This window comes from Salvelinus namaycush, chromosome 8 (genome assembly GCF_016432855.1).
Source record: "Salvelinus namaycush isolate Seneca chromosome 8, SaNama_1.0, whole genome shotgun sequence".
Classification (NCBI taxonomy): domain Eukaryota; kingdom Metazoa; phylum Chordata; class Actinopteri; order Salmoniformes; family Salmonidae; genus Salvelinus; species Salvelinus namaycush.
Genome location: NC_052314.1, coordinates 11975705 through 12037556, shown reverse-complemented (window position 1 = coordinate 12037556; position 61852 = coordinate 11975705). Strand labels below are relative to the sequence as shown.

Here is a 61852-nt window from a genome sequence, read left to right as displayed (position 1 = left end):
GCAAAATAATTACAATTTAGAAATTAAACACTGGAGTGATAGATGCGCAGAAGATGATAGTGCAAGTAGAGATACTGGGGTGGAAACGAGCAAAAAAGAAAAAACAATATGGGGATTAGGTAGTTGGGTGGGCTATTTACAGATGGGCTATGTACAGGTGCAATGATCGGTAAGCTGCTCTGACAGCTGATGCTTAAAGTTAGTGAGGGAGATATAAGACTCCAGCTTCAGTGATTTTTGCAGATCGTTCCAGTCATTGGCAGCAGAGAACTGGAAGGAAAGGCAGCCAAAGTAGGAGTTGGCTTTGGGGATGACCAGTGAAATATACCTGCTGGAGAGCGTGCTACGGGTGGGTGCTGCTATGGTGACCAGTGAGCTGAGATAAGGCGGGGCTTTACCTAGCAAAGACTTATAAATGATCTGGAGCCAGAGGGTTTGGCGATGAATATGAAGCGGGGGCCAGCCAACGAGAGCATACAGGTCGCAGTGGTGGGTAGTATATGGGGCTTTGGTGACAAAACGGATGGCACTGTGATAGACTACATCCAATTTGCTGAGTAGAGTGTTGGAGGCTATTTTGTAAATGACATCGCCGAAGTCAAGGATTGGTAGGATAGTCAGTTTTACGAGGGTATGTTAGGCAGCATGAGTGAAGGATGCTTTGTTGCGAAACAGGAAGCCGATTATAGATTTAATTTTGGATTGGAGATGCTTAATGTAAGTCTGTAAGAAGAGTTTACAGTCTAACTAGACACCTAGGTATTTGTAGTTGTCCACATATTCTAAGTCAGAACCGTCCAGAGTAGTGATGCTAGACGGGCGGGTGGGTGCGGGCAGCGATTGGTTGAAGAGCATGCATTTAGTTTTACTTGCATTTAAGAGCAGTTGGAGGCCATGCCATGGCATTGAAGCTCGTCTGGAGGTTTGTTAACACAGTGTCCAAAGAAGGTCCAGAAGTATACAGAATGGTGTCGACTGCGTAGAGGTGGATCAGAGAATCACCAGCAGCAAGATCGACATCATTGATGTATACAGAGAAAAGAGTCGACCCGAGAATTGAACCCTGTGGCCCCCCATAGACTGCCAGAGGTCCGGACAACAGGCTCTCCGATTTGACACACTGAACTCTATAAGAAGTAGTTGGTGAACCAGGCGAGGCAGCCTGATACCAGTGATGGTGTGGACCTAAATCAACATGTTGTTTGTGCAACAGTATCTTGTAAATCAAATTGGAATAGGTAAAGCATGAATAAGTTAGCTACATGAAGTAGCTAAAAGAAAACATTGAATTTAGCCAAAGATTATAGGGTCCCCTAGGAGACACTGACCAACACTTTGGTTCTTGCCCTGTCACTAACTCTTCTCTTGCATTTTCATTTGTTGTAATGTCAAACAACACTGTATCCACTTATCTTCTAACTATAGAATTAGAACAACCATTCTATTTCCATGATTCCAACAGTTCGCCCAAGTGTTTTGATCTAAATCGCAAGTGCATCATTTGGTTAAAAATAATGCCTCAATTTTTTGCCCTTATCGTGCAGCCCTACAAGGCAGTGTAGAAATGATCTCAAATGAGTGCAGAAATCGATGAAAATGCAGAAAATGATTTTGGGTTGAAGATGTCAGAGCGCTCATTGTCATCTAAAAGCGAGTTCTACTGGCCATACAGGCTCCCTGAAAGGGGAGGAGGGGATGGGTACTTGGGTCAGTGGCGGTAAGTCGTCTGTTTGGACATCACCGGCATTCCCATCACGGTCAATTTCACCATCAGCGTCCTCAGCTAAGAACGGGTTCATTGACAGTTGGGGTTCATTGACGGTTAGCCTGAGCTAAGAACGGGTTCATTGACAGTTGTGTCCAGTTCCCGTATCCATTCTAGCCGCTACTGCCGGTCTTTTAACAGCATTTGGGCGCAGGCCGGCCACTCAGCGTGGTCCGCCACTACACTTCGAGCATGCTGCAGACCGAGGAACACGAAAAATAAGTTGTGGGGGTCCGAAGAGCATGAGAGGGCTTTTGGAGGAGGAAGAAACTTGCTCATTTAGACGGCACAGTGAAGAATAATTCAGCGATGGCGGAGATCGTCTTGAGTGTAGTTCTTGCTATCAATCAGTCGAGCTCAAGATAACGGGGGCTGATTGTAGGGTCTAGCCCTGTGCTCCCAATGGCTGGGGAGCATGTATGGTATTCTTATCAGCTATTGGATACCTAGGTAGTGGGGTAAACCACTAGGAGCAGAGCCCCTCTGTGTGCAGAGCCTATAATATAAAACCATGGGCTTGTTCGACAGTGCAGAAGACTGCCGACTGACTGATCTACAAATCACCTTGCATCATAAATAACGACTCATTATTATTTGTAGTTAGTCAGTCACAATTTACCCATGATACATCACGGTTTTGATGCTCTCGAACATGACCCATGTTTCAAAGTAGATACATTTGCATCCTGCAGTAGCAGTGGGTAAAATCAATAGGGAAGGAAAAAACATATTACAACCTATGTGTTGTGATAATTTGCTGCTCTATAACCCGTTAGTTTATATGCAACCGTGATATATAAGGCTGCGACAACAAGACAAGTCACACAGGGGACAGAATAAATTAAACCACACGTTTGTTTAATCACAAAACCAGAGAGCAACATCTTTCCGTTGAAGTCCACAAAGTGTGACCGACCGCCTTGATTCAGTCTTATATAGCAAAATTTGAAATTGTGTTTTTTACATTTCTTTTATCCAGAGACATAGAGCTACAAACTGGTATATCATACACTGCATTTGAGGAACAATGGGAAAGTAATTCTGCTTTGATAAACTTGTAACTCCACTTCTGAGAAAATGGCCCTTGAATGTTTGGTACACCTACTGGAGAGCTCTTCTTTGTCTACAACCATTCAGCATTGTTCACACCCTCATACGCCAGCCCCACCCATCTCTTTAGGATTCACATGTGAGGTCACGTGCTAAACAGAGAGTAGTGTAGTAAAAATTAAGACAAAAAATTGTAAAAGTAATAGCAATAAGGAGAAATTCCAGGTAAACAGAAAATGTCCACATAAAATATATTTTTTTAAAGAACAAGTGTCAATGCCAGTAGAGAAAGAACTACATAAAATACAGTATGTACAAGAACAATATCAATAACCATATCAGTGATACTGTAACGGTTCTCATGGGCTGAAGGAAGAGTGGACCAAGGTGCAGCGTTTAAAGTGTTCATGATTTAATCCAACAAAACCAAATCGAACAAAAACAACAAACAGGAGAACGAAAGCGAAAACAGTTCTGTCTGGTGCAGACACAAAACAGAAAACTACCCACTAAACACAGGTGGGAAAAGGCTACCTAAGTATGGTTCTCAATCAGAGACAACGATAGACAGCTGCCTCTGATTGAGAACCACACCCGGCCAAACACAGAAATAGAAAACATAGAACAAAAACATAGACTGCCCACCCCAACTCACGCCCTGACCACCAAAATAGAGACATAAAAAGGATCTCTAAGGTCAGGGCGTGACAGATACTGGTGATAGATCAGGTAGTTATATGCATACAATAAGGGGTAAAGTGGCTGAGCAGCAGGGGAAAAAAATAGTAGCAGCAATGTATGGCATGTGTTAGGAGAGAGTCATGTGAATAGAGGCACTGCAGATAGTGCTGATGACCAGGAACTCACCCCCCAGTGATGAACTGGTCCGTCTGAATCATGCATGGGAATCTATATTTGGCGAGCCTGTTCCTGTCCTGCCATTTACTTTGGTGCAGAACATGTGATGTCCATAGCCTCTGTGTCGCAAAACTCCCTGATCTTCTCAAAAAGATAAGTTTGTCTAGCTGTGTCCAGTCCAGGTGGTGCTTGTACAGGCAGACCATCTATGGGAGGAAGGATGTCAGTGTTGCGCAGCAGCTGAAACCTGGTCCCGACTGATTCCGAACGCTCATTGGCGACAACACCAGGCTCCAGAGCATCGAAGCTGTAAAACAGGAAATAACCCCAAAAATTGAGAAGACATTACAATCTTGCATAACATCAATTTACCTCCCAAGTTTAGATAAGAAGAATAACCTCATACAATGAAATTAAAATTATATTCACCTGAAGTGTGTCGTGGAAATATTGGTCCAATAATATTTCTCAGATACCGGAACTTGTGAATTCAAATAGACTTTATTACAAAGTAACAAAGCCAAGCTGGTCCATGAATCATCTGCCTTTCCCAGTCTCAGCACACCCCTTTTATACAGTTTCATCCTTACATAACATACATAGTAACTCCTCTTTATGTAAATGATTAATACCCTTTGGCCTTCTGCCACCATTATTTCTTTGCCTTGCTTCTAACTTAACTACACCCATCTTAACTGGTTTCCCCTCCTCTCATTGGCACAGACTTCAGGGCATAGATTATATTGGTGGCGAAACCATAGTGATAATACAACAAAAAAATACATATATATGTTTCTAATACAGGTGCATGTCTTATGGTGCCTATAAATGATTAACTAATGTGTATGTCCAATGGCCTTCACAAGACCAGGCATGACCCAAAATGTTTAGGCCTGTATTGATCCAGCTGTGCACATTCACATGGATTCTGCTTACATTCTGCTTGCACATGTCTAATGGTTAACCCTATATTGATTCTGCTTACTACTTCTAAGAAAACAGTATATCTACTGGAAAATTCTCAAGGTACTGGAAAATCCCCAACAAGTGCTGGTACTGCTTGATCTGTGGCCGCAACCTGAAGTACAGAGTCAGGTGTTGTTGCCAGCCATAGCTTTCCACCAGCACCGTACCATCCTCCAGTCCAACCAGCTGTGGGATGTTGACCCCTGTCACAGTGCTGTCCTTCACAACACCTTGCTTGAGCCAGCTCTCTTTTTGATGGGAGGCATTAGACCATTCTCCTTTTATGACTGGTGGAAGAGAGTCAGGCGTGTTCTACTGATGCTGAAAGACAAATTCCAGATACATGTATTTTAGCATTATTATACAATAGATGGCAGTAATCACCGTCAGACACACCTGGCTAACTTGATGGGTCATGTAATCATCTGGCGAAGTGGAGTCTTTTGTTTAACCTCTACTTCATCACCATCCCTGATCCGGGAGCATCCTCATCAGTAAAAAGCTGACTAGCATAGCCTAGCATAGCGCCACAAGTAAATACTAGCATATAAATATCATGAAATCACAAGTCCAAGACAGCAAATGAAAGATACACATCTTGTGAATCCAGCCATCCTTTCCGATTTTTTAAATGTTTTACAGCGAAAACACTATGTATTTCTATTAGCTAACCACAATAGCAAAAGACTCAACCGCATATTTTCACCATTTTTTTACCGCATAGGTAGCTATCACAAAACCGACCAAATAGAGATATAATTAGTCACTAACCAAGAAACAACTTCATCAGATGACAGTCTTATAACATCGAAAATGTGCATATTTGAGGTATAAATCATAGTTTTACATTGTAGCTGCAATCACAAATAGCACCGAAGCAGCAAGAATAATTACAGAGAGCAACGTGAAATACCTAAATACTCATCATAAAACATATGAAAAATACATGGTGTACAGCAAATGAAAGATAAACATCTTGTGAATCCAGCCAATATTTCAGATTTTTTAAGTGTTTTACAGCGAAAACACAATATAGCATTATATTAGCTTACCACAATAGCCAAACACACAACCGCATTCATTCACCGCAAAGGTAGCGATCGCAAAAAAACAGCAAAAGATAAAATTATTCACTAACCTTGACCAACTTCATCAGATGACAGTCCTATAACATCAGGTTATACAATACACTTATGTTTTGTTCGAAAATGTGCATATTTTGAGCTGCAAACCGTGGTTATACATTGTGAATATGTAGCATCGATTCACCAGAATCTCCAGAGAAATTTTGGACAGTCACCTAATCTAATCAAAGAACTCATCATAAACTTTACTAAAAAATACATGTTGGACAGCAAATGAAAGATACACTAGTTCTTAACTTCTTATGGCTGCAGGGGCAGTATTGAGTAGCTTGGATAAAAGGTGCCCATTTCAAACGGCCTCGTACTCAATTCTTGCTCATACAATATGCATATTATTATTACTATTGGATAGAAAACACTCTCTAGTTTCTAAAACCGTTTGAATTATATCTGTGAGTAAAACAGAACTCATTTTGCAGCAAACTTCCTGTCAGAAAGTGAAAAATCTGAAATCGAGGTTCTGTTCCAGGGCCTCCCTAATCGTTTGCTTGAAATCTATTAGTATACATGCACTTCATACGCCTTCCACTAGATGTCAATAGGCTGTGAGAGGTGAAATGGGGTCTCTAGCTCTTTCTATGGTCAAAAGAGAGAGCTTGGAATGACAGGACCCCAATTTCCTTTGTTCAGGAAGACGCGGAAAGGACTTCCGCATTGGCTTCTGAAAAGCTTTTGTTATAGACGGCAAATATCTCCGGCTTTGATTTTATTTGATAAATGTGACAATATCACCGTAAAGTATTTTTTCTCAATATAGTTTAATCAGATTATTGAAATTTTTTCGGGAGTTTTGGCGTGTTCCGTTCTGAGTTTGTTGACGATGGACAGGTTCTCACTACTTGGCAAGTTTTGCTTGCAAATTCGAGAGGGAAAAAGGACATTCTAAATCCAAACAATGATTGTTCTGGACAAAGGACCACTTGTACAAGATTCTGATGGAAGCTCAACCAAAGTAGGACCCATTTATGATGTTATTTCCTATTTCTGTCAAATGTGTTGTTCGCCTTGAGTTTTGGCGCTGTGTCGCTATAACGTAAGCTGTATGTCGTAATGAAGTTATTTTTAGAATTCTAACACGGCGATTGCATTAAGAACTAGTGTATCTATCATTTGCTGTACAACAAGTATTTTTTAGTAACGTTTATGATTAGTTATTTGGTCAGAATAGGTGAGTGTCAGAAATATATCCGGACATTCTGGGAAAAAGATGCTAAGTTTTCACAATGTATAACCACGAATTTCAGCTCTAAATATGCACATTTTCGAACAAAACATAAGTGTATTGTATAACCTGATGTTATAGGACTGTCATCTGATGAAGTTTGTCCAGGTTAGTGAAATTTTATATCTTTTGCTGTTTTCTTGCGATCGCTAACTTTTGCTGCTGATAAATGGGTTGTGTTTTTGGCTATTGTGGTAAGCTAATATAATGCTATATTGTGTTTGCTGTAAAACACTTAAAGAATCGGAAATATTGGCTGGATTCACAAGATGTTTGTCTTTCATTTGCTGTACACCATGTATTTTTCATAAATGTTATATGATGAGTATTTAGGTATTTCAATTTGGTCTCTAATTGTTCTAGCTGCTTCGGTGCTATTTCCGATTGTAGCTGCAATGTAAAACTATGATTTTATACCTCAAATATGCACATTTTTCGAACAAAACATAGATTTATTGTATAACATGTTATAAGACTGTCATCTGATGAAGTTGTTTCTTGGTTAGTTTGGTTGGTTCTTGGTTAGTTTGGTTGGTTTTGTGCATGCTACCTACCTGTGCTGTGAAAAGTCTGTGCTTTTTTCTATTTGGTGGTGAGCTAACATAAATATACGTGCTGTTTTCACTGTAAAACATTTAAAAAAATCAGACATGTTGACTGGATTCACAAGATGTGTATCTTTCATTTGCTGTATTGGACTTGTTAATGTGTGAAAGTTAAATATTTCTAAAAAATATATTTTGAATTTCGCGCCCTGCACTTGGACAGGCTGTTGTCATATTGAGCCCGACACCGGCCTGCAGCCATAAAAGGTTAATGCAATCGCCGTGTTAGATTTTTAAAAATAACTTTACCATAACAAACAGCTTACGTTATAGCGAGACAGCGCCCGCAAAAAGGAAGGAAAATACGACTAAACATTTTCCACAGAAATACGAAATAACATCATAAATGGTTCTTACTTTTGCTGAGCTTCCATCAGAATCTTGTACAAGGAGTCCTTTGTCCAGAATAAATCGTTGTTTGGTTTTAGAATGTCCTCTTCTCCTGTCGAATTAGCAACCTTAGCTAGCCAAGTGGCACAAAGATGTCCATCTTCACCTAACGCAGAGAACGGAAAACTCCAAAACTCCCGATAAACGTTGAATAATCTGATAAAACTATATTGAAAAAACATACTTTACGATGATATGATCACATGTATCAAATAAAATCAAAGCCGGAGATATTAGCCGTCTATACCGAACGCTTTTCAGAAGCCAATGCTGATGTCCTTCCCGCGCCTTGGTAGACAAAGGAAATAGTGGTCACGTCATTCCAAGAGCTCTTGTTCGACCTCAGATCAAGCTAGACACCCCATTCCACCTCCCACTGCCTGTTGACATCTAGTGGAAGGCGTATGAAGTGCATGTATATCCATAGATTTCAAGCAAATGAATAGGAAGGCCCTGGAACAGAGCCTCGATTTCAGATTTTTCACTTCGTCAGGAAGTTTGCTGCAAAATGAGTTCTGTTTTACACAGATATAATTCAAACGGTTTTAGAAACTTGAGTGTTTTCTATCCAATAGTAATAATAATATGCATATTGTATGATCTAGAATAGAGTACGAGGCAGTTTAATTTGGGCACGATTTTTTACAATGTGAAAACAGCGCCCCCATATTGACAAGTTAAACATGTAGCTAGCTAGTTAGCTAGCTAAACAATGAACCATAATCCTAATTCATAGAGTACTTGCAATACAAACCAATTGTCATAGCTAGCTAAAGTTAACCAAATAGGTTCAATGTTAGCTAGTTCAAATGAGGCTTGAACTAGCAATGCAAATGGCTTTCTGAAATAATATTACTACACAAGTCATGCACGTAATGTTAGCTAGTGAGTCAGCCACCTAACGTCAGCTAGCTATCAAACAGTACGCTTTAACTTGGGGTCTTTTGTTTAGACATGTAATGGTGACTAACCCCATTCTGTACATATTGCGCAACCGCAGCATTCAAACGAGGCTGCAATTAAAACTAATAGGACTGTAGCGATTGTGTTGCATCAACATCTGGGGTGTGAACTACGTTTCTATTTAAGCGTTGATTGCCATGGTAATGGCCCGATAGTACTAGAGAAAAGTTTGAAAAAACCTGACTCCTCTGACGCTGTATGTTAAATTGTGATGTGTCATGACGTAATGTACGGCGCGCATTATGCAACTCGTTCTGTGTGGTACAGCCTCTTTCCACCAGGTGTAGCGCTTCTCTCGCAGATTAAAAACAAGAAAGGGACAGGGTAATGGGTAAGGGGGAAACCTAGTCAATTGTACAACTGAATGCATTCATTTTTTGCGTCATCACGGCAAGCCATCATGACTCTCAAATGTCGTGACAGCCGCTGTTTACTTCTGAAGATAACGTTAGCGCCGTTCTAAAAATCCAATACAAATTTGACACAAACCTTCAAATATGTATGCAATGACACATTATATAAACTCTTTAGTGTTTTATTTACATTTTAGAGGTGATAAATTGGACAGATTGGGTGAAAAAAAGCAGTTTCCCCACCCGCCATTTTTAAAAAGACCCAAAAGAGCTCATTGCCTTCTTCAATCATGCAGAGACGGGCAGCATGAAGGTCATTGATTTTGCTGAAAAGGGGAGCAATTGTGCTTTATAATGGTATTCATATTACAGTTGACCTGGAAGTATTATGTTTTTTGGGCGCTAAAATAAGGTCAATTGTACAGAACAGCGATGTACAAAAGTTTGTTAGCTACCTAGATAGCTAAAGAATGAACCATAATCCCAATCCATAGAGTACTAGCAATACAAACCGATTGTCATAGCTAGCTAAAGTTAACCAAATAGGTTCAATGTTAGCTAGTTAACATTAGGCTATAAATGGCAATGCTAATGGCTTGCTGAGATAGTATTATCATACATGTAATTTTAGCTAGTGAGCCAGCCACCTAACGTTAGATATCTAGCTAACAGTAAGCTTTAACTTGCAATAAAAACAACTTTCTGATAACATTAGAAACATATATCTGAAACTGTAGCTAGACTCTTACCCGTATACATGGATGAACGCTTCACGGCAGACTGCAACCCCTTTCATTAAATAAGGCATCCTTTGTCGTTTGCGATTTGTTTGTACAGCTTGCTCTGGTTCACACTGACCGTGTGCAATGCCATAAGAATGATCAGATCCTTCTCCCTCTCTGTCACAGATGCCATGGTTGCCCGAAAAACTGCAGTAGAAAGGATTATCTACACATAACCAGCAGCTCATTTTATAGACAGAAGATGCTACACGGCAGACCAATCCGAAACTCATCTCGGCATGTCCAGCCCATTCATTATCTCAGCCAATCATGGCTAGCAGGAAGGTTATTTTTCTGTGGCTAAACCAACTAGGCTTGTAATTTATTTATATTTACAGGTGGCATAAAAGTTTGTTATTAAGGCACATGAAAGTTCAACTGTTCCAGAAGGCATTTCTGCCAAAAAACACATTTTGATAAAACATTTAAATAAACGTAAAGTCATGACTTGCGACATACGCTTAGTTTCCTGAAACTAGTCACATATTGCATTAACAAACAGTTACATGACCTACAGCATGGCCAGGCAAGTTAATGTTTCTGAATTTTCGGACTACTAAACAACTATTGATTTAGAACCATGGAGTTACCGCAAGTAGAAAAAAACAGGAGTTGCCTCCATTAACATCATTCTGTAACGGCAGTCTAAGTCGTCCTCCTCAGACGAGGAGAGGCGAGAAGGATCTGAGGACCAATGTGCAGCGTGGTAATTTTCCATTATTTAATTAACACAAAACAAGACACTATACAAAATGACAAAACAAACTAACCGTCACAGTCCTAGCTGGTGCAGACAAAACACAAAGACAGGAAACAACCACCCACAATCCCCAACACAAAACAAGCCACCTATATATGATTCTCAATCAGGGACAACGATTGACAGCTGTCTCTGATTGAGAACCATATTAGGCTGGACACAGAAACAGACAAACTAGACACACAACATAGAATGCCCACCCCAACTCACGCCCTGACCATACTAAACAAATACAAAAACAAGGGAAAACAGGTCAGGAACGTGACACATTCCAGTACCATTTGAACTTCAACATTTCAACATCATCAAATCACTTATGGTGAGTATAATACATGGACAACTTAAAGATAACAAAAATAATTTAGTTCAATCAACATAACCTAAATATCATGTGGCTGTCCATGGTAGTGATTTCTGTGTGTATGTGTGCGTATGTGTAGAAAAAAAACATGTTGACTCACTCTACTTGTAGAGGAATGCCAATACCATCCTCCTCTCTTTCATGTTGCCAAAACGGTATATGACTGTCATACAGTAGCCTTCACGCTTTTAGTTTTTGTTGTCTTAGACTAGGCTACCTGACTAAAAGGCTGGTTAATTAGCCTAACTTACTTTCATAGGGAACGATGAGCCAGCTAGCTAGTTAACATTATACTACTACATCTAGCTACATATTGAACTTCCATCCTCTCAGGTAAGGGGCACAATCTAGGATTTTATGGTTGGATCAGAATCGCCGTTAAAATCATTGGCCGGTACACCAAGTCCAAATCCCTATCTCCATCCATGGCTTATTTAGGAAACGGATGATTTTAGATAGCTAGCTAGCCACCGGAGGACAACGACACAACAAGATGCAACAATTCACGTTTTTTCTGTTAATGATGTTTTGCTTTTGATGTCATGTGATTGGTGTGAAGCCAAATCCAAACAGGCTTCCCTTGACATTTTTGGGGGTGCGGACTAGCACCATTCACAGTTGAGCTCACGCAGTTTAGCTCAATGCTGATTGGCTATTATTTTATACTTTTTTATCAAGAGAGGTCAAATGCTCTCTGGCTTCCCTTGCTATTGAATTCAATGCTACAGGCGGCAACAATGTCATACTCTTTTTAACCAGTGTCAGGTTCTAATTTTTCAGAGTAAATAACTCACGGACACTAGAGAAGCTTAACCAAGTTTAATTCTTCCCAAAGGGTCGTTACAGCTGTAATTCAGACAAAGACATGTTCCCACAAGTATATATACTCAACATTAAACACCCATCCTTCTCTCCAATCCTTACATCTTATGGTTCGACATGAAGAGGGTAACAGGATAATAAACCATTATTTCTCCCTTCAGGGGATCTGATCTGACCTACTGACCTCAACCCCTCCTTTGCCTAATCCACAGATGTCCTCTCGTATCACCTATCGCACTCCCGTGACTCTCTCCCGTCCACCCAGCACATTCCACAGCCACTCTGTCTTTCTACAGATCTCAGTCCTTTATATACTATGCGTCTGATCTATCATGTCTTTAATATATCAATGTTCAAAGTTTACCCCGAATCCAACACCAGACAGCATCAGACAGATGCTCTGATGCTTTCTTCGGTGAGATACATTCAGCCACTTGCGTATTGAAAGACAATTATGAAACGCAGAGCGGTGAAAGGCAAATTATTTAATACATGTTATATACACTGCTCAAAAAAATTAAGGGAACACTAAAATAACACATCCTAGATCTGAATGAATGAAATATTCTTATTAAATACTTTTTTCTTTACATAGTTGAATGTGCTGACAACAAAATCACACAAATTATCAATGGAAATCAAATTTATCAACCCATGGAGAACTGGATTTGGAGTCACACTACAGGCTGATCCAACTTTGATGTAATGTCCTTAAAACAAGTCAAAATGAGGCTCAGTAGTGTGTGTGGCCTCCACGTGCCTGTATGACCTCCCTACAACGCCTGGGCATGCTCCTGATGAGGTGGCGGATGGTCTCCTGAGGGATCTCCTCCCAGACCTGGACTAAAGCATCCGCCAACTCCTGGACAGTCTGTGGTGCAACGTGGCGTTGGTGGATGGAGTGAGACATGATGTCCCAGATGTGCTCAATTTGATTCAGGTCTGGGGAACGGGCGGGCCAGTCCATAGCATCAATGCCTTCCTCTTCCAGGAACTGCTGACACACTCCAGCCACATGAGGTCTAGCATTGTCTTGCATTAGGAGGAACCCAGGGCCAACCGCACCAGCATATGGTCTCACAAGGGGTCTGAGGATCTCATCTCGGTACCTAATGGCAGTCAGGCTACCTCTGGCGAGCACATGGAGGGCTGTGTGGCCCCCCAAAGAAATGCCACCCCACACCATGACTGACCCACCGCCAAACCGGTCATGCTGGAGGATGTTGCAGGCAGCAGAACGTTCTCCACGGCGTCTCCAGACTCTGTCACGTCTGTCACATGTGCTCAGTGTGAACCTGCTTTCATCTGTGAAGAGCACAGGGCGCCAGTGGCGAATTTGCCAATCTTGGTGTTCTCTGGCAAATGCCAAACGTCCTGCACAGTGTTGGGCTGTAAGCACAACCCCCACCTGTGGACGTCGGGCCCTCATGGAGTCTGTTTCTGACCGTTTGAGCAGACACATGCACATTTGTGGCCTGCTGGAGGTCATTTTGCAGGGCTCTGGCAGTGCTCCTCCTGCTCCTCCTTGCACAAAGGCGGAGGTAGCGGTCCTGCTGCTGGGTTGTTGCCCTCCTACGGCCTCCTCCACGTCTCCTGATGTACTGGCCTGTTTCCTGGTAGCGCCTCCATGCTCTGGACACTACGCTGACAGACACAGCAAACCTTCTTGCCACAGCTCGCATTGATGTGCCATCCTGGATGAGCTGCACTACCTGAGCCCAAAACATCAGCCAGGAAGCATAGGAACTGAGAAGTGGTCTGTGGTCACCACCTGCAGAACCACTCCTTTATTGGGGGTGTCTTGCTAATTGCCTATAATTTCCACCTGTTGTCTAATCCATTTGCACAACAGCATGTGAAATTTATTGTCAATCAGTGTTGCTTCCTAAGTGGACAGTTTGATTTCACAGAAGTGTGATTGACTTGGAGTTACATTGTGTTGTTTAAGTGTTCCCTTTATTTTTTGAGCAGTGTATAAAGTTTTCTCCATCTTAAGCAGAAATTGTGGCTATTGTTGTCTTTTGACAGTAAAAAAACAGGGATATCTAAAGTTGTTCCAGGTGAGGCAGGCAGTAGTGATGCACGGGTTTACTCATAACCCGCAGTCCCCACGGTTATATCCGCGGGGTCATGAAATATTGTGTGGATGAAGGGCGGGTTGAATAAAGAGAAAACAATAACTTTTAAAAAATCCATAAATGTATCATTCTTCTGCAACTTATATCTATAGGCTATGTCATGTCTTTGGCATCATTAAAACTGAAGACTTATTTATCAAATAACTCTGTAATTATTATTACGCGATTAAACTGATTAATCATGTAACGTAATTAACTAGGAAGTCGGGGCACCAAGGAAAATATTCAGATTACAAAGTTATAATTTTCCTAATATAACTTTCAGATATTTTAATATCTGATCAATTAGTCTTCGAATTAATGAATTATTATTTACCTCACGTTAGTCTCATTCCAAACGTCGTAAATTGTTGGTTATCTGCACGAACCCAGTCTTCACTATGAGTCATCCATACATCAATTGTCTTAAAAATCATTTATTTACTAACTAAGTAATTCACAGAAATGCATAACAAACAGTAGATATGGTTACAAGGAAATGATCGGGGGATGTGCCCTAGTGGGCTAAACAGGTATGGCGGCTTGTTAGACAGAGTGATAATTATAACAATTGAAATGCTAATCCTTTGCACATGAACGCTCACTCATTCGGGAACAATTGCAATCAATATATATATTTACGCTCAGTGTGTCGTCGGGATCTCGGTTGGAGAGTCTGTCCGCCCTCTCTCTCTCTTTGTCGTGGTTAGAATGGATAGTTCAGAGTGACATTAATTCATGTCGTTATAAGACAGATGTTTTGGCGGTTGTCGGTCTTCGCGTTCAATTATACTGAATTCCTAGCTGCAGACTAGTAACTAATATCAAAGACTTGTTCTTATTCTGTCGGTATCGATAGTCTAAGAGTTTAACCACGTGGGATGGTTAAAAGATTCAGCAATCTACGTACTTAAACCTTATTTCCCTCTATGATAGAGGTACTGGTCTCGTCTCAACCCTTAGCCCCCTCGAAATTGAGGTAAGCTCGGTCTCCTCTCAAACCTTGGCCCTCTCTTTATCGAGGTAAGCTGGTCTGGTGATAGAAAACCCGGGTGGGGGTTTTATTCGGAAGAGCAGAAAAGGGCCTGTTCCAGGACGCCAGACCATAACTGTGCTCATGGGCGGTCCTCTGATTTAGTTAAACTCCAAAGGGAATTGGAGTTTCCTTCATTAAACAGTCCAAAATCACATTACACAATTTCACAAACAGTATCATCCTCACTCATTCATCTTATACAACAATTAGATGTAAGCCTCATATCTGAGGCTATTGTATAAACAGCGTTATGGTAATGTGGCCGTATTGTCTCCCACGAGTATCACAAAATTGTACCAAACGGACCAGTTCGTAGCTGGATTTGTCACCGATCTTTTATACATTCTCCAGAACATAAATACTGTTTGGACCTCCAGTTCTGTGAGGTGGAAGACATTCCTTTGTTCTCTCTATGAAAACTCACTCTCTCTAGACTGGCCATGAGTCTGGCCATGAGGCAGGATTCTCCTCCAGGAATTTACGACCTGAGGTCGCACCAGCCTGAGTGTAGGAGAGACAGAGAGAGGGGGATTGTGCAGAGGGAGGGGGAATAGTGCTTGCTGTACCCAAAGAGGGCAACGCCATGACAGCTACATTGAAGTTTTCCTTTAATTATTTTAGGCTATTTGGCATTAGTGTGTAAGCCTAAGCTTTAGGGCCTAACTATACAAGCACCAAATAGCCTACACGCCAATAGCAACATGCTTTTGAGAATGGGCAGAAAAATTCCTTCCATCCATGGAGGCAAACAGGACATTGTCGAAGTTTAATTCAATAAGAGAAATGCTTAAAAATTGAGAGTTGAAAATAAAGAGAAGGGAGGGCCAGAAAAGTAATGTTTGGGAAAGATTTGGTAAAGTGGTAAAAGAGGATGATAGCAGTGACGGCTATGTTATGTGTGGTGACTGTGAGGCGCCATACAAATTCGACAGCCACAAGACGGGGACCTCAAATAGACCTATGGCACATCAAGGGAACTGTAACCTACTGTTCAGAAGGGTTGAATGGAAACTGAAATCGGGACACTGACTGTATTTAGCCCTCAGTTGACATCAGTCATTAGGTAGTATTGTTTTCTCTCACGTTCTGTACGCTTCTCATGTTTGTGCATTGGTATCGTTTCATTATTAAACTCCCATACTGCACCTGCTTCCTGACTCCCAGCTTATATGTTACATTCGTAAAGCTCCGTCATCTCTGCTTCTTTCACAGAGCAAAAATGTTTAGGGATCGGGGAGAAAATGCACCAAAAAAAAGGGGGGGAAACTATGTGCAAAATTTCCAAATGACATCCGTTTGACCGGTTGAAAGGAAATAGAAAGGTGTGAAAATGAACCAACATGTTTCTAATAAGATTTCAGTTCCGCGCTTGGATGCATATTTTATGTGGTTGAAATAGGCTACAATCAGCTTTATGATGCTGATAAACATAAACTCAGCAAAAAAAGAAACGTTCTCTCACAGTCAACTGCGTTTATTTTCAGCAAACTTAACATGTGTAAATATTTGTATGAACATAACAAGATTCAACAACTGAGACAAACTGAACAAGTTCCACAGACATCTGACTAACAGAAATGGAATAATGTGTCCCTGAACAAAGGGGGGGGGTCAAAATCATAAGTAACAGTCAGTATCTGGTGTGGCCACCAGCTGCATTAAGTACTGCAGTGCATCTCCTCATGGACTGCACCAGATTTGCCAGTTCTTGCTGTGAGATGTTACCCCACTCTTCCACCAAGGCACCTGCAAGTTCCCGACATTTCTGGGGGGAATGGCCCTAGCCCTCACCCTCCGATCCAACAGGTCCCAGACGTGGTCAATGGGATTGAGATCCGAGCTCTTCGCTGGCCATGGCAGAACACTGACTTCCTGTCTTGCAGGAAATCACTCACAGAACGAGCAGTATGGCTGGTGGCATTGTCATGCTGGATGGTCATGTCAGGATGAGCCTGCAAGAAGGGTACCACATGAGGGAGGAGGATGTCTTCCCTGTAATGCACAGCGTTGAGATTGCCTGCAATGACAACAAGCTCAGTCCAATGATGCTGTGACACACCGGCCCAGACCTTGACGGAGCCTCCACCTCCAAATCGATCCCGCTCCAGAGTACAGGCCTCAGTGTAATGCTCATTCCTTCAACGATAAACGCAAATCCGACAATCACCCCTGGTGAGACAAAACCGCGACTCATCAGAGAAGAGCACTTTTTCCCAGTCCTGTCTGGTCCAGCGACAGTGGGTTTGTGAGGACCTGACGTTGTTGCCGGTGATGTCTGGTGAGGACCTGCCTTACAACAGGCCTACAAGCCCTCAGTCCAGCCTCTCTCAGCCTATTGTGGGCAGTGAGCGCTGATGGAGGGATTGTGCGTTCCTGATGTAACTCAAGCAGCTGTTGTTGCCATCCTGTACCTGTCCCGCAGGTGTGATGTTCGGATGTACCGATCCTGTGCAGGTGTTGTTACACATGGTCTGCCACTGTGAGGACGATCAGCTCTCCGTCCGTCTCGTCTCCCTGTAGCGCTGTTTTAGGCATCTCACAGTACGGACATTGCAATTTATTGCCCTGGCCACAACTGCAGTCCTCATGCCTCCTTGCAGCAAGCCTAAGGCACGTTCACGCAGATGAGCAGGGACCCTGAGCATCTTTCTTTTGGTGTTTTTCAGAGTCAGTAGAAAGGTCTCTTTAGTGTCCTAAGTTTCCATAACTGTGAACTTAATTGCCTACCGTCTGTAAGCTGTTAGTGTCTTAACGACCGTTCCACAGGTGCATGTTCATTAATTGTTTATGGTTCATTGAACAAGCATGGGAAACAGTGTTTAAACCCTTTACAATGAAGTCTTTAACCATTGGTTTATGACTATACCACTCATCGTGTGACACCTACCTGTAGTGTGTTTTGTATTTGCTGTATTTTTCGATCTTTCAACCTCTCTTCTTCAGACCTTAGTGAGTGAATGACATACATTACATACATTCAATATGAAAATATATTCAGATCAGTCTGGCTACAGTGAAACAAGTGATTTTAAGGATGCAAATGAAAAGTTTTTACAACGTTCAAGAGTAACGGCATGGGAAAGTTCTGCAGGAGAACTAGGCACCACCATCGCCTAACTTGCTGCATGTTTTCCTTTGAAAAAGAAAATCACAAAATCGGATGGGTATCCAAAAAAACATATCCACTAGTGATGAGAATTTCACAATTTATACATACCTCAGTGAAATCACACAATGCTTCCATTGCAATGTATAGCGCGTACTATAAGTTAAGAAAGAATAGGTTGTTAAGTTTGATAGTTATGATAACAACAATAATAATAATACCACCCCCCCAGGAATATATTTCAGGATGTAGAAGATGTCGCCCCCAAGAAGTCACAGCATGTCACATCAGCGTCCAGCTCTGCAGGAGGTTGATGTATGAATTGTGTATGTAGTGTAAAAACAGGTCCCAAAAAGTGTCAAGATAAATAAACAAGAAAAAGTATGAACAATAGTGTGCTTAGCATGCTGCAAGCACAGAAATAATAATAACTTTTCGTATGTTATAACAGAAAATAGGACTAATATAATATACTGAATAGCCAGCATCTTACCATCAAAACAAACACCCCACAATTGTTTGAAAAACCTTGCTTTGGTAGGCCCTGTGGTGTGAACAAGGTACAATTTTCAATAAAGGAATGACAATCAAATGGTATAGTTGAGTGGAATAATTTAAAGGAATATCCAACCTGAACATCATCCACACCAAAAGTCCTCCAAGGTCCAGGGGACAAGATCCGAGCAATGTTTCTGTGAACACAGTGTATGTGAAAGTAAAGAAAAACTACAATTTAACAGCTTTTTATACTCCAGCATGCATAACAGTTTTTAACACAGTTGGAACTGAATTAGTCCAAGTATTTTTCACAACATGTATGGGTGTTGCTGGTCCATAAAATGTATTTGACTGCAAACACACCATTTCTCACATCAATGCACTCACATGCCAAAAATCTTTCCTTGGACACTGTTTCAAAGCAATGAGTATGCTTTCTTCGTAAATGTGTTTTGAAGTTTTTCCTTATTTAATAACTTCAGTTTGCAGTGTGACTTGCCATGTATGTTGGGACCAGGTGATTTCATTTTTGTACATACTATGTGTAGTATCTCGCTATGTGTAACTAAGGGAATGGCATCAACAATACACATTTAGAGCCAGCCAAAACACATCAAGGCACACAATGAAGAAACACAGAAAAATCAACGATCAAATCGATTGCATAACTGTACATGTAAACCTAGGCTTACTGCTCAAGTAGGCAAATTTGTCCAAATAAGATTCCCTCATTGTAAGCAGTTAGCTAGTTCACATACAAAAGGGTGCTATTGCTAATTAGCTAGCTCAAGTGCAAATGGTTGTTAATTAACGCTATGCTAACATTGTTGTGGTAGTTGGTTATATAAAAATATACCACTGCACTGGTATAACATGAATATTACAAAGTACATTATGCATAATGACAGCCTCACTTACTTCCATGGTTTATATTTTTATCCATGTAGGTTAGGTTCGATTAAGATTCGCTTTCGTTGACACATTCGACGTGAACCTCAACTTGGGTGACCTTGAAGGAGACGGGAAGGGTTCAGGTTAAAAGCGTTTGACTCTGCCCACATTGAGCCAGGCCCCGAACTGCATACCTGCAGTCAGGAGCCTTCTCTTCTGGAACGTTCAATTGAATAGAAATGATGACGTACCAGAGAGGAAGCGAGAGACCCAAATCGGCGGAAAATCTGTTTCCCTCCAGCAGTTGGCGGTTTTTCGGTGTTTCACCCACCAAGAAAGGAGTTTTTGTATGGAGGTCAATGAGAAAGTCGAATTTGGTCAACCAAAAAATGTATGGCTTATTTATTACATTGATTTGATCTAATAGACGTTTCGTAATGCTTAAGTTGTTATGAGTGTACTGATATAAGTAGGACACGTGACATATAGGCAACTTTATATCGGCATTGTCTCGTGATGGCTATGCATATTCATGTTATGAGGCTAGTAGCATAGACTCTCTCCATTGAATACAGGCCGTTGACGTCAACAACCCTCATCGAATAGTCAAAACCAGATTACAATAATGAGATGTATCCACCAATCGAAAGAAAAGAGGGGCGGGAGCTAAACAGCCTACCGTGGCACTTTGTGAACAACATTTTACGTTTCAGTCATTTAGCAGACACTCTTAGCTAGAGTGATTTACAGTAGTTTGTGCATAGATGCTTGTATTTGTTTTATCCATGCTGGTCCCCCGTGGGAATCAAACCCACAACCCCGGTGTTGCAAGCGCCATGCTCTACCAACTGAGCCACAATGACTCCCTTTGTTAGGGTATCTCGAAAAAAAAAACGTACAAAAAAAACTAAGCAAGTCAATTAAGAACAAACCCGGAAGACGCTGGGCCAATTGTGCGCCGCCCTATGGGACTCCCAATCACGGCCAGTTGTGATACAGCCTAGATTCTAACCAGGGTGCTTGTAGTGCCAAAGACTGCTGCGCCACTCGGGAGCCCACTAATTGTATTGGTTTCATACAAGCGAAATGCTTGTTAGTATAGTCATAATATTTGGCTGTACTGAAATACCAGTTGATAAACAGTAAAGGTTTGGGTCAAGCCACACCCACCAAATGGGAACAAACGTACCTCAAAGTCGACAAGAACGTTTTGGGGGGAAACGTGTGGTTCAGTACAAACAGTTCCACAATGTAGCAAACGTTCAAGCGAATTGAACGCACCTCAGAAAAAAGTTACCGTAGCAAACGTAGTTGGCGTGGCTGCTGAAGCTGGAGTCAAAGGAGCAATTTGAGGATTACGGGTTTTAACGGACAACGTGTCTTTAGAATAATCTGTAAGTACATTTTCTAAAATATAATTTTAGGTCTATCTCTTACTAACATGAAGTACATAGCTAGCCTTGCTGGGCAGCAGATAATTTAATCCTACAGTTTGAGTTTTCTGACTAAAGAAAAGCAATTCTGTAAGGCAGTGTTTATTTGACCGGCTGAAAAGGAATAAAGTAGGCTATATTAGGCTAAATGATCCTGCCTATGATAGTGATTTATTAATACATTTTCGAATTCCAAAGCGCATAGCAACTCAGACTAGCGTTTCACATGATACACACGTTACACTGGGTGGTCCAGCGTAGCTGACTAAACTCAACTCCATCGTGAAGGAAGTTTCTGATTAACTCCAACGGAGTCGAGCAGAGAACAGGCTTTGTGGAATTAATCTCCGACTAAATCGATTCGCTCAAGGTCAATATTTAAAAAACATATTTAGTTCTGAAACGTATACCTTGAATCTGACGACAGGCCTAGGTCTCCAAATACTTATTGAGCATGCGCATTTTCGCTGAGTTGCCATCTTCGAGAAACAGAAATGAGCATACAGCCAGTTGTAGTTTATTAACGTTTGAAAAATTATAGAGTAAAGCAAACAAAGGCACGCATCTACAGAGGACAAACATAGGTACAAGGTAAGCGTTTCATAATGTACATTAAAGTAGGCTATAGACCTTGGGTGAATGGAGTAGTCGCGCCTTAACAAAACATATTGTATTTTTGAAACTGCAGTATAACAAAAGCAGTTACACTGCAAAATTACAACAGTGAAAAAAACGTTGATTTGGACGAAGTCTTTGCAGCATATATTGCACTCTGACTGCGATCTTCTTTTGTAAGGGCGTAACGTTAGCTGAACTCCACGAAGCCTGGGGCCTCATTTATTAACAGTGCTTACATTTTTTACTAAATTCTGACGTAAATGGAGATTCTAGGATTTGTGTGCGCCACAAATTATGGGGATTTATAAAACTGTCACACACAACATAGCCTAGTATGTTTTCATTGATTAAACAGTGCCATATTATATTTGTGCTTTGTGAACGAGCGCTAAAACCCTGCCGGGGAAACGCCTTCGTTCACATTTTATGGTAAGAAAAACACCCTAATTTGTTGTATGATTTGGAGATCTTTGGAACGGGGCCATGAAAGTTCCTTAAAGAAAGTACAATGGCAAATTTCGGCAGAGGTGTGTGTAGAACGTTGAAGTGGTTTTTCCAAACAAAAAAAGGCTTGCAGCCAAGTGAGGGCCAGACACTGTATGCATGCACATTCTGCAAGATTGATTGTCCTTGTGAACAAATGAAAAGTATATGCTACAGCCCACATTTCTTTATATAAAACAAATAGTTTTTCAATATTTTGATGATCTGTGAATGATTGGTTTCTTCTCCTGGTTTGATACATGCTCCGAAATTTAAAGGTGTTACATGTAATATTTTTGCCTTGTAATTCCAGAAAATGTCTTTAATATATCTACAGTAATAGAGGAATAATAGTGTTTAAAGACATTTTCCCCCAAAATAATGCATTTTAATTTTGCAGCCTTCTTATTGGTGAGCCGCCCGCTAACCGATTGTGCCACAGCTACATGCTGTGCCTATAGGGGATTTTCCATTACACGTGTTATGTATCTTAGAGAATAATCAATATAGGCTTGACCGTATGTGTGTGTCTGGGCCATTTGGCTATGGGAAGGGTCATTAGGCATTTCTTTGTACCATTGCTATGGTTACACCACCAGTAGAATCTATGCTCGGAAGTCTGCCATTTAGAGGAGTGATATCCAAGTTAAGATGGGTGTAAATGTAACGGATGCGAAATGGCTAGCTAGTTAGCGGTGGTGCGCGCTAATAGCGTTTCAATCGGTTACGTCACTCGCTTTGAGACCTTGAAGTAGTGGTTCCCCTTGCTCTGCAAAAGCCGCGGCTTTTGTGGAGCGATGGGTAACGATGCTTCGTGGGAGACTGTTGTTGATGTGTGCAGAGGGTCCCTGGTTCGCGGTCGGGGCGAGGGGACGGACGTAAAGTTATACTGTTACAATGATGCTGTTGACCCGGATCACTGGTTGCTGCGGAAAAGGAGGAGGTCGAAAGGGGGGTGAGTGTAACGGATGTGAAATGGCTAGCTAGTTAGCGGTGGTGTGCGCTAATAGCGTTTCAATCGGTTACGTCACTCGCTTTGAGACCTTGAAGTAGTGGTTCCCCTTGCTCTGCAAGGGCCGCGGCCTTTGTGGAGCGATGGGTAACGACGCTTCGTGGGTGTCTGTTGTTGATGTGTGCAGAGGGTCCCTGGGTCGGGGCGAGGGGACGGACGTAAAGTTAAAACTGTTTCATAAACAAGTTAGAAACAAGACGAAGAGATAAACCAGCAGCATAGCACCCTACATCTCACTGCTGGCTTGCTTCTGAAGCTAAGCAGGTTTGGTCCTGGTCGGCCCCTGGATGGGAGACCAGATGCTGCTGGAAGGGGTGTTGGAGGGCCAGTAGTAGGCACTCTTTCCTCTGGTCTACAAAATATACCAATTTCAGCTTGTTACTTTGTAATAAAGTCTATTTGAATTCACAAGTTCCGGTATCTGAGAAATATTATTGGACCAATATTTCTACTACATGCCACAATTTGTTAGGATGTGGTACTTATACAAATCACTCAGCGCCAGTCAATTTGACAATAGATTTTCTGGCCACAAATATAACATGTAGCACCTTATTTAAATGGGCTATGATGTTGCACACCTAATATTGTACAGCAATACTGTAGCCTACCCATACTGTCAAGGCTACCGATCTATTTACCTTTGAAAATACTTGGCTATTGAATGAGTGATTTGATAAATGCCAGCCTACTATTTGTTGTGTGGTGGGAATAACTTATACCACTTATGTCCTGCAATAATTTTATTTAGGCCTTTAAAAGTCAAGTAAACATATTAGACGACATGCGATCTCCTTACCAACGGCAAATGCATCTGTTTTATCATTAGGCCTACGTTTTTATTAGCCTAGAATTCCTGTGCATCAAATACCTCCCATTTCTCCAAATTAACAATATGCCTATATCAAATCAAAGTGTATTTGTCACGTGCACCGAATACAACAGGTGTAGTAGACCTTACAGTGAAATGCTTACTTACAGGCCCTAACCAACAGTGCAATTTTAGTAAAAAATAGGTATTAGGTGAACAATAAGTAAGGAGAAAAAAAACCCCGACAGTGAATAATAGCAGTAGCGAGGCTATATACAGGCACCGGTTAGTCGGCCTAATTGAGGTAGTATGTACATGAGGGTACGGTTAAAGTAACTATGCATATATGGTAAACAGAGAGTAGCAGCAGTGTAAAGAAGGGTTGGGGGGGGGATAATACAAATAGTCCGGGTAGCCATTTGATTACCTGTTCAGGAGTCTTATGGCTTGGGGGTAAAAGCTGTTGAGAAGCCTTTTTGTCCTAGACTTGGCGCTCCAGTACCGCTTGCCATGCGGTTGTAGAGTGAACAGTCTATGACTGGGGTGGGTGGGGTCTTTGACAATTTCTAGCGCCTTCCTCTGACACTGCCTGGTGTAGAGGTCCTGGATGGCTGCTTAGCCCCAGTGGTGTGCTGGGCCGTACGCACTACCCTCTGTAGTGCCTTGCGGTCGGAGGCCGAGCAGTTGCCGTACCAGGCAGTGATGCAACCAGCCAGGATGCTCTCGATGTTGCAGCTGTAGAACCGTTTGAGGATCTGAGGACCCATGCCCCAAAAAATGTGTTTCCTGAATAGGCTTTGTCGTGCCCTCTTCACAACTGTCTTGGTGTGTTTGGACCATGTTAGTTTGTTGGTGATGTGGACACCAAGGAACTTGAAGCTCTCAACCTGCTCCACTACCGCCCCGTCGATGAGAATGGTAAGGAGTGCTCTGTCCTCCTTTTCCTGTAGTCCACAATCATCTCCTTAGTCTTGGTTACGTTGAGGGATAGGTTGTTATTCTGGCACCACCCGGCCAGGTCTCTGACCTCCCTATAGGCTGTCTCGTCATTGTCGGTGATCAGGCCTACCACTGTCTATATGTTTGCAATACAGTTAATCAACCTTCTATACTGAACAAAAATATAAATGCAACAATTTCAAAGATTTTGCTGAGGTACAGTTCATATAAGGAAATCAGCCGATGAAATACACTTAACAAAAATATAAACGCAACATGTAAAGCATTGGTCCCAAGTTTCATGCGATGAAATAAAAGATTCCCAAAATTTTCCATTTGCACAAAAAGCTTCTTTCTTCCAAGTTTTGTGCACAAATTTGTTCACATCCCTCTTAGTGAGCGTTTCTCATTTGCCAAGATATGCCACACCTGTCAGGTGGATGGATTATCAAGAAGCTGATTAAACAGCATGATCATTACACAGGTGCTCCTTGAGCTGGGGACAATAAAAGACAACTCTAAAATGTGCAGTTTTGTCGCACAACACAGTGCCACAGATGTTTTGAAGGAGCATGCAGTTGCCATGCTGACTGCAGGAATGTCTACGAGCTGTTGAATGTTCATTTCTCTACCATAAGCTGCCTCCAATGTTGTTTTAGAGAATTTGGCAGTACTTCCAACTGGCCTCACAACTGCAGACCACGTGTAACCACGTCAGCCCAGGACCTCTACACCCGGCTTCTTCACTTGTGGGATTGTCTGAGACCATCCACCCGGACAGCTGATGAAACTGGATCTGCACAAACTGTCAGAAATCGTCTCAGGGAAGCTCATCTGCATGCTCGTAGTTCTCACCAGGTTCTTGACCTGACTACAGTTCAGCGTTTATTGGTAATTTTCCAGTACATTGGTGCACATTATACTTCTTAGAGTGCACTTACTCTGTGTACTACTCTTATGTGTGTCTAGGTCATTAGGCTAAGGGAAGCCGTTACCTAGTCCAGTGAGGTTCATTAGGAGTAGAGGTCGACCGAGTAATCGGAATGGCCGATTTAATTAGGGCCGTTTTCATAACAATCGGTAATCTGCATATTTGGACACCGATCATGGCCGATTACATTGCACTCCACGAGGAGACTGCGTGGCAGACTGACTACCTGTTATGTGAGTGCAGCAAGGAGCCACGGTAAGGTGCTAGCTAGCATTAAACGTATCTTATAAAAAACTATCAATCTTAACAATCACTAGTTAACTACACATGGTTGATGATATTACTAGTTTATGTAGCTTGTCCTGCGTTGCATATAATTGATACGGTGCTTGTTAATTTATCATTGAATCATAGCCTACTTCGCCAAATGGGTGATTTAACAAGCGCATTTGCGAAAAAAGCACTGTCGTTGCACCAATATGTACCTAACCATGAACATCAACGCCTTTCTTAAAATCAATACACAAGTATATATTTTTAAATATATTTAGTTAATATTGCCTGCTAACATGAATTTCTTTTAACTAGGGAAATTGTGTCACTTCTCTTGCAGTTTGGGCCGCCTGGCTCGTTGCGAACTGTGAAGACTATTTCTTCCTAACAAAGACAGCCAACTCGCCAAACGGGGGATGATTTAACAAAAGCGCATTTGCGAAAAAAGCACAATCGTTGCTTGAATGTACCTAACCATAAACATCAATGCCTTTCTTAAAATCAATACACAGAAGTATATATTTTTAAACCTGCATATTTAGTTAAAATAAATTCATGTTAGCAGGCAATATTAAACTAGAGAAATTGTCACTTCTCTTGCGTTCATTGTACACAGAGTCAGAGTATATGCAACAGTTTGGGCCGCCTGGCTCGTTGCGAACTAATTTGCCAGAATTTTACGTAATTATGATTATAACATTGAAGGTTGTGCAATGTAACAGGAATATTTAGACTTATGGAAGCCACCCGTTAGATAAAATACGGAACGGTTTCGTATTTCACTGAAAGAATGAACGTTTTATTTTCAAAATGATAGTTTCCGGATTTGACCATATTAATGACCTATGGCTCGTATTTCTGTGTGTTATAATTAAGTCTATGATTTGATAGAGCAGTCTGACGTAGCGGTGGTAGGCAGCAGCACGCTCGTAAGCACTCATTCAAACAGCACTTTCGTGTGTTTTTAAGCAGCTCTTGCGCTGTTTATGACTTCAAGCCTATCAACTCCTGAGATTAGGCTGGTGTAACTGATGTGAAATGGCTAGCTAGTTAGCAGGGTGCGCGCTAATAGCGTTTCAAACGTCACTCGCTTTGAGACTTGGAGTAGTTCCCCTTGCTCTGCAAGAGTCGCAGCTTTTGTGGAGCGATGGGTAACGATGCTTCGAGGGTTGCTGTTGTCGATGTGTTCCTGGTTCGAGCCTAGGTAGGGGCGAGGAGAGGGACGGAAGCTATACTGATACAGGCAATAATAAAGTGCCTATAAGAACATCCAATAGTCAAAGCTATATGAAATACAAATGGTATAGAGAGAAATAGTCCTATAATAACCTCAACCTAAAACTTCTTACCTGGGAATATTGAAGACTCATGTTAAAAGGAACCATCAGCTTTCATATGTTCTCATGTTCTGAGCAAGGAACTAAAACGTTAGCTTTTTTACATGGCACATATTGCACATTTACTTTCTTCTCCAACACTTTGTATTTGCATTATTTAAACCGAATTGAACATGTTTCATTATTTATTTGAGGCTAAATTGAATTGATTGATGTATTATATTAAGTTAAAATAAGTGTTCCTTCAGTGTTGTAATTGTCATTATTACAAAGAAATAAAAAAAATCGGCCGATCGGTATCAGCTTTTTTTGGTCCCCCAATAATCGGTATTGGCGTTAAAATCATAATCGGTCAACCTCTAATTAGGAGCATAGGTTTGTATTACTTAAGCACCATTAGACATGCATGTGCCTTGGGAGTGTGCGTGTCTGTTTATTTTTGTACCATTGCTATGGTTACGCCACCAATGGCATCTATGCCATAATGTATGTGCCAATAAGAACATGGAAACCAAGCTGAAATGAGTGCAAGGCAAAAAGATAATGGTGGCTAAATGCCAGAGGGAGGAGTCATTAACATAAAGAGGAGTTACTATGTTTTTTTATTTTAATTTTATTTAACCAGGTAGGCTAGTTGAGAACAAGTTCTAATTGGCAACTGCAACCTGGCCAATATAAAGCATAGCAATTCGACACATACAACAACACAGAATAAACAAAACATACAGTCAATAATACAGTAGAAAAATAAGTATATATACAATGTGAGCAAATGAGGTGAGATAAGGGAGGTAAAGGCAAAAAAGGCCATGGTGGCGAGGTAAATACAATATAGCAAGTAAAACACGGGAATGGGAGATTTGCAGTGGAAGAATGTGCGAAATAGAAATAATGGGGTGCAAAGGAAATAAATAAATACAGTAGGGGAAGAGGTAGTTGTTTGGGTTAAATTATAGATGGGCTATGTACAGGTGCAGTAATCTGTGAGCTGCTCTGACAGCTGATGCTTAAAGCTAGTGAGGTAGATTTTTGCAGTTCGTTCCAGTCATTGGCAGCAGAGAACTGGAAGGAAAGGCGACCAAAGGAGGCATTGGCTTTGGGGGTGACCAGTGAGATATACCTGCTGGAGCGCGTGCTGCTATGGTGACCAGTGAGCTGAGATAAGGCGGGGCTTTACCTAGCAGAGACTTGTAGCTAACCTGTAGCCAGTGGGTTTGGCGACGAGTATGAAGCGAGGGCCAACCAACGAGAGCGTACAGGTCGCAATGGTGGGTTGTGTATGGGGCTTTGGTGACAAAATGGATGGCACTGTGATAGACTGCATCCAGTTTGTTGAGTAGAGTGTTGGAGGCTATTTTATAGATGACATCACCGAAGTCGAGGATCGGTAGGATGGTCAGTTTTACGAGGGTATTTTTGGCAGCATGAGTGAAGGATGCTTTGTTGCGAAACAGGAAGCCGATTCTAGATTTAATTTTGGATTGGAGATGCTTAATGTGAGTCTGGAAGGAGAGTTTACAGTCTAACTAGACACCTAGGTATTTGTAGTTGTCCACGTATTCTAAGTCAGAGCCGTCCAGAGTAGTGATGCTGGACGGGCGAGCAGGTGCGGGCAGTGATCGGTTGAATTGCATGCATTTCGTTTTACTTGCGTTTAAGAGCAGTTGGAGGCCACGGAAGGAGAGTTGTATGGCATTGAAGCTCGTCTGGAGGTTTGTTAACACAGTGTCCAAAGAGGGGCCAGAAGTATACAGAATGGTGTCGTCTGCGTAGAGGTGTATCAGAGAATCACCAGCAGCAAGAGCAACATCATTGATGTATACAGAGAAGAGAGTCAGCCCGAGGATTGAACCCTGTGGCACCCCCATAGAGACTGCCAGAGGTCCGGACCACAGGCCCTCCGATTTGACACACTGAACTCTGTCTGCAAAGTAGTTGGTGAACCAGGCAAGGCAATCATTTGAGAAACCAAGGCTGTCGAGTCTGCCAATAAGAATGTGGTGATTGACAGAGTCGATGAATATGGCTGCGCAGTAATGTCTCTTATCGATGGCGGTTATGATGTCATTTAGGACCTTGAGCGTGGCTGAGGTGCACCCATGACCAGCTCTGAAACCAGATTGCATAGCAGAGAAGTGTTGATATCACAAGTTTACTGGAGAACTGAGACCAAGTAGAGACTCTGGACAGGGTGGATAAGGTATAATAAAAAGCAGTTTATTCAGAGGTAAAGATATCTGAAATAGCGTGCACGGACTCGTTCTGTCTGGCTCATAGGGAACCGTCGGAAGAGCCCCGAAACATTGTGTGCAGACATTATATATGATAAATGAAGTAGGTTGAGTCTGGTAGATCTGGTCTTCTGGTTGGTCCTGATGAGTTGGGCGAGGTCCCCTTCAGGCTAGTATCACTGTCCCATTGGCTCTGAGTAGAGTTCTTTGTCTTCAGAAATGTTCAGCTAAAACAGGAGATTAGGTGTGTGCGTAGATGTTCCTGTCATATCTGTGTGTCTCTGTAAAATGTTCAGCCTAAAGAGGAGATTTTGTGTGTGCGTAGATGTTCCTGTTTTATCAGTGTTTATGAAAGGTTTGTGTCCGCCCTCTGTCCTTGGGTGTGTGTGTGTCTCAGTATCTCGTGAAATGCAGACACAAGCACCCTGTTGGTCAAGGCCTTTCCTGTTTTATCAGTGTTATGAAAGGTTTGTGCCAGCCCTCTGGCCTTGGGTGTGTGTGTGTCTCAGTATGTGCTTATGAGTTTGTGAGAAACCCTGTTTAGAAAGAAGTTAGTTATAACAACGTAATAGCAATATGCTTGTGTTATTTGAAATGGTATTTATTACAGAAGGTACGGTGGGATTCGAAATGGTCGGCAATCTGTTTGTTCACTTGGCTTTCGAAGACCTTGGAAAGGCAGGGTAGGGTAGATATAGGTCTGTAGCAGTTTGAGTCTAGAGTGTCACCCCCTTTGAAGAGGGGGATGACCGCGGCAGCTTTCCAATCTTTGGGAATCTCAGATGATACGAAAGAGAGGTTGAACAGGATGATAATAGGGGTTGCAACAGTTTCGGCAGATAATTTTAGAAAGAGATGTGTTTGACGTAAGCATGAAAACTGTATAAAAAGTGTGTGCCAAGGCTGGAAAGTCGGTTGATCCATGAACCAGCTCGGCTTGTTACTTTGTATTAAATTCTATTTGAATTCACAAGTTCCTGTATCTGAGAAATAATAATGAGCAAATATTTCTACAACACGTTGTAACTGGTAATCTTAGGCTTTATTACATACAGTCGGGAGGAACTACTGGATATAAGAGCAACGTCAACTCACCATCATTACGACCAGGAATACGACTTTCCCAAAGCGGATCCTCTGTTTTGCCCACCACCCAGGACAATGGATCGGATACCAGCCGGCGAACCAAAACAACGTTGCCGTAAAAGGGGCAGACGAAGCGGTCTTCTGGTCAGGCTCCGGAGATGGGCGCACCGCTACCGAGCATACTACTCGCCAATGTCCAGTCTCTTGACAACAAGGTTGATGAAATCCGAGCATGGGTAGCATTCCAGAGAGACATAAGAGACTGTAACGTTCTTTGCTTCACGGAAACATGGCTCACTCGAGACACGCTATCGGAGTCGGTACAGCCAGCTGTTTTCTTCACGCATCGCGCTGACAGAAACAAGCATCTTTCTGTTAAGAAGAGGGGCGGGGAGGTATGCCTTATGATTTAACGAGACATGGTGTGATCATAACAACATACAGGAATGCTGTTCATCGACTACAGCTCAGAATTTAACACCATAGTACCCTCCAAACTCGTCATCAAGCTCGACTCGACCCCGCCCTGTGCAACTGGGTACTGGACTTCCTGACGGGCCGCCCCCAGGTGGTGAGGGTAGGTAACATCTCCACCCCGCTGATCCTCAACACTGGGCATGCACGCCTCCAACTCAATCATCAAGTTTGCAGATTACACTACAGTGGTAGGCTTGATTACCAACAATGACGAGACGGCCTACAGGGAGGAGGTGAGGGCCCTCGGAGTGTGGTGTCAGGAAAATAACCTCACACTCGACGTCAACAAAACGAAGGAGATAATCGTGGACTTCAGGAAACAGTAGAGGGAGCACCCCCCTATCCACATCAACGGGACAGTAGTGGAGAGGGTAGTAAGTTTTAAGTTCCTCGGTGTACACATCACGGACAAACAATTGGTCCACCCACACAGACAGCGTGGTGAAGAAGGCGCATCAGTGCCTCTTCAACCTCAGGAGGCTGAAGAAATTCAGCTTGTCACCAAAAGCACTCACAAACTTCTACAGATGCACAATCGAGAGCATCCTGTCGGGCTGTATCACCGCCTGGTACGGCAACTGCTCTGCCCACAACCGTAAGGCTCTCCAGAGGGTAGTGAGGTCTGCACAACGCATCACCGGGGGTAAACTACCTGCCCTCCAGGACACCTACACCACCCAATGTCACAGGAAGGCCATAAAGATCATCAAGGACAACCACCCGAGAAACTGCCTGTTCACCCCGCTATCATCCAGAAGGCGAGGTCCGTACAGGTGCATCAAAGCAGGGACCGAGAGACTGAAAATCAGCTTCTATCTCAAGGCCATCAGACTGTTAAACAGCCACCATGTTAACCTCTCTGGGATATTCGGGATGCTAGCGTCCCACCTCAACAGCCAGTGAAACTGCAAGGCGCCAAATTCAAAACAACAGAAATCCCATAATTAAAATTACTCAAACATACAAGTATTTTACACCATTTTAAAGATAAACTTGTTGTAAATCCAGCCACAGTGTCCGATTTTCAAAAAGGCTTTACGACGAAAGCACACCAAACGATTATGTTAGGTCAGCACCTAGTCACAGAAAAACAGCCATTTTCCAGCCAAAGAGAGGAGTCACAAAAAGCAGAAATAGAGAAAATTAATCACTAACCTTTGATCTTCATCAGATGACACTCATAGCACTTCATGTTACACAATACATGTATGTTTTGTTCGATAAAGTTCATATTTATATCCAAAAATCTCAGTTTACATTGGCGCGTTATGTTCAGTAATGTTTTGCCTCAAACATCCGGTGATTTTGCAGAGATTTACAGAAATACTCATAATAAACATTGCTAAAAGATACAATTGTTATGCATGGAATTTTAGATCCACTTCTCCTTAATGCAACCGCTGTGTCAGATTTTTAAAAAACTTTTCGGAAAAAGCACACCATGCAATAATCTGAGTACGGCACTCAGACACAAAAACAAGCCATACAGATACCCGCCATGTTGTGGAGTCAACAGATGTCAGAAATAGTATTATAAATATTCACTTACCTTTGATCTTCATCAGAATACACTCCCAGGAATCCCAGTTCCACAATAAATGTTTGTTTTGTTTGATAAAGTCCATCATTTATGTCCAAATACCTCCTTTTTGTTCGCGGGTTTAGTACACAAATCCAAACTCAGGAGGCGCGGGCAAGTCCAGGCGAAAGTTCAGACGAAAAGTCATATTACAGTTCGTAGAAACATGTTTTACGACGTATAGAATCAATCTTTAGGATGTTTTTAACATAAATCTTCAATAATGTTTCAACCGGAGAATTCCTTTGTCTGTAGAAATGCAATGGAACGCAGCTAACTCTCACGGGAGCGCGCGAGACTGAGCTCGTGGCACTCTGCCAGACCCCTGACTTAATCTGCTCTTATTCCCTCATCCTTCACAGTAGAAGCATCAAACAAGGTTCTAAAGACTGTTGGCATCTAGTGGAAGCCGTAGGAAGTGCAAAATGACCCATATCCCACTATGTATTCGATAGGCTACAAACCTCAGATTTTCCACTTCCTGGTTGGATTTTTTTTCTCAAGTTTTTGCCTGCCATATGAGTTCTATTATACTCACAGACATCATTCAAACAGTTTTAGAAACTTCAGGGTGTTTTCTGTCCAAATAGACTAATAATATGCATATATTAGCAACTGGGACTGAGGAGCCGGCAGTTTACTCTGGGCACCTTTTCATCCACGCTACTCAATACTGCCCTGCAGCCATAATTAAGTAGCCCTATTTTGAGATGTGAGATATCACAATCTTTTTCAATAATGACAGGAATGGAGGAGATCTTTATTCCAATGAGATTGCTAAGGCTAACACCGCCATGTTTAGTTTTGCCCAACCTAGATCGAGGCACAGACACAGTCTCAATGGGGATAGCTGAGGTAACTACACTGACTGTGCTAGTGGCAGACTCTACTAAGCTGGCAGGCTGGCTAACATGGTGCAGGCTAGCTTATTGTGGAGCTGGAGGAGTTAGAGCCCTGTCTATGTTCATAGATAAGATGAGAGGACCCCTCCAGTTAGGATGGAGTCTGTCACTCCTCGACATGCCAGGCTTGGTCCTGTTTGTGGGTCAGTCCCAGAAAGAGGGCCACTTATCTACAAATTCTATCTTTTGGGAGGGGCAGATCGCTCTGGCCCCCCTCCCAGATGTTTCCTTACTCTTCAACTATTGTTGGCTGTTGAGTTCCACCACCTTCTCTGCCTAGTTTCACAAAAACTAGCTTTGCTTAACAGGAACTGAGACCCAACTGATGCTCTTTTACATACTTCCTTAATCTTAATATACAGAACTAAAATTGTCTGACCTGAAACCGACACTTTCTGTACTTACCCTTTTTGCTACAATAACACACACAAGCTCCAACAACCTAACCCATACTAATGAGCTAATTATACAATAAGAATCGACACAAGTCATACAGTTTCCATCATAGGAAACAATACAGAACAGATTGAAAATGTACCGTAAATAAAGAAAATTAAGCTCTGTGATAAATCCATCCCCTGTGACAAACTCATGTTCTATGAGAGACATTGCATAGTCATGAGAATGTAGTAATGAATGCATCATTAATTAAGTTAATGTATAACCTTGAGTACGAGAGAGGTTAAATTTATAGTAGCCGTTTTATCTTGACGTGACCGCTTGTACTTCTACTGGACTCAAGTCTCCTCCTTTACCTTCAGTCCATCTGATAATTTTTGTCTTCAGTTCCCATCAGTCCATTCTCACGGGGAGTAAACCAATGTACCGTTCCAGACCCCTCAACCTCGGATGTGTGTATGAGTTTCTGTTGTGTACCCTAAGTCATGGGTGTAGCGCTGATGCAGTGTGCTGACATCTTGGGTGTCTCCAGTCGAGCGGCCCACCTCAGTTTACGTCAGTGGTGAAAAAATAGCAGCTAGCCTACCGATCACTTCTATGCTTTCAAAGAATATGATGGCTTTCTGGCACCAGATTGCCATACCCTAGATTTTTACCATTGGATTCAAGCCACATTTGTTACTGTGCGTTTTGTTGGGCTAATCCTGGTTTATCATGTTTTTCATTTCAGAAATGGTTACGTTCTGCCATACCACAGGGCAGAACGTGAGACTGAGAAGCCAAGGAGAATGCAGACCTCTACCTGGCCCCAAAGTGGACCGGATCGATCAGTCACTGGACAATCCTCAAGTCCCCAAGTCACCAGTGGTCAGCTGAGTGGGAATCCGAGCACCTATTCTCATCAATATGGGCCGGTCAGACCATCTGTGGCGTATACACTTGGTAGGGAAGTCGGACCAGCGGTCCCATATACTCAAGGTGGTGAATGCCTACCACACAGCAGTCAAGTAACCAGTGTAGGTTACTGGAGTGGACAGACCCAGAATCAACAGGCACCCACAAAAGAGCAGGCCCTAATGGCCACTAGTCCCCTTTTGACATCACTCTTGACTAACAATGCAGCTGCACAATCAACTGGTGTTACATCACAAAGTGGATACCATCACACCCTGCCCGGAAGGGTTAACGATGCATTTAAACCCACTTTCCAGCAGGGACATGGGTCTTTAGGTGTTAATAGTAACAATTCACAGAGGTTGGTACAGAATGGTCAGGGTGCAACCATTCACTGCCCCTCTGATATTAATGCATCACTGAATACAAATTGTATTTATCTCCAAAGCCCAGCAAGTGGTAGTCAGCAGCTGGTACTTGGCAGACAAGAGGGGTCCTCCAGTGGTACCTCTGCTGCTCTTGCAATGGGTAGGAGTCCCAATCATGTCAATCATCAATGGACTGTAGTCAGTGGAAAGGATTCAAGTAGGATGGCAGTTCAAGCTCTTCATCAGGGGTATCCACAAACACCAAACTCTTTGCAAAGTGCACAGGAGACAAGTAGTGTACCATCAAGGACATCTCCACTGTCTCCCACAGCATATAAACAACTGTTGCATTTGATTCAAAATCAAAACAATAACAACAGGACTGAGATGAACAGGGTTCAACATGGCACACCTGTCCAAACTGACCCATCAAACCACAGTCAAATGTATCCCTTCCAACCTCTCACAGACAGCAACAACCAGGTCAATCTACCAAATGCTACAGTGGGGCAGTCAATGCCAATGCATAACATTAGCCAGAATCCTCAATACAATGTTATGCATAACCCTTCTCTTAATAATTTTCAAAGATATCGCCCTGCAGGCCTTACCAACCCACCACAACAGAACAGACTTGTGTCAAATTGTGCAAATATGAACAGTCAGGCAGGGGCCATTGAAAATAATGCACACCATGCCCCATATCCTAGGCCCCATATCGAAGGCGTATCCAACCTACATTACAAGGCAGGCGGCACCTATGTTCTGGTATCCAACACTGGACCATCTTCATCTGTGCCAAACGATAGTATACAGTCTTCAGTCGAGCACACCCGTGAGTCCGCTCCTCCACCATACCCAGGCCAACACTCCCATGGACCCGTGCTGAACAAGACGGGACATGTGGTTGGGGCAGGAGCACATTCTCTGCAATACATACCAAACCAAGGCTCAGCCCATACACTACATAACAAGCCAAAAAACGCCTATGTTTTGATATCCAACACTGGACCATCTTCTTCTGTGCTAAACCATGGTATGCAGTTTTCAGGCCAGCAAAACTGTGAGTCTGTGCCGCCGTCATACCCCATAAGACAGGGCTATTACGTAACGGTAACAGAGGACAAAAGTGGAAATGGATTTAGAGCAGAAAATGTTATTTTGATAGGAGATAAACCTAATGAAAGTGCTCTGGTGCGGCAAGGATCATCTGCAAGTAATGCCCTCTCTGTTCCTACGGTGCAGAAGGCCATCGCCGTTGTACAACCACTATCGCAGTGTATGCAGACAAACACATCTCTCAATGTGGCTGATAGAATGCCCTTGACTACCCAAGGTATGTCGTTCTCAACTGGTGGTGAAAATGTGAGCAACCCTGGGGAAGAATCTTGTGACCAAAGTCCATCACAAGCCAAAACAACTCTTACTGTATCTGCTTCTTTGACAAATGAATCTGGACAAATAGTCCCCAAGGTCAGACCAGAAGCTACAGTAGAATCGGGTGCTGAAAGAACAGTGACTCAGGATTCAGAAACTTCAGATGTTGAACTGGCCAAGACATATTCAAATTTTGAGTCTGAATGGTCACGATCAAACTGCTTACATGTAGAGAAAGTGGATTCTCAACCATTATCTAATTTGAAATGTCAAGCTACTCAGAGAAAAGAGTTAGCTGGCAGAGAAATGACCACTCATGTGCATGTTAACCAATTGAGTGAGGAAACAAATGAAAAAGTAGTTTCAGATGAGGACATTTTTGAATTGTCCTCAGTTCCTGTAATCAAATGGAGACTTGGTAAATTGAAGGAGTTGGTAGACACTGTGCAACATCCAAAATGCTCTGAGACACAAGTTGAAAGCAAGCTACTAAGCCTCTATTGGGATGGAGATGGGCAGAAGCTTATAGATGCTGCAAGATCTGGTATTTTACGGAATATAATGCGAGAGGTTCGATCTGTGTGTGGCGACGATATGTCATCACGGTCTGTCATATTTTCACAAGTCAGGCACAAAAACTGGGCTCAAGTTGAAGAGAAATGTGTCATTCTTAAACATGATTCTGTTTACCCCGAGGTCCCGGGTCAAGAGTCCTCATGGTTGAACACCAATAAGCAGCTTGATGACATAGACAGGGAGTTTGGATTCCCTTGGTCACTAATATATGACCAACAGACTCTTCAAAGAGGAGATGAACAACCAAAACGGAATTGTACCGAAAATGAAAATTCTTCAGACTCTGCCAGTGACATGCAGACTGAGGTGATTCAGACAGAGAGACCAGCACCCTCTGAATCTGATCCTAAAGAAATTCAAAGGTCAAGTTTGGCACACAGATCTACACATACCCTCTCACCAGTTAAGAAAGAAAGTGAAAACATACTTTTTTGTGATCCATTTTCCTCCCTGGAGATCAACGTGCTGCCACCAGAAGAGGCTATGCGGTTTTTCAATGGACCGCTACTGCAAGACAAACTGGGAGAAGACCAGTTGAAATTGCCAGTGGATGTGGAGCTGAATGAGTTGAAAGATTACTCCGTGGAGGATAAATCATCTGAGGGTGTAGATGTAAAGTTGACGACTGTAAAGTACGAAGTGGATGTCCAATCAGAAGATTACTGTTGTCTCTCACGTTGGAAGGCAGTGTTCAGTGGGTCCACCAATTCTGTGTCCTGCAAATGCCAGTACAAGGCTGAATTGGGTTTGACAAAGGCCACTGTGAATGCGAAGATGTTTGTCGAGGGAACTTTGGCTGTTGAACCGAGCACAACAAATGCAGAACAAAGGGAAAGCCTGCATTTATGTAAATCAAATGGCACAGCAGAAGGAGAGAGGGAAGGGAATCCTGGTAAAAATGGGAATCCCCAATCATGGAAATCTACAGACATTGAATGCCAAACTTTTGTCTTGTCTGATAGTGAATCTGAGACTGATCGCCCATACACTAATGGGGCGAAGAGCTTGCCATTGTCAAAACCCCCATCACTGTGCCTGCCCATCAAGTGCCCAAACATTATTGAAGTTGAAATTGAAGATGTCTTCTCGAGCTATGAAGACTTTCTCAAAGTATCCACCCCAATGTCCGAGCTGGTGTGGGACAATGTACAGCCAAAGCAGCAACTACCAGGTCCACTCCAGAAACAAATGGAATGTGTACAAAGTGTCACTTTGGAAGAAAGGATCCTTGGGGGTAGTGAAGTCATTCCTACAGTTACCATTCCTACTTCTAATCTGCTACGCCAACCAGCAGAGAAAATCAGTTTTCTAACATCACTCTCCTTGGCACAAAGATGTCACAAGCATCTATCGCCTAAATTAAATTGTAGCTGCAAGGTTAAACAAAAAGGGGTTGGACACAAGAGATGTGTTGAAGGTCCTCATTCAAAATTGTCTGTCCCAAGAAAGCGAAGGAAAATAAGGCAAGGTTTGGGTCCCTTCATTCAACTTGTTCCTGAGGTCAACTTGACTGACACAGATGACGATTTCGAGCCCCCCAATACAAGTGCTTCTAACTCTTTGGAAGAAGAGCGACCTTCAAACGGTCGCAATCTCCAGAAGCCAGCAGAACCTGGAATTGGGACCAAGATTTCAAGGGTCATCACAGTAAGTCTGGCCTTGTTTGGTTCCTCGCCCCAGAGAACAAATGGGACTGTAGTAACTGGCCAACGCAAGGACCATAATTCTTCTCGACCTAGACCTTTTGCAGACAAAGCTCCAGCACCTCCTATAACCCTCAGTGTGAATGTCAAGTCCTGGAGGATAGAGCCCTCCGAGACCAGCCCGCCAGTGGAAAGCCCAGTCAGACAACGGCTCTTCAACGAGTGGGAGAACAGTTTTGTGCCAACAAAGAAGACAAAGTCCAGGGGCAGAGCATCAAGACTACGAAACAGAAGAGGCTTTGCTCCGAAGATTGTTTGTGCTGAAGTTGCCAAAAATACTGTTACCTCGACCAGCACAGATGGTAGTGCATTATCCCCTGAAAGACGAGCCACACCAGAAAGAACCGTAAGGGCCAAGCAGACTTTGCGGCACATTGAAAGAGAGAGAATCTTAAATGGCCTGAAACTCAGACTGAAGAAATCTAGAATCAAGGTGGTGCCATCCAGCAAACCTGATACAGTGGAAAAAAGTACAAATAAGATCAGGAGCCCTGCTCTTTTGCCTCTTGAGGAGAACAGTGTTCTGAGGTTCAGTGTGCTGCCAGAGTCGTTCAACTTCAAAGATGACTCAACTTCACAGACTGGTTCAATGAAGGGTAAGTAGTACCAAAACAGATATCCTTGCTCTGTCTTACGTAGGGCTGGGCGGTATAGCATATTTTACTGGGTTCCGGTATTGATGCAAGGACCAGTTTGGGTTTTAACTGTACCTTCTAAAACTGTATTTCAGTGTTTGGTTTGTTAAATGTGATATGCAACTCTGGCGCGTGAAATGTCATTTTTTTTGGTTTACATCGTTTGCTTCTTGCAAGTCGTTGTCCCTCTCCTCGATGCTGCTTTCTAAGCATTCTGTAATTACACTACTAGTTTGTGTATCTTAGTCTGCCAACATCTAGTTTGCCTTTTCTTAGCAAGTTGGCGCTAAAATAAATCATGTTCGCCACTAATGCTAATCGCTAACTAGTTATCCAAATGTAATCAGTCGGCGCAAACGTAGCTAGCCAATAATGCAGCCTGATTGATACCATTGCTGATGCAGGCCTAGATCAGTATGTTTCTAAATCAGAGAGGAATAGATGGGTTGATTGTTTAGCAACACAACCGATGCATGCGCAACTGTGGAGTAAAACATTTGTTTAGTTGTTGACATGTAAACTATATTTCAATGTTTATTGAAAACAAATAGATTTGCTCAATGAGCACTTGTCTCTCAAATACATTGTTATAGTTGTTGGTTAGCTAGCTAGTGAATTTTTGCCATATCAGCATTGACATGAAATCGGTCAAAACACCTCGACATTTGTATCAAGAAAAATATTATACTAACTGAAACAAGTCCCTTACGATTTCCCACATGATAGCTACCAACAATACAAGAAACTATCTGGCTATCCAGAATCACAACAACTCAGACTTCTGTCCCATTTGAAGCGTGCGGATCGTTTTCGTGACGTCAGCTAACCCATCTTTAGGCGAAGCATGATTTCTAGCTAGCTACATGATGTAAGAGAATACACACATAATGTAACAATTGTATAGGGTCCCCTCGGAAACACTGACCAACACGTTCGTTCCTATCCTGTCAAAATAATTCCTCCCTGGCTTATTAATTTGTTGTCATGTCAAATAACAATGTATTCAAAGTGATGCCCTCTATATTCCAACTATTGAATTACAATATCATTATACTTCCACGATTTCAACACTTCGCCAATAAACTACTGTAGGCCTAGATTTTCTTCTCCCATATCTATCATGCAGCCCTACAGGACAGTGTGAAAATGATTCAAAAAGTGCAGGAAATGCAGAAATGTATGAAAATGCAGAACATTATATTTGGTTGAAGTTGTTTTATACTGTTCAATCCAATCAGAATGTAGAATGCCACACTGAAATTACTTAATTTATGTGTTGCCACCCTAGGGTCCTGAATATTTAGAACTTGTATTATTCAAAAACATAAAATGCGGTCATACCGTCAAAAATGTGAACAATATTGTGATATGACATTTTGGCCATATCGCCCAGCCCTAGTCTTACTCCAATTATGGTTACTCCAATTACGATTACCTGTAATTAGACATTTATACCTACCCTTTTCACATTGAAACACTTTTTCCCATAAGAAATGGCTGGTGCTGATGCTGTTGCTACGACAACTGAGAGTCCTAAAACAATAGTCCGGAAATCCCAAGGTAATAGCATGCTCTATCCAACCACATGTTGAAAATGTATGTATTATGGCTTCCTACATTGCATGTCTTTTGTAAGGAAAGTGTTTTTTGTATACTACCGTTCAAAATGTTGGGGTTACTTAGAAATGTCCTTGTTTTTGAGTCCTCAACTGGCAGCTTCATTAAATAGTACCCGCAAAACACCAGTCTCAACGTCAACAATTGCAAAAGGGTTTTCTAATGATCAATTAGCCTTTTAAAATGATAAACTTGGATTAGCTAACACAATGTGCCATTAAAACACAGGAGTGATGGTTGCAGATAATGGGCCTCTGTACACCTATGTAGATAATCCATTCAAAATCAGCCGTTTCCAGCTACAATAGTCATTTACAACATTAACAATGTCTACACTGTATTTCTGATCAATTTTATGTTATTTTAATGGACAAAAAAAATTGCTTTTCTTTCAAAAACAAGGACATTTATAAGTGACCCCCAACTTTTGAACGGTAGTGTATCTATGCAGTTCCAGATCTCTATTTATTCCTTTCTGTCAAATGTGAGGTGTTTTTAAATTTATTGTAAAAAATGAACTATTACACTCCCAGTAGGTTTATGGTCTGCTGGCCCTCAGAAGAGATATTGTCCTCTCACCTCTTCGACCACTAAAGTCCCCAAGTCTTCCTCCACTGCCTTCCAGGAGTTTCAGATGAAATTCAAGCGGCTATCCCAAGACTAGTTTGTATTGCCTCCAGTTAAGGAATGGAGGAGTGGAGTGAGGACTGTTGACAATCTGTTTCTTGTAACTTGTTTCCAATGGAAATATAGTCTGTACAATTTCAGTTTTTTTTGTTTATGACAACCTTTTTCATAACAAAATTATGTTATTTTGGAATGCAGATATTGACCTTATTGTGGTAAGGTTGGGCAGTTCATAATATGGTTATTTTTTTTATCGTAATAATTGTTTATATTCTTAAATGACTGAGCCAATATATCTGACAGTATCCTCCTCTACCTCAGGCCTGACGGTCAACATTGCAAGACTTTGTCATTAAAAAACATTAAACAAAGTTTTGTGGCCCATTGGATGGCTATTTTCTTGTCAATGTCATTTCAGACTTTTTAAAAAAAGTTTGGGGTTAACAATATTTTATGCAAACCTCATGTTTATTGTTTGCACGGATATCAGAATTTGGACTATGCAAAATGTACTGCAGTTTATTTGAATTTGTAGGCTACATAATTTCACCTCTTGACTCTTACCTTCTACATTCTCATACCTTATCAATAGTTACATTCTCAATAGTTATTTTGCTGGAGTTTAAAGCGATTCCTTCTGTTGCCACAGGATGAACAGTACTGTATGGTTCAAGATACTGAGACAGCTTAAACAACGTTGCATTGCATTAGTTAGACCTTTGTATTCTGGTTCTGTATTTTAGTATTAAACTTTTATAGTTCTTCGTAGTTATAGATTGAAATTTGTGAAACTGAACGTGTGACAGACAAAAACAACACTGCCAGGCAACGTGTGTCATTAGTCACCTGGTGCATTACCGTATGGTGTATTAATGTATATAATTTTTTTACTTTTAATTTTTTGTACCTGGTGTTATTTCTTTAATATGTTGGTTTATTTTGTTATTTGTTTCTAAATAAATATTTGACATACTTTATATTGGTTTTTATCTCTAGAGCATCCTTCACTTGGATATTCTTGTTGACTTTAGAGGCTATTTGCAAGCTGTCTATTGTGTCTATTGGTTAGGTGTGAATGCTAATCCAGAGCAATTAGCACTAGTCTGTGACACTGTTGGGTGTCAATTGGTTAGGCTCCCGGAGTTGTTCTGGATTGCAAACAAAAGTTGTTCTCACATGAGACCCTTTGAATTCTTAGGATGTTTTTTTGATGGCCTCTTTCAAACCACTTTTGTTTTACACCACCTTTGTTCAGACAGTCAGAATGTGGAGGTCGTTGCAGAATGTCCAGAACGCTCAGGTGCCAACACAATGTCTCAACCATTAGGGTGCACAGTTTAGCAGATGTTATCGCAGGTGCAGTGAAATGCTTATGTTTCTAGCTCCAACAATGCAGCAACATCTAGCAATACAATAACGCACACAATCTCTTGTTTTTTAACTTTTGGATTAAGATTTATCAGAAGTGCAAGGTCAGAAAGAGCAATGTCAGAGTCTGGAATATAAATATACAGTATGTGAATGTTGTGTATAGACAGTATATGAATAGAAAATGTGTGTACAGCAGTAGTTTATATAGCATGAGCCAGAATACAGTATATACAGTTGAAGTCGGAAGTTTACAAATACATTTAAACTCAGTTTTTCACAATTCCTGACATTTAATCCAAGTAAAAATTCCCTGTTTTAGGTCAGTTAGGATCGCTACTTTATTTTAAGGATGTGAAATGTCAGTATAATTTTTATTTATTTATTTCACCTTTATTTAACCAGGTAGGCTAGTTGAGAACAAGTTCTCATTTGCAATTGCGACCTGGCCAAGATAAAGCAAAGCAGTGTGACACAGACAACAACACAGAGTTACACATGGAGGAAACAATAAACAAGTCAATGACACAGTAGAAAAAAGAAAGTCTATATACAGTGTATGCAAAAGGCATGAGGAGGTAGGCAATAAATAGGCCATAGGAGTGAATAATTACAATTTAGCAGATTAACACTGGAGTGATAAATGAGCAGATGATGTGCAAAAGAGCAGAAAAGTAAAGAAAATAAAAACAGTATGGGGATGAGGTAGGTAGATTGGGTGTGCTATTTACAGATGGACTAAGTACAGCTGCAGCGATCGGTTAGCTGCTCAGATAGTTGATGTTTAAACTTGGTGAGGGAAATAAAAGACTCCAACTTCAGCGATTTTTGCAATTCGTTCCAGTCACTGGCAGCAGAGATCTGGAAGGAAAGGCGGCCAAATGAGGTGTTGGCTTTGGGGATGATCAGTGAGATATACCTGCTGGAACGTGTGCTACGGGTGGGTGTTATCGTGACCAGTGAACTGAGATAAGGCAGAGCTTTACCTGGCATAGACTTATAGATGACCTGGGGCCAGTGGGTCTGGCGACTAAAGCATACAGGTCGCAGTGGTGGGTGTTATAAGGGGCGTTGGTAACAAAACGGACTGCACTGTGATAGACTGCATCCAGTTTGCTGAGTAGAGTTTTGGAAGCTATTTTGTAGATGACATCGCCGAAGTCGAGGATCGGTAGGATAGTCAGTTTTACTCAGGTAAGTTTGGTGGCGTGAGTGAAGGAGGCTTTGTTGCGAAATAGAAAGCTGATTCTAGATTTGATTTTGGATTGGAGATGTTTAATATGAGTCTGGAAGGAGAGTTTACAGTCTAGCCAGACACCTAGGTATTTATAGTTGTCCACATATTCAAGGTCGGAACCGTCCAGGGTGGTGATGCTAGTCGGGCGTGCGGGCAGCGAACGGTTGAAAAGCATGCATTTTGTTTTAATAGCGTTTAAGAGCAGTTGGAGGCCACGGAAGGAGTGTTGTATGGCATTGAAGCTCATTTGGAGGTTAGTTAGCACAGTGTCCAAGGAAGGGCCAGGAGTATACAGAATGGTGTCGTCTGCGTAGAGGTGGATCAGGGAATCGCCCGCAGCAAGAGCGACATCATTGATATATACAGAGAAAAGAGTCGGCCCGAGAATTGAACCCTGTGGTACCCTCATAGAGACTGCCAGAGGTCCGGACAACAGGCCCTCCGATTTGACACACTGAACTCTGTCTGCAAAGTAGTTGGTGAACCAGGCGAGGCAGTCATTTGAAAAACCAAGGCTATTTAGTCTCCCGATAAGAATATGGTGATTGACCGAGTCGAAAGCCTTGGCCAGGTCGATTAAGACGGCTGCACATTACTGTCTTTTATCGATGGCGGTTATGATATCGTTTAATACCTTGAGCGTGACTGAGGTGCACCCGTGACCGGCTCGGAAACCGGATTGCACAGCGGAGAAGGTATGGTGGGATTCGAAATGGTCGGTAATCTGTTTATTAACTTGGCTTTCAAAGACTTTAGATAGGCAGGGCAGGATGGATATAGGTCTGTAACAGTTTGGGTCTAGGGTGTCACCCCCTTTGAAGAGGGGGATGACCGCGGCAGCTTTCCAATCTTTAGGGATCTCGGACGATATGAAAGAGAGGTTGAACAGGCTGGTAATAGGGGTTGCAACAACGGCGGCGGATAGTTTTAGAAAGAGAGGGTCCAGATTGTCTAGCCCAGCTGATTTGTACGGGTCCAGGTTTTGCAGCTCTTTCAGAACATCTGCTGTCTGGATTTGGGTGAAGGAGAAGCTGGGGAGGCTTGGGCGAGTAGCTGTTGGCCGGGATTGGAGTAGCCAGGAGGAAGGCATGGCCAGCCGTTGAGAAATGCTTATTGATTTTTTTGGGAAATTTTCGATTATCATGGATTTATCAGTGGTGATCGTGTTACCTAGCCTCAGTGCAGTGGGCAGCTGGGAGGAGGTGCTCTTGTTCTCCATGGACTTTACAGTGTCCCAAAACTTTTTGGAGTTAGAGCTACAGGATGCGAATTTCTGCTTGAAAAAGCTAGCCTTTGCTTTCTTGACTGACTGCGTGTATTGGTTCCTGACGTCCCTGAACAGTTGCATATCGCGGGGACTATTCAATGTTATTACAGTCCGCCACAGGATGTTTTTGTGCTGGTCAAGGGCAGTCAGGTCTGGAGTGAACCAAGGGCTATATCTGTTCTTAGTTCTGCATTTTAATAGTAGAGAGACTTATTTATTTCAGCTTCTATTTCTTTCATCACATTCCCAGTGGGTCAGAAGTTTACATACACTCAATTAGTATTTGGTAGCATTGCCTTTACATTGTTTAACTTGGGTCAAACGTTTTGGGTAGCCTTCCACAAGCTTGGGTGAATAAGTTGGGTGAATTTTGGCCCATTCCTCCTGACAGAGCTGTTGTCAGGGTTGTAGGCCTCCTTGCTCGCACACGCTTTTTCAGTTCTGCCCACAAATGTTCTATAAGATTGAGGTCAGGGCTTTGTGATGGCCACTCCAATACCTTGACTTTGTTGTCCTTAAGCCATTTTGCCACAACTTTGGAAGTATGCTTGGGGTCATTGTCCATTTGGAAGACCCATTTGCAACCAAGCTTTAACTTCCTGACTGATGTCTTGAGATGTTGCTTCAATATATCCACATAATTTTCCTTTCTCATAATGCCATCTATTTTGTAAAGTGCACACTTGTGGGGGTGCCCACCCTCCTGCAGCAAAGCAGGAGAAATAACTTGTGTCATGCACAAAGTAGATGTCTTAACCGACTTGCCAAATCTAGTTTGTTAACAAGAAATTTGTGGAGTGGTTGAAAAACAAGTTTTAATGACTCCAACCTAAGTGTATGTAAACTTCCGACTTCAACTGTACATAGATTGGGTAGAACAGTATGTAGTAGACATTTTAGACATCCTGTATCTGCAAATGTGTGATATGTAGCGTATTGTTTCCTGATTGTTAGGATGTTCTGTGACTTTGCTCTCAGGGAGGGAACTGATAGAAGAGCAGAAAGAATGGAACCCATTTGTACTTTCGCCCAACGCCTAGAAACTGTGTGCAATGTCATTATCAGTTTATTGCACCCTGAGAGCAGACGCCTAGTTTGTGCATGAGTATAAAGAGTGCTGAAGGGGAAGCTCTGAAGGGGAAGCACCCCTTCAGAGCTTCTGACAGACTTGTGCCTTGAGTATTGTTTGTTGTAACCTCTCCGGCCGATATTGAGGGAGATAATTCGATAATGCCACTAATTGCATTTGCTATTTCCGAGAATAGATCATGCCAATAATTACATTGGCTAAATGTAGAAATGATGTCACCTAGTGCATATGCTGTTTCTGAGCAAAACTCATGCCAATGATTACATTAGCTAATGTACATGACTACATTAGCAAATGCCCATAACTACATTTGTTACATCTGGACATACTAATACAAAATGACCAATACGTGAAACATATGTATACAATAAATTTATTATTTTTTGTATTACTTAAAGGGTCCTGCCACCATTATAATTTAACTCGAAGCAGATGTGGGGCGTTAATGGGCGTGAACAAGCAAGAACTGGGACTAAAAGATAATGGTGGCGAAAGGACAAGGGGAGTTATTTCATTTGCATATGGGGAGTACCCATATGCGTTATGTAAGGATGTAATGCTATAAAAGCAAAGCTCTGTGCTGAGAAAGACGGTTGTTCCATGGAATAGCACGACTTTGCTACTTTGTAATAAAGTCTAAATTGAATTCACAAGTTCCAGTAAAGGTGTAATATTTCTGAGTCAATATTCCACAACAATATCAATAAATATCTGTTCATTTAACTTCGACTTGGAGTCCTTAGTGGTAGTTTTGACAAGTATGTAAACATTAAATTGACCAGTACATAGGGCAGCAGTCTCTAAGGTTCAGGGCAGGGTACTAGGCGGACTAGGCGGAGGCCAGCTAGTGATGACTGTCTGACAGTCTGATGGCCTGGAGATGGAAGCTGTTTATCAGTCTCTTGGTCCCAGCATTGATGCACCAGTAACGTCTTCACCTTCTAGATAGTAGCGGGGTGAACAGGGCTTGGCTCGGGTGGCTGAGGTCCTTGATAGCGTTTGCCTGCCAAGAGTACTTACGAACCGAGTGCAAACCATGGAGAATGATAGAGGCCACTAGTGTCCAAAAGGCTGTATTAGCATGGGCAGCGCCATTGAGAGCTTCAACTATTTTAATGTAGTCAACTGGATCGGACTTCCAACTTCATTGGCTGATCCCTCCTGGTGACCCTGTTGGCATCATGTCCAACTGGGTCTTCAGAAGGGATCAGCCAATCGTGAAGAAGGAAAATTGACTACTTCAAAATGGAGATAGCATGGGCAGCGCCATTGAGGCAGTCACAGACGCTATAATGGCACAGATACAATGATGGTGCCAACAGATTTTACAATCGCACAAAAATGTCGTCAGTCGCACGTTAACAGCGCGCTAAATGATCGCTAGACGAACAGGAGATTCACATTCGGTGCGATGTGTGTGACCCTTAACTACAGATAGGTTAGTCTCAGCTAGGGAATGAACTCAACCAAGTCTATATGGGCCTTCCCATTCTCCAAGTCTAATACTCTAGCTACGCTGCCCCTTTCAACCTACTCACTCTTCGGTAAGGGCTTCCACTTTGTGTACTAAGGATTATCTTACCTGGCTGGGGTCTAGATTCAACCCTATATGGACTTTACCAATAATTTATTACAATCAATTCCAGGCGTAGGTCCATTTACTCCAGAAATGTCCATCTCTGGCTGAACCCATAGGGGTGCTGAGGGTGCTGCATCACCCCCTGAAAAATCAGAATACATTTTTTTTAAACTTTTTTTTCTTTCTCACAAAGGTAACTGGGCCTTTACTAGTCCTGCATTATCAGACAGATATACATGTCTGTAAGGCATGCAAAACAATTACAATTCTGCATCACCCCCAAACATCTTCCAGCGGCTATGGATGAACCGATGACTCATTATGGTTAACTACATTATATTACTCAAAATCATAAGTCAATATATGTCTTTATTTAACCTTTATTTAACTAGGAAAGTCAGGCAAATCAATTTCAACATTTTAACATTTATTTTATAACAATTCTGATTCAATCTAGTATCTTTCTTCATTTATCCCCTTCTCTCGCTTCTGACGTTAATGTTCACTGTTTTCTGTGTGTGCATAAGGGCAGTCAGCTGCCTTGTGTGCGACCGCAAACAGGAGATCTTTCAACAGGAAATGCAGGCCAAATTGACTCTCTTCAACATTGTGTGAGCTGTTCCTTTTGTCCTGCGGTAGTAAAGACACATAAGTGGGTTTGTTGTAACTGGGCTCGAGGTCACTAGCATCAGCCCTGACAGAACAAACTTGTATAACCTAACAATCATTACTATTCATTATCCTTAAACATCCCAGCCTCAGTCTGCTCCATTTACTATCAAACCTTCAGAGTATCCACTCCCCCAACGCTGCTGTTGCCACCCCTGCAGAAAAAATCAATCACAGCTGCTTCCTGCCACAGACCAAGCAACAGGATACAGTACATCTATGTACTAGACAGCAGACGGAAACAGCAGAAACACACAGCTCTAATCGAATACTCCCAGACGGCATATTCTCAATGCAATTATTCCGTTTGCATCTCAGTTACAGATCACTCCTCATTACTTCACTACAGATCAGACTGGATGGGAAACAAATGGATTTACACAACCCACACTGTTACAGCCCTGCTACACTGTTCGTATGGCAGAGAGACTCGATGCATGCAAGAATACAGACCTGATAATACTGTAGAACACAGTTTGCATATCAAATATTTATTTATTTTATTACTATTTGGCATTGCTTTTGTATAGCCCATTTATTTGTTCCTATGTGGTAGGTTTTACCATGACTGTGTGTAATTTTGGAAAAATGTAATAAAAAAATTGAAAATAACAGATAATTGGACCCATTGTCTCGTGAATGATGTCATGTGAGATTAAATGGATAATAACATGAGTGAACTTGTGCTGATGCCTATTCATCAACAAAAAGATATTGAGCACATGGAAAGATTCATGAGGTTTTTTACTTTGTTGGCATGAAAGCCAAGGCACATGAAATTGACTTTATCCAAAGTAACCAATCAATCAATCAAGTTTATTTTATATAGCCCTTCGTACATCAGCTAATATCTCGAAGTGCTGTACAGAAACCCAGCCTAAAACCCCAAACAGCAAGCAATGCAGGTGTAGAAGCACGGTGGCTAGGAAAAACTCCCTAGAAAGGCCAAAACCTAGGAAGAAACCTAGAGAGGAACCAGGCTATGAGGGGTGGCCAGTCCTCTTCTGGCTGTGCCGGGTGGAGATTATAACAGAACTATGCCAAGATGTTCAAAATGTTCATAAGTGACAAGCATGGTCAAATAATAATCATGAATAATTTTCAGTTGGCTTTTCATAGCCGATCATTAAGAGTTGAAAACAGCAGGTCTGGGACAGGTGGCGGTTCCATAACCGCAGGCAGAACAGTTGAAACTGGAATAGCAGCAAGGCCAGGTGGACTGGGGACAGCAAGGAGTCATCATGCCCGGTAGTCCTGACGTATGGTCCTAGGGCTCAGGTCCTCCGAGAGAGAGAAAGAAAAAGAGAAGGAGAGAATTAGAGAGAGCCAAGATTTTCAAAATGTTCATAAATGACAAGCATGGTCAAATAATAATCAGGAATAAATATCAGTTGGCTTTTCATAGCCGATCATTAAGAGTTGAAAACAGCAGGTCTGGGACAGGTAGGGGTTCCATAACCGCAGGCAGAACAGTTGAAACTGGAATAGCAGCAAGGCCAGGCGGACTGGGGACAGCAAGGAGTCATCATGCCCGGTTTGCCGTGACGTATGGTCCTAGGGCTCAGGTTCTCAGAGAGAGAGAAAGAAAGAGAGAACGAGAGAATTAGAGAGAGCATACTTAAATTCACACAGGACACTGGATAAGACAGGAGAAGTACTCCAGGTATAACCAACTGACCCTAGCCCCCCGACACATAAACTACTGCAGCATAAATACTGGAGGCTGAGACAGGAGGGGTCAGGAGACACTGTGGCCCCATCCGATGATACCCCCGGACAGGGCCAAACAGGAAGGATATAACCCCACCCACTTTGCCAAAGCACAGCCCCCGCACCACTAGAGGGATATCTTCAACCACCAACTTACAATCCTGAGACAAGGCCGAGTATAGCCCACAAAGATCACCACAGCACAAACCAAGGGGGGGCGCCAACCCAGACAGGAAGATCACGTCAGTAACTCAACCCACTCAAGTGACGCACCCCTCCTAGGGACGGCATGAAAGAGCACCAGTAAGCCAGTGACTCAGCCCCTGTAATAGGGTTAGAGGCAGAGAATCCCAGTGGAGAGAGGGGAACCGGCCAGGCAGAGACAGCAAGGGCGGTTCGTTGCTCCAGAGCCTTTCCGTTCACCTTCACACTCCTGGGCCAGACTACACTCAATCATATGACCTACTGAAGAGATAAGTCTTCAGTAAAGACTTAAAGGTTGAGACCGAGTCTGCGTCTCTCACATGGGTAGGCAGACCGTTCCATAAAAATGGAGATCTATAGGAGAAAGCCCTGCCTCCCGCTGTTTGCTTAGAAATTCTAGGGACAATTAGGAGGCCTGCGTCTTGTGACCGTAGTGTACGTATAGGTATGTACGGCAGGACCAACTCGGAAAGATAGGTAGGAGCAAGCCCATGTAACGCTTTATAGGTTAACAGTAAAACCTTGAAATCAGCCCTTGCCTTAACAGGAAGCCAGTGTAGGGAAGCTAGCACTGGAGTAATATGATCAAATTTCTTGGTTCTAGTCAGGATTCTAGCAGCCGTATTTAGCACTAACTGAAGTTTATTTAGTGCTTTATCCGGGTAGCCGGAAAGTAGAGCATTGCAGTAGTCTAACCTAGAAGTAACAAATGCATGGATTAATTTTTCTGCATCATTTTTGGACAGAAAATTTCGGATTTTTGCAATGTTACGTAGATGGAAAAAAGCTGTCCTTGAAACAGTCTTGATATGTTCGTCAAAAGAGAGATCAGGGTCAAGAGTAACGCAGAGGTCCTTCACAGTTTTATTTGAGATGACTTTACAACCATCAAGATGAATTGTCAGATCCAACAGAAGATCTCTTTTTTTCTTGGAACCTTGAACTAGCATCTCTGTTTTGTCCGAGTTTAAAAGTAGAAAGTTTTCAGCCATCCACTTCCTTATGTCTGAAACACAGGCTTCTAGCGAGGGCAATTTTGGGGCTTCACCATGTTTCATTGAAATGTACAGCTGTGTGTCATCCGCATAGCAGTGAAAGTTAACATTATGTTTTCGAATAACATCCCCAAGAGGTAAAATATATAGTGAAAACAATAGTGGTCCTAAAACGGAACCTTGAGGAACACCGAAATGTACAGTTGATTTGTCAGAGGACAAACCATTCACAGAAACAAACTGATATCTTTCCGACAGGTAAGATCTAAACCAGGCCAGAACTTGTCCGTGTAGACCAATTTGGGTTTCCAGTCTCTCCAAAAGAATGTGGTGATCGATGGTGTCAAAGGCAGCACTAAGGTCTAGTAGCACGAGGACAGATGCAGAGCCTCGGTCTGACGCCATTAAAAGGTCATTTACCACCTTCACAAGTGCAGTCTCAGTGCTATGATGGGGTCTAAAACCAGACTGAAGCATTTCGTATACATTGTTTGTCTTCAGGAAGGCAGTGAGTTGCTGCGCAACAGCTTTTTCAAATTTTTTTGAGAGGAATGGAAGATTCGATATAGGCCAATAGTTTTTTATATTTTCCGGGTCAAGGTTTGGCTTTTTCAAGAGAGGCTTTATTTAGTGAGTTTTTAGTGAGTTTGGTACACATCCGGTGGATAGAGAGCTGTTTATTATGTTCAACATAGGAGGGCCAAGCACAGGAAGCAGCTCTTTCAGTAGTTTAGTAGGAATAGGATCCAGTATGCAGCTTGAAGGTTTAGAGGCCATGATTATTTTCATCATTGTGTCAAGAGATATAGTACTAAAACACTTAAGTGTCTCTCCCGATCCCAGGCCCTGGCAGAGCTGTGCAGATCCAGGACAGCTAAGCCCTGGAGGAATACGCAGATTCAAAGAGGAGTCCGTAATTTGCTTTCTAATGGTCATGATCTTTTCCTCAAAGAAGTTCATGAATTTATTACTGCTGAAGTGAAAGCCATCCTCTCTTGGGGAATGCTGCTTTTTAGTTAGCTTTGCAACAGTATCAAAAATAAATTTTGGATTGTTCTTATTTTCCTCAATTAAGTTGGAAAAGTAGGATGATCGAGCAGGAGTGAGGGCTCTACGGTACTGCACGGTACTGTCTTTCCAAGCTAGTCGGAAGACTTCCAGTTTGGTGTGGCGCCATTTCCGTTCCAATTTTCTGGAAGCTTGCTTCAAAGCTCGGGTATTTTCTGTATACCAGGGAGCTAGTTTCTTATGACAAATGTTTTTCGTTTTTAGGGGTGCAACTGCATCTAGGGTATTGCGCAAGGTTAAATTGAGTTCCTCAGTTAGGTGGTTAACTGATTTTTGTCCTCTGACGTCCTTGGGTAGGCAGAAGGAGTCTGGAAGGGCATCAAGGAATTTTTGTGTTGTCTGAGAATTTATAGCACAGCTTTTGATGATCCTTGGTTGGGGTCTGAGCAGATTATTTGTTGCGATTGCAAACGTAATAAAATGGTGGTCCGATAGTCCAGGATTATGTGGAAAAACATTAAGATCTACAACATTTATTCCATGGGACAAAACTAGGTCCAGAGTATGACTGTGGCAGTGAGTAGGTCCAGAGACATGTTGGACAAAACCCACTGAGTCGATGATGGCTCCGAAAGACTTTTGGAGTGGGTCTGTGGACTTCTCCATATGAATATTAAAATCACCAAAAATTAGAATATGATCTGCTATGACTACAAGGTCTGATAGGAATTCAGGGAACTCAGAGAGGAACGCTGTATATGGCCCAGGAGGCCTGTAAACAGTAGCTATAAAAAGTGATTGAGTAGGCTGCATAGATTTCATGACTAGAAGTTCAAAAGACGAAAACGTCATTTTTTTTTTGTAAATTGAAATTTGCTATCGTAAATGTTAGCAACACCTCCGCCTTTGCGGGATGCACGGGGGATATGGTCACTAGTGTAACCAGGAGGTGAGGCCTCATTTAACACAGTAAATTCATCAGGCTTAAGCCATGTTTCAGTCAGGCCAATCACATCAAGATTATGATCAGTGATTAGTTCATTGACTATGACTGCCTTTGAAGTGAGGGATCTAACATTAAGTAACCCTATTTTGAGATGTGAGGTATCACGATCTCTTTCAATAATGGCAGGAATGGAGGAGGTCTTTATCCTAATGAGATTGCTAAGGCGAACACCGACGTAACCATTTGATTTAATATTGCATGCTATCAACACTGAGTGTACAAAACATTAAGAAGACCTGGTCTTTATATGACATGACCAGGTAAATCCAGGTGAAAGTTATGGTCACCTATTGATGTCACTTGTTAAATCCACTTCAATCAGTGAATATGAAGGAGAGGAGACCGGAGAGGAGACAATTGAGACATGGATTGTGTATGTGTACCATTCAGAGGGTGAATGTGTAAGACAAAATATTTAAGTGCCTTTGAATGGGGTATGGTAGTAGATGGCAGGCACACCGGTTTATGCAAGAACTGCAACACTGCTGGGTTTTTCACGCTCAACAGTACACCCGCGTGTATCAAGATTGGTTCACCAACCAAAGGACAACCAGCACACTTGACACAAGTGTGGGAAGCATTGGAGTCAACATGGGCCAGCATCCCTTTGGAACGCTTTCGAGAATTTGTAGAGTCCATGCCCCAATGAATTGAGGCTGTTCTGAGGGCAAAAGTTGAGGGCGCAACTCAATATTACGAAGGTGTCTTAAATGTTTTGTGCAGTGTATCTTGATTACAAAAGTATTCAACCCCCTGAGTGAATACATGTTCGAATCACCTTTGGCAGTGAATACAGCTGAGTCTTTACAGGTAAGTCTCTAAGAGATTTCCACACCAGGATTGCAAAATATTTGCACATTATTCTTTTAAAAAATGATTCCAAGTGTCAAGTTGGTTGCTGATCATTGCTCGACAGCCATTTTCAATTCTTGCCATTGATTTCCAAGCTGACTTAAGTCAAAACTGTTAACTAGGCCACTTAGGAACATTCAATGTCGTCTTGGTAAGCAACTTCAGTTTGCGCTTCTCGGTGAAGGGAGTAGTACACAGCGTTGTAAGATATCTTCAGTGTCTTGGCAATTTCTCGCATGGAATAGCCTTCATTTCTCAGAACAAGAATAGACTGACGAGTTTCAGTTTCAGAAGAAAGTGCTTTGTTTCTGGCCATTTTGAGCCTGTAATCGAACCCACAAATGCTGATGCTCCAGATACTCAACTAGTCTAAAGATGGACAGTTTTAATGCTTCTTTATTGAGAACAACAGTTTTCAGCTGTACTAACATAATTGCAAATGGGTTTTCTAATGATCAATTAGCCTTTTAAAATAACATCAAATTGATCAGAAATGCAGTGTAGACATTGTTAATGTTGTAAATGACTATTGTAGCTGGAAACGGCAGATTTTTGATGGAATATATGCATAGGCGTACAGAGGCCCATTATCAGCTTCCATCACTCCTGTGTTCCAATGGCATGTTGTATTAGCTAATCCAAGTTTATCATTTTAATGGACAAAGATGTGCCTTTCTTTCAAAAACAAGGAAATCTCTAAGTGACCCCAAACTTTTGAACGGTAGTGTATATATACAGTACCAGTCAAAAGTTTGGACACACCTACTCATTCAAGGGTTTTTCTTTATTTTTTACTATTTTCTACATTGTAGAATAATAGTGAAGACATCAAAACTATGAAATAAAACATATGGAATCATGTAGTAACCAAGAAAGTGTTCTACAAATCAAAATATATTTTATATTTGAGATTCTTCAAAGTAGCCACCCTTTGCTTTGCACACTCTTGGTATTCTCTCAACCAGCTTCACCTGGAATTATTTTCCAACAGTCTTGAAGGAGTTCCCACATATGTTGAGCACTTGTTGACTGCTTTTCCTTTACTCTGCGGTCCAATTCATCCCAAACCATTACAACTACGGAGACGTAATTCATAGATCGGCAGGTATGGGTGCTCTCGAGCGGCTAAATGTTCTTTACCATTCGGCCATCAGATTTGCCACCAATGCTCCTTATAGGACACATCACTGCACTCTATACTATGCTTCACAGTGGAAACCACACATGCGGAGATCATCCGTTCACCTACTCTGTGTCTCACAAAGACACGGCGGTTGGAACCAAAAATCTCAAGTTTGGACTCATCAGACCAAAGGACAGATGTCCACCGGTCTAATGTCCATTGCTCGTGTTTGTTCTTATTGGTGTCCTTTAGTAGTGGTTTCTTCGCAGCAATTCGACCATGAAGGCCTGATTCACGCAGTCTCCTCTGAACAGTTGATGTTGAGATGTGTCTGTTACTTGAACTCTGTGAAGCATATATTTGAGCTGCAATCTGTATCACGGCTCAGGCTAAGACCCAGATGCAGACACAGGAGGCGGATAGTACAAGTCTCAGAGTTTACTACAGTACAAGCGGCAGGCAATAGGTAGATCAAGGCAGGCAAAGAGTTGGAAACCAAATCAGAGTCAGGCAGGTACAGGACGGTAGGCAGGATCAGTGTCAGGACAGGAAGAAAGGTCAGAACTGGGAAGACTAGAAAAAGCCAAAACTAGAGCACAGGAAACACAGCAACACACTGGTAGGACTTGACGGGACAAGACGAACTGGCAACAGACAAACCGAAAACGCAGGTATAAATACACATGAGGTAATGGGTGACAACTAGTGGGGGTTGGAGACCATCACAAGACCATCACACCCTGAAACAGATCAGGGTGTGACAGTACCCCCCTCTAGGGGCGCCACCTGGTGTCCTACCCTGGGACATACCTGGTTGACCGGGGTGTAGATGGCAGAAGTCCGCGATGAGGGCTGGGTCCAGGGTATTCCTGGCAGGAACCCAACATCTCTCCTCACGGGCCATAACCGCCCAGTCAACCAGGTACTGGAATCCCCTGCCTTGAGATAGAACGCTCAGGAGGCACCTCACCATGTACGCTGGATGGCCGTTGATGAGATGGGGGTGAGGGGTGGGCCTGGAAAGAGGAGACAAAGGGCTGTGAGATGGGTTTAGTTCTAGATACATGGAAAGTGGGATGTATACAGAGGGTGCAGGACAACAGAAGGCGAACAGCAGAGGGTCTAAGGACCTTAGAGATGTGGAAAAGGCAAGTAAAATGGGGGGAAAGTTTGCGGGACTCCACCCGGAGGGGCAGATCCTGAGTGGAAAGCCATACCCTCTGCCCAAGACAGTAGCGGAGAGCAGGGGCCCGGTGGCGGTCCGCCTGTTGGTGATACCTGGAGGTGGTCTTCAGAAGAGCGGCCCAGGCTCTCTTCCAGGTATGGTGACAGCGACAGACGAACATCTGGGTAAAAGGTATGCTGACCTCTTGCTCTGGGAAGAGCTGGGGCTGATATCCCAGGGAACACGCAAAAGGCGAGAGACCAGTAGCAGAACAGGGAAGGGTGTTGCGGGCATATTCCTCCCACACAAGTTGCTAGCTCCAGGTGGTGGGATTGGTGGAGACGAGGCAACGAAGAGTCATCTCCAGGTCCTGATTGGCTCAATCCGACTGGCCGTTAGATGAGATGAAAACCAGAGGACAGGCTGGCCAATGACCCAATGAGAGTGCAGAAACCCTTCCAGAACCGGGATGAGAACTGAGGACCAAGATCGGACACCATGTCTTCAAAGTCCATGGATCCGGAAGACGTGCTGCACCATGAGCTGGGCCATCTTCTGAGCATAGAGCAACTTAGGAAGGGGGATAAAATGGGCAGCTTTGGAAAACCTATCCACCACCATAAGGATGGTGGTGTTGTTATCTGACAGAGGGGGACCCGTGACGAAGTCCAAGGGTATATGGGACCAGGGGCGGTGAAGAAAAAGGAGTGGTTGGCAACGAACGCGGAGATGTCAGGAACCATGGTGGGCCACCAAAAACATTGTCGGATGAAAGCCAAGGTCCGACGGGAGCCAGGATGAAAGGTGAGTCTCGAGGAATGTGTCCGGGACAAACAGAGTCCGGGACAGCCGGTTAGCCAGCTGGAGACCATATGAACGGAACCTTGGGAGAGGTGAGTGCAGAGAGGGGGGAAGCAAGGGTGCTATAACCCTGGATGAAACAACAACAGAAATTAGCAAACCGTCATTTCTCTTTGCTTATTTGAGCTTCTTGCCATGGTCCTTCACCAAATAGGCCTATCTTCTGTTTACCACCCCTACCTTGTCATAACACAACTGATTGGCTCAAACACATTACATGGTACAAACATCCACCACTGGAAAATGTTTATAGTCTCTATTTCCCGAATCGACTCTTCAGATATGTTCATATCTTATCGAGCACAGTCTTGTATTAATGTATTATTATTACCTCATCAGTTCTCATTACTGAACGTTGCAAACCCTTGGATATCTGCACGAACCCTAGTTTTCATATACAAATTGGCTTAATTAGTTCATTTACTAACTAACTTAACAAATCACAGAAATACATAAACAAACAATATAGTTATTGTTTACTAACACAATGCATTGATAAGTTCCTAGTGGGCTAAACTGGTATGACGGCTTGGTAGCCAATGGAAAGGGGGTGGGGACCGATAAAAAGCGGGAAAGACAAAATGGATTCACTCACACATGCTAATCCTTTGCACATAATCAGCCACTTGTTCGAAAATAATTGCAACGTATATATTTATGCCCGTATGTCGTTGTTGTCTTCTCTGTTGGAATCGCCTGTCCATCTGCTGGAGAGTCAGTTCATAAAAGAGTCTGGTTGACTTCCCCAGAAGAGACAATGTCTTTCGTAGTTGTCGCTTTCTCAGCGGGTCTGGATAGTGTCTGTACAGATGGTTGTTGCATAGAATAGATGCTTCCGCGGTTGTCGGGTATTCTCGTACTAGACATACGTAATTTCCAGCTGCAGACTAGTAATTATATGTCTAGGATTTGCTCTTATTCTGTAGTGATCTATAGTACATTTTACATTTACATTTTAGCAGACGCTCTTATCCAGAGCGACTTAAAGTAGAGTGCATACATTTTATTACATTTTTACATTTTTTTACATATTACATTTTACATACTGAGACAAGGATATCCCTACCGGCCAAACCCTCCCAAACCCGGACGACGCTATGCCAATTGTGCGTCGCCCCACGGACCTCCCGGTTGCGGCCGGCTGCGACAGAGCCTGGGCGCGAACCCAGCCCAGCCTGGGCGCGAACCCAGAGACTCTGGTGGCGCAGCTAGCACTGCGATGCAGTGCCCTAGACCACTGCGCCACCCGGGAGGTCGATAGTCTCTGAGATGAACCACTTCCAGCCGTATAGCCAACACTACACACTGTCTGGTCTCCTGGTCCTATAGAGTTCAAATGAAATTTATTTATATAGCCCTTCTTACATCAGCTGATATATCAAAGTGCTGTACAGAAACCCAGCCTAAAACCCCAAACAGCAAGCAATGCAGGTGTAGAAGCACGATGGCTAGGAAAAACTCCCTAGAAAGGCCAAAACCTAGGAAGACACCTAGAGAGGAACCAGGCTATGAGGGGTGGCCAGTCCTCTTCTGGCTGTGCCGGGTGGAGATTATAACAGAACATGGCCAAAAAGTTCAAATGTTCATAGATGACCAGCATGGTCAAATAATAATAATCACAGTAGTTGTCGAGGGTGCAACATGTCAGCACCTCAGGAGTAAATGTCAGTTGGCTTTTCATAGCCGATCATTAACAGTATCTCTACCGCTCCTGCTGTCTCTAGAGAGTTGAAAACAGCAGGTCTGGGACAGGTAGCACGTCCGGTGTACAGGTCAGGGTTCCATAGCCGCAGGCAGAACAGTTGAAACTGGGGCAGCAGCACGGCCAGGTGGACTGGGGACAGCAAGTAATCATCATGCCAGGTAGTCCTGAGGCATGGTCCTAGGGCTTAGGTCCTCCGAGAGAGAGAAATAAAGAAAGAGAGAAAGAGAGAATTAGAAAGAGCATACTTAAATTCACACAGGACACCGGATAAGACAGGAGAAGTACTCCAGATATAACAGACTGACCCTAGCCCCACAACAAATAAACTACTGCAGCATAAATACTGGAGGCTGAGACAGGAGGGGTCAGGAGACACTGTGGCCCCATCCGATGATACCCCCAGACAGGGCCAAACAGGCAGGATATAACCCCACCCACTTTGCCAAAGCACAGCCCCCAAACCACTAGAGGGATATCTTCAACCACCAACTTACCATCCTGAGACAAGGCCGAGTATAGCCCAGAAAGATCTCCGCCACGGCACAACCCAAAGGGGGGCGCCAACCCAGACAGGAAGATCACGTCAGTGACTCAACCCACTCAAGTGACGCACCCCTCCTAGGGACGGCATGGAAGAGCACCAGTAAGCCAGGTACTCAGCCCCTGTAATAGGGTTAGAGGCAGAGAATCCCAGTGGAGAGAGGGGAGTTGTAGTTCTTAACCATTTCAACATGTAACGTCAGCTCCATGTTTTGTAGTCTTATGTAAATTTCATCAGGAGTGGGTTTCATACACTTCTGAGAAAAGGCCAGTCCATGACGCCAACGTAATGTCTATGTTCACGTTGGCGTGGCCACTGATTTGGTTAACTATATGAAAACCCATATTTTTTCATTTAGAAGGTTAACATCACATCTTTTCACAAATTGTTTCATGTTTAATCGCATACGTTTCACAATATTTAGATGTAAACCCCATAATTAAGAGGTGTACACAACCAAAGACACAGGAATGAGTGTTTTCTGTCCTTCATGAGATCCCCAAATGAAACACACTCGCCATGACTGTCCCTTAAGTGTCCACAGACCACTCCCACATTCTCAAAAATATAAATATTGTTTAATTATTCAATCTTTTGATGTCCAAGAGTCTCTGTGTTCCACAGTTTACATTCCAATCTGTGAACCCTACAGAGCATAGAGGCAGCGTATTTTATGACCACCATCAAACAGCCGACTTCCCTCTCTCCCCTCTACGAGAGAGAGCACGCTGTAGAGCGGACCCACTGTAACCTGATCCTTCAGATCGTCACTGGAGAGTCATGACAACCTATAGCAACAGATGTGGGATACACACACACACACACACACACACACACACACACACACACACACACACACACACACACACACACACACACACACACACACACACACACACACAGATACGCGAGTACTAATAGAACCAAATTCTATTACATAAAACAATCATCTGATGCAATGACAGTATTATAACATAGTCTTGTAATTTCTCCACCATAACACACACACACACTCCCCACCCTTCCCCCACAAACAACCACAAGCTCAGATGTTCAACAGTTGTTCCATCCCTAAGCACAACTCAAGAGAAGACTTGATGTGCGAATGCATGTACAGTTTTAGCTGTTTGAGAAGGCATGCAAAATTTTGCAAGAATGGGGAGATTTGATTAACCAATGTCAGTGTCCTAGCTGAAACACACACACACACACACACTGGTCCCTCTCACTTAACTCCACACTTTTCCAAACACAAAAGCACTCACCCCCACCTTCCATCTCAATACACCCGCACATACCCACATACTGTGCCTTCTATGTCCTCTGTTTGCTGTGTTTTTATCCCTACCATGTTGATCCCTACCTCATTTCGGGCTTTTAAAGTACTTTTGTTCCTTATATTTGAAGATGTATTATTTGAATCATTTTAATTTCTTCTAATGCTGTCTTTTATAAATACTATGAATAGAATGTT

General features: G+C 42.6%; 1 protein-coding gene and 1 long non-coding RNA gene across 6 annotated transcripts; one reads left to right on the top strand and one right to left on the bottom strand.

Moving 5' to 3' along the window:
* Window positions 1–17949: 17949 nt before the first annotated feature.
* LOC120051770 lies at window positions 17950–20164 on the bottom strand. 2 transcript variants are annotated; one of them, XR_005477318.1, is made up of 3 exons: window positions 19942–20164; window positions 19718–19808; window positions 17950–18993 (listed from the first exon to the last, which is right to left on the bottom strand). It is a non-coding gene; the product is annotated as an uncharacterized LOC120051770 (long non-coding RNA). The 2 variants fall into 2 exon arrangements; XR_005477319.1 differs by lacking the exon at window positions 19942–20164 and having other exon boundaries at window positions 17950–18845; window positions 18933–18993; window positions 19718–19907.
* A 616-nt stretch (window positions 20165–20780) lies between these two features.
* On the top strand, window positions 20781–42975 carry si:ch211-106e7.2. Of its 4 annotated transcripts, none has more exons than XM_038999277.1 (4): window positions 20781–21084; window positions 34932–39715; window positions 41246–41314; window positions 41908–42975. In XM_038999277.1, exons 2-4 carry the CDS (start codon window positions 34990–34992, stop codon window positions 42033–42035), a joined length of 4923 nt encoding a protein of 1640 aa, XP_038855205.1. In that variant the 5' UTR covers window positions 20781–21084; window positions 34932–34989; the 3' UTR covers window positions 42036–42975. The 4 variants fall into 4 exon arrangements, with proteins under 4 accessions (XP_038855205.1, XP_038855206.1, XP_038855203.1 ...); XM_038999275.1 differs by having other exon boundaries at window positions 20864–21084; window positions 41905–42975; XM_038999276.1 differs by lacking the exon at window positions 20781–21084 and adding an exon at window positions 21624–21714 and having other exon boundaries at window positions 41905–42975.
* The last annotated feature ends 18877 nt before the right edge of the window (window positions 42976–61852 follow it).

Bases quoted from the DNA above. Each gene is read 5' to 3' on its own strand.
- si:ch211-106e7.2 (XM_038999275.1), top strand. From the start codon at position 34,990: ATGCAGACCTCTACCTGGCCCCAAAGTGGACCGGATCGATCAGTCACT. The intron at 39,716-41,245 runs GTAAGTAGTACC...TTTTCCCATAAG, and splicing joins ACAGACTGGTTCAATGAAGG to AAATGGCTGGTGCTGATGCT. The intron at 41,315-41,904 runs GTAATAGCATGC...TTACACTCCCAG, and splicing joins AATAGTCCGGAAATCCCAAG to TAGGTTTATGGTCTGCTGGC.